General features: G+C 40.4%; 4 protein-coding genes across 5 annotated transcripts; 1 reads left to right on the forward strand and 3 right to left on the reverse strand.

Moving 5' to 3' along the window:
• Positions 1-10,887: 10,887 nt before the first annotated feature.
• On the reverse strand, positions 10,888-18,277 carry stk16 (serine/threonine kinase 16). The gene is made up of 8 exons (XM_085356494.1): positions 18,215-18,277; positions 17,719-17,844; positions 16,523-16,742; positions 16,306-16,439; positions 14,986-15,073; positions 14,289-14,417; positions 14,058-14,179; positions 10,888-12,652 (listed from the first exon to the last, which is right to left on the reverse strand). The coding sequence occupies exons 2-8, from the start codon at positions 17,802-17,804 to the stop codon at positions 12,514-12,516; spliced, it is 918 nt and encodes a 305-aa protein (XP_085212620.1). The 5' UTR covers positions 17,805-17,844; positions 18,215-18,277; the 3' UTR covers positions 10,888-12,513.
• A 62-nt stretch (positions 18,278-18,339) lies between these two features.
• On the forward strand, positions 18,340-21,191 carry pcnp (PEST proteolytic signal containing nuclear protein). 2 transcript variants are annotated; one of them, XM_085356505.1, is made up of 5 exons: positions 18,340-18,396; positions 18,980-19,209; positions 19,921-19,995; positions 20,090-20,145; positions 20,232-21,191. In XM_085356505.1, the coding sequence occupies exons 1-5, from the start codon at positions 18,351-18,353 to the stop codon at positions 20,341-20,343; spliced, it is 519 nt and encodes a 172-aa protein (XP_085212631.1). In that variant the 5' UTR covers positions 18,340-18,350; the 3' UTR covers positions 20,344-21,191. The 2 variants fall into 2 exon arrangements, with proteins under 2 accessions (XP_085212631.1, XP_085212641.1); XM_085356515.1 differs by having other exon boundaries at positions 18,341-18,396; positions 18,983-19,209.
• A 1,542-nt stretch (positions 21,192-22,733) lies between these two features.
• Positions 22,734-37,935, reverse strand: LOC146639919 (interleukin-18 receptor accessory protein-like). Its single transcript, XM_085356527.1, has 12 exons — positions 37,854-37,935; positions 37,522-37,714; positions 35,741-35,891; positions 35,491-35,659; positions 28,665-28,727; positions 28,406-28,517; positions 28,159-28,319; positions 27,621-27,758; positions 27,278-27,385; positions 27,059-27,199; positions 26,868-26,983; positions 22,734-22,958 (listed from the first exon to the last, which is right to left on the reverse strand). Exons 1-12 carry the CDS (start codon positions 37,933-37,935, stop codon positions 22,734-22,736), a joined length of 1,659 nt encoding a protein of 552 aa, XP_085212653.1.
• Positions 37,936-40,984: 3,049 nt separating this feature from the next.
• Positions 40,985-58,704, reverse strand: LOC146639920 (interleukin-1 receptor type 1-like). The gene is made up of 16 exons (XM_085373295.1): positions 58,662-58,704; positions 57,495-57,750; positions 56,573-56,756; positions 56,347-56,491; positions 56,180-56,242; positions 54,232-54,355; positions 53,983-54,125; positions 45,258-45,498; positions 42,913-43,096; positions 42,654-42,798; positions 42,510-42,572; positions 42,290-42,413; positions 42,031-42,173; positions 41,713-41,856; positions 41,442-41,594; positions 40,985-41,343 (listed from the first exon to the last, which is right to left on the reverse strand). The coding sequence occupies exons 1-16, from the start codon at positions 58,702-58,704 to the stop codon at positions 40,985-40,987; spliced, it is 2,514 nt and encodes an 837-aa protein (XP_085229421.1).
• Positions 58,705-71,865: the final 13,161 nt, after the last annotated feature.

The following is a 71,865-nucleotide window of genomic DNA, read 5'->3' on the forward strand; positions in this document are numbered from 1 at the left end:
ATTAATCTTCTTCCAACTAAATGCTCGTATCATTTTTATTTTTTATTTTTTTGTTCCTTCTGACATACAAAAGCATTTCCACTTTGAAATAGAAACAGTCTTGTGGCCAAACATTCAACTTTTGCATTGACTTAAGACTGAGTAGAAATATGAATCCATTGTATAAACGTACGGATACACTTACTAATCTTTTCAGAACTGTTTTTAATGTCCTTCACTATCTTCCTATATTCTTGCAATAACTCCCTTTCCTGCACTAACCCCTATCTCCTCTGCCTCCCACAGGCTTGACCCTACAACACAGCTGTATTGAAATAAATTCTTCCATTAGGTACTTTGTGTTCTGCTATCAGGGGAACCACGCTAAGCTATTATTGGACACAATATTTGCTTTGAATAAAAAAAAAAAAAAACACAATGCAGCCTTTCACACTATCCTATTTATTCACTGAGGTGTGTTGAGTTTAAGAATGTCACCAAACCTTTGACAGGTAGTGTCAAGGACACTTTTCAAATTGATGTTTTTTACTCAGTGAAACACCTGATGAAATCTCAATGATGGCCAGAAGTCTCAAGTTCAATTATTTCAATTCAATTTCAGTTTAGTTTTAATTATGCAGCACCAAATCACAACAATATGCTTTATAGTGTAAGGTAAAGATCCTACAATAACACAGAGAAGACCCTGGAGGAGAAGATGCAAACATCTTAGAGCCACATGAAACGGTTAAGAGACAAAGACCTAGGGCCCGTTCTTCGTACGTCGCTTACTACATCCAAGATCAAATGACACATCCAAGATCAAATCATCGCGCTAACTCTGAGCTCGCTATTCCGGTTCCCCGAACACACCTGTTGTTGACGATTAGTATAGCTGGATGAAGTAATGTGAGATCACTGGGTGGCCCAACAGGGGCTACGCATCGATAGTAGAAACATTGATCGGCAACCCTTTGATTGGTCGGCGAAAATGTCGAAGGAGCGCGCTCGGTATTCTTCGGCAGCAGAGCAAGAACTCTTGAGTGAGGGATTTTAGGAGTTTCAGAGTCTAATTAAAACGCAAGGGAACACTGCAAAGGCTGCAAAAGCAAGGAGAGAGGGCTGGCAGAAAGTTGCTGACAAATTAAACTCGTAAGTAATTTAATAATAACAATAATAATGGAGTGGATCTATATAGCGCTCTTCAAGGCACCCAAAGCGTTTTACAATGCCACTATTCAGTCACTCTCACATTCACACACTGGTAGCTGTCACAGCTGCCCTGGGACAGAAGCCAGGCTGCCATATCGCGCCATCGGCCCCTCTGGCCAACACCAGTAGGTGGTAGGGTAGATTTATCATATCACACTATATTATCCAATATTATATTACATTATATTATATTACATTATGTTATATTATAATATGTTATATTATATCCCCTTTCACATTAGAGCCACAACAGGACCCACTAGAACATGGGAACAAGTAAAAGTGAAATATAAGAATATTCTACAGAATGGTAATATTGATCACTTATATTGCTTTTCGTCTCTTGGACAGAGACCCTGAAATAATCTGTTTGTTTGTTTATAACAGCAACCAAGAAAAGGGGCAGCGCAAAAAAAGACAGGTGGTGGTCCTGCACCCCCTCGTCAACAAGTTGGTTAAGTGAATAATACCCTCACGGGAAAATCGATATCTCTCTATGGGCACACTGTCGCGCTGAGCTAAAGGATCCTGTCTGTCCCGCAATATACGCTGGATTCTGAGGACTCTCCTTATCAATCTTGCACCTTCCGCAATGGGTGGCTCGCGTATACGGACAGGACATGGCTGCAACAGGCTTCCCAAATCCACCTTCGCTTTTATAGCCGTGGTCTCCCATCTTGATTACACGAAGTAAATTGCAATTACTACTCTGAAATCTGAATTACATCTGTAATAATCACATACATGTAATAGAATGTTAATAGTACATTTCCCTTTTTTAGGAAATGACCTGTATGTATCTGTGTGAAATCAATAAAAGGATCAAGTGCTGCATTATCTTTAGTTACATTGATGTTATTTATTTATGGTACAACAGTGGTAAAATATCGCTGTTGCTTTCGTATACATGAAGCGGAAATACCTGAGTGGCCGCGATCTAATCCTGTTTACATAAAGTGAACCTGCTCCCGAGCAGGTTTACGCTTACGGCTCTGTTGCTATGACAGCAAGTCCCGGATGGGCTTCGAAGAACCGAACGATCCAGGATCACGCGAAATCGTCAACAGTCAAATCCGGCTAACTTACTTAGCGAGGTACGAAGAACATTAAGTAGCTTTAAAGAGCATCCAGGCTTGTAAAAAATTTGCTGGCTGATTAACATTTAGTAAATCCACTTAAGTGTCTTCAAATCCAGCAGGCATACAAACTGGGATTACCACTGACCAAGCCTTCAGTAACGCACTAAGATAAAAGGCTTAACGTATTAACCTTAAGCATAAAGATAGATTGAAATTTAAAATCTGGTTTCAATAGGATCCAAACACAAAACAGGTCATTGCTTAGGTGAACGCAGTGTTTGAACTACATGCTATTTCGATATTTGTATCATCACTCATTCTGTTTGTATCATACAGGCCTTAGTCCTCTCCTCTCCACAGCACAGGTGTTTGTATTTGTATGTGTGTGTACAAGTGTGACTGATCCCATTTATCAGGCCAGTTAACCCTTGGCAGCAAATAGTAATTCGGAGGAGGACACCAGAGGGGGATGCAGGCACTTGCTCTAATTAAATTCCCCCTTTCTTACCCACTCGAACCTATGCTGACTGCTTCCCTTCCGCCGGCAGCGGAGACACTGACCTTCCAACCCTGCCTTCCCTTCCCTCCTACCTCAGCGCTGAAAACTGCAAAGTGACACAAAAATGGTTTTATGTTCTAAAGAAGTGTTTGTATCTCTAACTTCATGTCTCTTACTCTTGCAAAAAACAAAAAAAGGAAAAAAAAACATTATAAACAACTAATCTGAATGAAACAAATGAAAAAAGAACCACTTTTAGCAAGAACAAACCCGGTGGTCGAACCAGGGTCACGGAGGACAACCATTTGCCTCGAGTGGTTGAAGTGATTAGGGGAAGGAGAGAAAAAAGCAAACCTCTGAAATACAAAAGACAACAAACACTGAGCAGGTTGGTCAGGCCACTACCTGCAGCTCATAAACATGAAACTCCCATCCACAGACATCTGCAGAAACGTGCAGTGACAGAGAGGACAAAAGCATTGTTGATGACATGCAGTTGTGTCTTATAAAGGCATGTGGAGTGTAAGGCAGATGGATGAGCTGGCAACTCTTAGAATAAAAGGATATTATTATCCTTATTATGATCTGTAAGCAAGGGAGTTTTTTTGTTGATGTAATAAACATACTTTCCCAGGTGTGTTTGGCTAATCAACATATGATGATGATGGTTTTCTCCTTTCAGCTATGGATACTTTCACTGAACTGTTGACCTTTTCTAATTCAGCCTGCTTTCAGTGTGAGTGACATATTATCTAAATAATGACTCAGAACAAATGTGTCCTTCCTCCACTTGTGAAGTAACGACAGCGAATAAAATGGCATTAATGTGAATAAGTGTTTGCACTGGCATGATGGTGTACTGCAGGCTTTTGTGTGGCATGCTTAGTTCAAAAGATGGTTAAAAGCAGGGTAATCTGTCTGGCTGACAGCATCAAAGAGGCTGGGATCACTAACAGTGACAGTCCCGGGCTGAGGCGTAGCCGCAACGGCTCCACTCGACTGTTTGTGAAGGCTGAACCTGCGTGTCCGCATGTAGGCACAGGTACTGGTATTTGAATATGCACAGAAATAAGCACAGGTTAGCAGAACAACTGCAGCCTCAGCTGTTTTAACTACACATTGGAAGACTGATGGAGATGACCCTTATTAAATTACTTATCCATGTTACTGTAAATTATTGCAAAAGCTGCTTTCAAACGGATGTGCACCGTTTGATCAGCTTGTGCCCGTGTACGAGCTAACTAGTAACTAGCTTTTGTGTCTGTACACAACCACAGTGCATTTTTAAATCAAACATTCCAGCTGTGTTTGAAGTCCCAAGAGATGTTGATGAAAGTGAGGGAGCCCATTATTAACCTTAAAAAACAAAAAACAAAAAAAAACAACAAAAAAAAAACCTAATACAGCTAAGACTATAAAAAACAAACAAACAAAAACCTAAGGGGTGGCCAAATGGACGACCTGGTATATTGTAAAAAGGAGGAATGCACGGGTCACCTCTGCCACAAAGACCTGGAAGATATTTCAAGTTGCTGATTGTAAAAATCTTTCTTTGTTTAAGAAAAACCAAATCAAAGAAAGCTCTAGAGGAGGCAACGTGTAAACTTCTGGTTACCCTCAACAACGGTATGTCGATATTAGACTTTCCATCAAAACAGACTGATGAAACCAAGATCAACTTGGACCAGATGATGGGATGTGAAAAAAGAAAGCATGGAGAAGGAGAGAAACTGCTCATGATTGTCTAAAAACTGGATTTATAAGACCTTTCTTCACTGCACTTGTTGGATACTGAATGTTGGGGAACTTTGTGACTTTGATGCTGTTTGTATGCAACACAGAGATTTTAGGTCTGACCAACGGTCTCAGTCGCAGGCAAAAGATGACAGTCAAAATTCTAAGAGATCATTTATTAATACAATGACTCAAAAATGAAGGATAAAACAGTCCAGTGTCCCACTTGAGTACAGAATAAAACACACAGTTCAAGGCCAGAGCAAGCTATGTCACAAGCCAGTTGCACTTCACATGTTGACTGCTTTAACAGGGATCAGCAATTGTCTTCCAAGACCCACCACCCTGTAAGAAGAATGCCAGTAATCACTGTGCCTCAGCAACTCAACTCTGCCTTTAGGCTGTGGCATGTAGTAGGTCCTGGCCTGCACAGAGAGACAATATCACCCAGTTTCATCATACAAGTTACAGAGTAACAAGCTATCCATCATAAACACACCAGGTCATATCACATACCTGCACAGAGAGACAATATCACAGCAGTGTCTGCAGTGTGGGCTATAAGTAGACTAGAGTATCAGTGCAATCAAATACACCTGCCTTCAATTAGTCCAACCCATCACAGCCATAGGGAAACAGCAAATGTGACACACAAAACCACTCCCACTTCACACAATAAACATGGAGATTAATTGATACAGGCAACATTGGCAACATTAGTCCACCACCATGTTACAAATACCTCCTCTTTCAATGTGCATCCCCTGTGGTGCTCGAGGGTGTAACTCCCACACAGTTATGCAAACGTTTTGCAAAACCCCTTTAAATGAAAGCTAAAAGTCTGCACATCTTGATTGGTTGATTTAAAATGCAATGATGTAGTGATGGACAGAAGTATAAGAAAAAGTGCCATTGCCTAAAAACTTTTGGTCCTAACTCTAAATATATTTGCTGCTTGTAAACCTCTAACTTTTGTATTAGTATACATTCTTTTGTATTATAAGCTTTTCTCTGAATATACTTTACAAATAGCCAAAAACTACACAAGACGATAATCTCGGCCACTAACCCAATTTTGGTTTAGGACTTACACTTAAAACAAACAAACAAAGCAAAACAACTTTTATAACAAAAGAGATGTTTTTTTTCTATTCTAGGCTCGTTTACTATTGACATAAAACTAAAGCGACACGGGTGAGTGTATCTGCATGCATGCATAGAAAGGGTCACGCCAACATCTCATTTATGTAATGGCTCCACATTTATCGCCGCTGACATGACTGACGGGTGGAAATGACATCACTAACGTTTAAATTGTTGTCCTTCTCTCTGCAAAGTAATACACGCTAAGTGATGCATATTCCACCAACAAGCTATTTTCTACTCTCATTCCCTATGTCTTTACTCCATGTTTCATACACACACGCACACACACACTCTCTGCGTTTCATTTGGCTGTCCCCACAACCTCTCTGTGTCTCTGTGATATCCAATTGGCATAATTGAGCCAGGTCAGATGATAAAGGGACCCATAACAATCTATGCAAGTAAGATAAAAAGCAGCTCCCACTTATTACTTTTGTACTCTTCCTGTGCCAATCACCAATCAGCCTTCCCTTGCACAACAGCAGATTTAACAGACTGACATGTCTGCATTCATTAGAAGAAAAAAAGTGTGACATCCCAGAAGAAGTAAAGCGAAACGAGGAGAGGTGAAGGCAGCAAAAGTTCAGCAGAGTGTGAGCTGAGATAGATGAGATGTGACAGGCTGCCACTCTTCTCAGCACCTTCTCATCAGCATGACACAGCTGTCACAGCCCTATTTCAGGAAAATTAAACGGCCTTACGGTAAACTGGCCTGCCTTGGGAGGAGGGGCTGGAGGAGCAAGGAGAGTATGTGTGTGTGCGAGAGAGAAAATGAATAAGCTTATAGTATGCAGATGGGCTTTCAGTGTCTCTCCTCCCCCAATCTGTTCCCCTCCAGCAAGTGCCACCCTCTCCTTTTGACATGATAATGGCTCCAAATTGATGAAGACACTTCACTCACTCGATGACAACTCTACCAGCAAGCGACATGAACGCCTCCTCCACGCCCCCTCGTCCATCACTGTGAAGGCCTTCCTTTCTGCTTGCATGACACAGGCTGGGTGGGAAGTTGTTTAATCAGCTAATTTGCTCTCCTCTGGCCACCTTTAATGACCATGCCACCTCTGGATTATCTTGTCATCCTATCCTCTTAATTCTCGCTGATGAACTGCTCATCAAACTGTTAGCCTCTTTGTACCTTTGCCACACTTAGCAAAGGTTATAGGCCTGCAATTAAAACTAATATGTCAGAGCACATTCTTCTCTTTAATTGACAGAAAAGGAAGCATTTCTACAACAGCCAAGACATCCCCCAGTTTGGAGAACATAGTTGTGAAGATGATGTCATTGTGTGTCTGAGGTTGTGTATGTCTGCCTAAAAACTGAGCAAACACAGCTCCTCATAAACAAATTTCCCACGTGTGGGACTAATAAAGGTTATCTTATCTTATTTAAAGACATCAGAAACTAAATTTAAGCCCTTTATCTGTGTGGCCTTTGCATGTTGAGGTGGGAACATGCTTAATTTTGATGGAAATGCAAACTGTACAATGCATGTAAATCAAATAATATGGCTTTAGCAGTGATTCTAGATGTCATCCCTTTAGATTGGAACCACGTTGTGAGGGCTAAAACTAAAAGTTCCTACATTTAGGGTCCGCTAAGCTACAGTGAGTTTGCTTGAAAAAAAGAGGAAGAAAAAGTAGCATGCGCACTTGTAAGGGGTATCTCTCCAGCACTTTAAAAAGAGTCAACCTAGCTCTGTGTCCTGGTTTGCTTGACTCGGGTAGCCTAACCTGCCCCACATGTCTCTGTTATGAGCTGAAGATCAGTCCTATAGCTGCCCATTTAAGCCACTCTCTTGCAGATTCAGCACAACCACAACAAGGTGGCCACGCTGCCGGTGAAGGAGTTGTGATGCCTTTAAAATAATTCATAACATCCGACCTGTGTTGACCTTATACAGCAAATAAAAACTATCGATCCACCTCCCCCAACTCCCACTTTAAAAGACTTATTGTGGAGCTCCATTTCATCTAATCACTTGGCAAAAGAGTCCAGTGTCTAGATAAAAAAAGAATAAATAAAAAAGTCCCCGGGCCAACGTGTTGCTCTCACCTTTGCAGATGAAATTACCCGAAAAGCTGTTACAAATCAATATAATCAATGCAATCAGCTAACTGACACAGGCAATCTCCTGCCAGTAAGTAAAATACCCCCGGCGGAGATCTTTCAATCTCTGGTGCCATAATTGCCCCCAAGGGCGACGTTAGGGTGTACCGTTTTGTACACTTAATTAAATTAGTGAGCTCTGTGGACAGGGTGGGTTGCCGGTCTCAGGGAGAAGGGATAGGTCTGGCTCTGTGCCAGTAATTAAGCCAATACCTTTCTTGATTACGCCAATCCCCCTTAATGAACTCATTATGCATTTTAACCCAAACACTCCCATGAATTAATGAGCGCACAGAAAGCTCCTTCTTCAAAAGGACGCCCCGATCACAAGCCCGGGCTGTAACTCATCCACTCTACGAGGGAGACGTAATGTCCATATTTCTCCCTCTTTCAGCCGCAGCCAAGACTAATCTGGACTTGAGTGACAGCAAAAGTTTTCAGTCTGTACACATAAAGCTTTAAAGAAACACGGGCCCTCATCTGGCAAGTGGCAACAGGAACTTACTGGGCGACTTTACAAGGTCTCCCCGGGATCGTGTCTGAATTCAAGGTCCAAAACAAAGACCACGTGACTTCTGTGTGGTCATTTTTGCAGAGATATGATGACGTGCACATACGCACACGGGTCCCAAACATATGTGCAAAATGATTTAAAGAGACCCAGGAGCACTGCGGGGTGGGAGCAGCCCTGCACTGACCCATAATGTTTTGCTAATTAAATAATTCACTAATTGATTCATCGCCAAATCAATAAAGCCTGCAGATGGTTTATGGTGTGAGAGCTAAAGTGTGCTTGTGATTCAAGTCTTGGAGGGAGGAATGCAGATCACTCAGGCACACACAGCATCCGAACCAGCGGTGTGGGTCCACTTAATGAGTGATAACCAAAAGCATGTGAAACTGTGCTAAAACGCAGGCGGCCGCTCTGTTGACCTTGCACTTGTGTTGTATGACATCATTCAGCCCCTCACATGGACATGATCGTGAATATAAAAGGTAGGCCCAGAGTGTGTCTGTATCCCTGTTGAACCCATAAAAACAGCTCTGTCCTGAACCCAGCACCCCCACTCAGGGGAGGCTGGGATTTGTAGGTGGGCCTGAGGAAAAAATTAGATGGAATATTATTAATTCAAGTGTAATGATTCCTTAGGGTGTTTGTGTATAAGAGGGCATACGCACTGTAAATATGCGAGGCGGGTGAACTTTACGGCTGGTCATATTTGTGTGTTTGCGCCCGCGGAGGTAGACATTACCTCTGAAAGTAATTGGGGCAGCCGTGAAGTGTGACACCTCAGTGATCTGAGTGGGTGTTAAGGCTGTAAATTCAGCTACATGTGCGATTGGATATTTGTTTGCGAACATAAGCGCAGGAGGAAAGATGCAGAGAACGGCCACCAGCGCTCGGTGCCATCAAATGAAGGCTGTGATTGTCAGCCACTGGATACAATTTAACGGAGACTGAGACAGCTTGATTGAAATATAGAATTCTTTTAATTTAAAAGTGTGCGCAAAAAACCAAAAACGTATTTGAAAACCACATAACACCGCAGATTAATCTTTTAAAGGCCGGGTTTTGGAGCCAGGCAGCAGGCATTTCCTTCTGTTCAGCCACTACTTAATTTATACTTCTGCAGTGAATATGATGCTTACGGGAGATTTATGCTTCTGCATTAAATCTACATATAGGTATATAGTAACCACGACTACACCACCATCAAAAACACTGGTATAAATACTTGGTAGTGCCGTTGGCCACTTTAATCATTGATGCATTGTAGTCACTACATGGATTCACCACAGAAGTATGCTGGCCAGATCCCCCAGAAAACTAAATGTGAGGTAGACAAATGTGTTCCTGTGGGACAAATGGGACACAATGTTGTAGTCTAAATATTTTGATTATATTTTGGTGTTATCTCAGCTGCTCTTCTGTCCCGTAACAAATTTTGCCCTTCACTTTAGGTGTGTCCAAAGATTGTTACCCTTACCCTTTTTTTAAAGCTATATCTGACAATTTTAGCGATTTTCATAACCCGGATATTCTGTGCTACGCCACATACACAGTTAATTTGGGCACTGTCATGTGATACCTCAGTGATTTCTGTAGCTTGATAACCAATATAGGTAAGATGTAACCTCAAATGTAGAAATTAGGTTTTATTCGTCATTAGCTCATTTGGCTAAAACACTGATGGGCTCATGGTAAGGCATCTGTCCAACTGCCCACAGTTCACAAGACCCCTACAGTACTGGACACAATGACACCTAATGCATCATTACCAAAATTGTGCTCAAGGTCCTATTTGTTGTTTTTTGGGCACTTTTCCATTTCATAGCATAACATCCCTTCCTACTACAAGCTCATCAGATTCTCACTCCTGATGTATCAAAATGAGATTCAAACCATTTAGCAAAGACGTTAACATACTGCTGATAAAATTACGCATGCAAAAATGATAAAGGAAGAACTTAAAATATTGCTTTGCCACACAGTGCATACCACTGGTGTCGTGTTAGGTGGTGATGATCATGGAGGGAGTGGTTGACTCTCACATTAATTAGGCAGGGTTGGGGCTTTCATCAGTAATATGTAATCAATGCTATGACATGCTGATACATTCACGTATTTTCATGCTTTTTGTGTCCATGGTTACTACTGACCACATGATCACATAACACTCCTAAACTCACACACACTTTAATTTGGTAGTGAACGAGATTAACCTTTTACTGGAGGAGACTGTTTGTAAGCAAACTAATTTTAATTCTCATTAATTTGTAGAGCCAACTAATGACACGGAAATTGATAACTTGCTTTCTGTACATCATAAATTACTATTACCTGCGAATTGTGATTGATCATCCACCATAATATCACATTTACAAATAAAATTTTATAGGCTGCAAATTGATGCTGCATCACAAAACATCAGGTTATCAAAACAATTGAAATGCAAATATCTGATGATCCCCTAGGTTGAATTTATGAAGTTTAACCAACTAATTAATGCTTTCAGAATGCTTTTTTTGTTTGTTTTTTTAAATTGGGCGATGTGTCGTAGCGGTAACTATACTTAAACACAGATTCACATAATTTATTTGACAGACTACTTTTAAAATGCCACGATGCCATTTTATTTCACAAGTATATTAAAAACTGTGTACATAGTGCTACAGTACATATTTACCACATTTATCCTTTTACTTGACAGTGAATAAACACAACTTCAAAAGGATTTTACAAAATCAAATAACACACTCATCTGTGATCTTCACCACTGTGTCTGTAATACAGGAGAGATTTCTTACTGCAGGCATCAAGCCAGTTTGTGCGCCATTAACAGCCACACAGAAGTTCATAGTCAGTTTACATAGACAGGCTTAGTAGGAGGTGGTGATACAGTTAAATGCTGTGTTAATTACTGTTCCAGTATATACCAACAATTAACTGGACTTCTTAGTTTTATTATAATGTACTTCATCACTGCAGGACAGCCAAAAATGAAATTTAAAACGCCTAAAAATTTACTGTGTCTAGTAACCATTTAAAAAGTATCATTAGGGTCTAATGAGAAACACCATCAGACCCTTTGGGATGTTTGCGTACCCTGAGAAAACAAAAGTGTCAAACTAATCACTCATGAGTGAAAACGCAGGATTCAACACAAACATAGCTGGAATGGAAAATATTTAACTGTTAAAACACAATACAGTGAAAAGTGAAGTTTAATAAAAACAAAACAAAAACCAACCCTATAAGGTCACATAAAATTGCAATTTTGATGACAAGCATGCCATGAAGTGATTCCTCAGTGTCATTAAAATTTGAATTTACCGTTGTAACATTAGAACCTGACATCTCCAATCATTCTCTTTTCTTTTTTGTGTGTGCAAGTAATTGAATATGTGGAGAAATGCAGACGAGGAGACTCCTGCCTCTTTTCTCCATCTCTGCTAAAACGAGAAAGCTGACGATTACGGTACACACGTGTAACTAAGTGTTACACATAATAAGGAATAATAAGGAATTAAAGGGGGAAAAAGAAAGAAAGAAAGTGGAACATATTCCTTCTTGCTAGGGAATGTCATCTGGGGCAGCTTTCACTCACAGGAAATTTTGGCAAAGCTTTTATGTTTATCTTTTATCTTTACACCATTGTCATTAAGAAAACAAAAAACAACCACACTATAACTGAGAAAACAAAAAGTTGAATATCTTAAAGTATTATTATAGAAATATGCTTATTTTGTAAGGCCACAGCCAGTAGCTAGGCAGCTTTTCTTCATAACTGAATTTTAAGTTAATGTACACCGATTTTAACCTTCATATAGAGTAATAAAGCTAGCCTGTTGCCCTCATCATAGTCCCAAACTAAAATTCCACCCTGCTAGTTCCAGCCTCAAACTGAATTGACAGAGTGGTGTCCTCTTTATTCTACTCTTGGAAGAACGTTGAGATTACAAAACAGACCCACTTCATTATCAGATGCACATAGCCTCAGCCATAATTGGCTTCTGGGTGTAATTACATGTAAGGCTTCTCTGATTCTTCAGAGCTTTAGGAGGACTATACAAATGTTTTGTGATACCCAAACTGAACTGGAACATTCAAACTAAACTCATGCCAAGCTCCCCAAGATGAGTGAAAATTGGTATATTAGAGTCAATAAATAAATCAAAGAATTTTAACCTGGAACTAAGATGTTCCTTTCAAAGGTCTACATGACCACACATTTGGTTCACTGTGCAGGATCAGACCATGTTGGTTTGGGTGTTTGGGCTGCGACTCTGCAGGTCCTGTACTTGATCAAGAACCCAGTTGATGTTCGGTCTCTCCTGAGGATTTGACACCATTATGGAGCTCAGCAGCATCTGCAGACCCTCTGAGTATCTGGGTACAAGACAAATACCAACTTTAGGTTTGATACAGTGCTGTCAAAGGTCTTGAGTTACCCCCTCGCTTCTTTAGATTTTGGTTCCAAGGAGTCAGAATTTCTTGTAAGCTTTTTTCACTCATTTTCAGTCCAGTCCTTGTACCGAGCATTTTCAGAGGAATCTTTTTTGTTTGTTAAGCAACTTCACACTGACATATGAATGATTCAAGCAGAAAAAGGCACCTAACTCAAAGGATGAACTAGTGTCTATAGATAACAGACAACTCGGCACAGAACCCATTCTAAATGGTTATTTTAGGCACTTTGTTAAGAGCAGCATGTCACAACTTTAGTTCAAACTTCAAAAAAGAAAAAAAAAAGTGTTCACTGAAGCCTAATCAGAAACGGTCTTTGGGGAAGGATGGCTGTCAAGAAGCCATTGTTAAAGAAGGGAATAAACATGGAGAAAATGTTCAGGGTGACCAAATTACACAAGAACTGGACTGAAAATCAGTAGGAACAGGTCTTATTGGGTGATTAATCCAGATTTGATAACTGTGGTTCAAATCTTAGTCAGTGTGTTTGGAGAAGTACAGGTGAGAGGTACAATAGAGTGTCCACACCAATCTATGACGCATGGTGGAGGCTCTATCATGATTCGGGGCTGCATTTCAACCAGTGGTGTTGGAGAACAACATTTGTGAAATTATCAACACAGAAAAGTGAGGTTAGATACACCATACAGTGCCATGAGGAAAGCATCTGGTTGGCAACTGCTTCATTTTTCAGCATGTAAATGATCCTAAAGCTCAAACTTCAACATTACTGAAAAACTATTCCTGAAGACTACTTTTAAAAAAATGACAGAAAGCTTGTCTAAGAGAGTTCAAGCTGTGTTGAAGAATAAAAGGTGGTGATACCAAATCTTGACTTTCAAACTTTTGAAAGAACTTCAAAGAACTGCAATACCTTTTCCTTCCTATGAAAATATGATGAAAGGAGGGGTAGCTTAAGACTTCTACACCGCACTGTAAAGCATGTGCGGTGTTAAGCATGCACAATTTTTATTAACAGTGAAAAGGTTTCCAGGGTGTAGCCAGGCTCACAGCCACATAGCTTTTTTTTTTAAAAATGAAAGAGAAACTAAACTTAGTTTTTTTGTACTACATTTGAGAGGTCAGTGTTGTGTTAGCTTAACTGAACAGTACCAAAGAAAATTCAAGCATACAAAAATCTTGGTAAGGTACCTATTCCTGTTACTATCGGTCCTAAAATCAGTTGCACGCCATTTGAACTGGAACATGCTTTTATTCTCCAGGGCTTCTCAATTCAAAACAACTGTTTTTTCCTACTACTCTGCAAAGCAGTAACACAAACATTTAAATAAATAGGAAACTTTCAAGCTACAGCCTGAAGACTGACCTGCAAGAGGGAGGGATGGATACTGGATTCTGGACAGCCAGAGCAACACTGTCTCCCTTCTGAAATATCAGATCGTACGGCCCTTCCAACATCATCATACAGTAAAGCACACAGCCAAGTGACTGGAACGGTGGGGACAGCAAAGCACAAGAAAGAGGTTTCATCTGTGAGTGACATTTACTGAGAACAAACATACGCAACACAGACAAGCAAAGGTCTACACAGCTTTACCCAGATATCAGTGCGCTCATCTATAATGCAGTGGCTCTCAACATTGAAGAGTTCAGGAGCCCTGTACGAAATGGTGCACCGCTGGGCGGCCCAGTCCTGTATGGTCATGGCTTCTCTGGATCCTTTTACCTGCAATGAAGTCATTTTTATTAAATCCATTGTGGGTTAAGTAGTTTAGGGGCTCTAGCGGTAAGACGTTGGATGGATGTGTTAAAGAACCACAAAGTAGTTTCAGAGACATACAAAAAGCAAATCTAACAATAAAAGCTATGGAAATGTTAAAAGTCACATGTGACATTGCTCATTACACAGTCAATTATGTTTAAAAAGAAAAAAAAAGAAAATCTAGAAAGAAAACAGCTGTGTCCTGAGAAACTAAAGACAAAACCCAGACATTTAGCTGTATAACCTAAATATGAGCTTCACTACTCTGCCATCTAGTGGTGGAGCTCAGCAACATTTAAATTCAATAAAATTGAATTGAATTCAATTAAATAAAAGCCTGAAAATTACTTTTCAGTATAAACAAACACAAAAAAAGTAGTGAGGACGGCACTTTGTTCTTACACATTCAGAGCACAAAAATGCTGTGGTGACCAGTCTCACCTCAGGCTTCAGTTAAACTAAGTCTTTTTTTCCACAAAAAAACCCATAAAGTCACAAATCTTAAAAATCCTTCTTAGACCCTGGATTTTACCTCAATCCTGGCACGGTTCATTGAGCCAAGGTCCATCAGAACTGGCCTGTCATCCTCATCAAGAAGCACATTTGTGGGCTTTATGTCTCTGTCAAATTATAGCACACAGCAGGCATTTAGATGTAGACAACTCTGTCGGGTTAAAAACAAAAAACACAAAAGCAGGTTGACTGTTGCATCAGTCACTCATGCCTGGAGGCCTGTTGCTGACCATCTGGCAACAACCAGTCACTCGGGTAAGCTGTGGGACGTTGGACAAGAAGTAAAAATGCTGTGCAGTCCCACATAAAGAGGAACATCTGGTCACTCGAGCTGAAATTGCCATTTTGATGATAACCAAACTACCTTTAGTTTGTTTTTCAAAAGAAGTACAACTATTTAGACAAATAATCTTGAGACAATGTGCTACATTTTGACTGGTTCTTCAATACATGCACTTTTCTAAAGCCTGGCTTTTAGTCAATGTGTATGAAGGGAAGTATTTTTAGCATAGTCACATTGGGTATAACATTAGTCAGGCTAAAGTTCCAAATTACCAAAAAGTAAGAAGCTTTGCAAATTTTTGTGAAAATGATAGAAACTACAACACAGAAAATGAAAAGGTAGTATATAGTGAGAAATTTGTTTTTCTAAAGTTATTTTTACATTTTGCACAAGAACAATTATTCTGTGAAGTGACATCGTCTGTGTGCATGTGCCATAACTTGTTAAAAATTACTAAAATTGTCAGATATGAGATATACAGATGCTACTGACAACTATTTAGTAAGTTGGCAAGAAAGTTTAAAAGGTTACGTTCAAATATATTGCATTTGAACACGTCCCAGCATTGTAAACGTGTCCCACTTTGACCCACACAAACACTGTGTTTGTCCCATATGTTTGTTGGAATGTGGTCAAGCTATTTGCAGCTGACCATCAATAAAGACAATATGGCAATGAGCTGCAAGACACACAACTGGTTCAACTTATTTAAGTGGTGAAATAATGTTTTTGTTTCTAAATGCATAAGTATTGTGGAGCTTTCTAAAAGATAAAAATTATGGATTTCCCCCCTTTATGGGAGTAATGAATCTGAATATGGCAAAATAATCTGGTATTTCTTTTGAAATGTGTGAAACATGATATGCATGTAGTGCACTCGCTTGTCATTTCTGCACCACCATGCACTGCTGCTGAAAAACTGCATACCCCAAGTCAAAAATAAACAGATCGGAAGTAAGATTAAAGTTTTAATCAAATAATGCATAACAGCACAATGATGTTTATTCTTTTTTTCATATAGTTTCTCATTCAACATCTCAGATGGTTAGGGATTACCTGTGTGCATAGCCTTTGTCGTGAATGGCCTTGAGTCCAGAGCAGATACCACGAAAGATTTGCAAAATTTGTTTTTCAGGCATTGAGCTCCCCTTGTCTCTCAGCTTCTCCAGAACAGACCACAGACTGCCTTTCTGTTTGCATAAGCACGCAAGCATATCAGACCAAGATCATTTCTCTCAAGATTATGCTAATGATAACTGCTGCAAAAACTTACTCTCATATATGGCAGAAGTAGCCGGGCTTCAGTCTTGCCTCCATGATCAACAAAGGAATGTGCAACCAGGCTCAAGACGTTGGGATGGTTAAACATCTGGTGCATCTCCACCTCTGTCTGAGCCTCCTGGCGACCCTCACGGTCATGACATAGGATTCTCTTCAGGGCATAGAAGTGCCCATCCTTTACCCCTTCAACCAGATCAACGAAACTGAACCCACTGAAAAGAGAAAAAGGTTTATCAATGCAAAACTGACTTAAAAGGAAAGGAACAGTGACATGCCATACATACTTGCTTTGGTTTGAACAAAGGAGGTGAAGAAAAGTGTGCATGTAGTGGGTTGGAGTTTGTTGAGACAACTATCAGGGGGATTTATGACAAAAGGATAGCAAATTAATCAAAGTTAAGGTTTGCAAGATGGTAGTGAAACCTGCTATGATGTATGGCTTGGAGCCTGTGATACTGCCCCCCCCCAAAAAAAAACACCCACAAAAAGAAACAAAATAAAAACAAAGAGTGGGCAGAGTTGAAGATGCTAAGATTTTCACTGGGAGTGACCTGATTAGACAGGATTAGAAATAAGTAGATCAGAGGGACGGCTTTGGAAACACAGGTAGAAAACAAAGATTGTTTGTACATGCACAGAGGAGGGATAGTAGATATGTGTCAGACAGCAGGAAAAGAGGAAGGCCACAGAGAAGACTCATGGATGTAGTGAAGGAGGATATACAAAGGGTTTGTGTGACAGAGGAAGACTATGGCTAAGGTGAGACAAAGGGAGATAACCACTGTTATCCTAAAAGGGAACAGGTAAAAGAAGAAACTGGAGCCAAAAAGTTTTAATAATCAACAATGCATTAATCCATCTTTCATTGCCTTATGATTTCCCAGCATATCTGAGGTTATAAACTTGATTCGTCCCTGTTAATAAAATAAAATAACGAAGAGAGTGTATAGGATCTGTTTACAAACTAACAACCAGTGCCCATGTTCCCAGTAAGTTGAGATGCGGTCACCAAGTGCAGCTATGAGACTCATGAATGAAGGTCACAGTAATGAGCTACATCGGGATAACTCTTAGAGGATTAATTATTCATTTGTTTCTTTTTCTAATTTAGGATTTGGTGACAAATATAAAATCTTATGATATACTTCTGCGTAGTTAAAGTCATACAGTGTGAAAATGTTTTCTTACCCTTCGTCGAGCTTCTGGACAAAATAATACTTTTTGTTATCAATGGTGATGGAGGCACGGGAGCATACGCACATTGTCTGTCCCATCTTGACTGGTACATTGTCTTAGGGCAAGCTTTTAAAGGGACTGGGAATTTAAAAAACAAACAAACAACAAAAGACAGAAAGTTATCCAAGGGTGACAGAAATGCATAAAGTCTATCAATTGTGTTAACTATGTAAAATAACCGTTACTGGAAGTAATCTAAAAGATATCGGCCGTGTATATAAAACACACTGGGTCTTACAGCGCTAATGAACTGTAACATAAATGTTAGCCAACACAGCATTACATTAACACGTAGCATAGCTGAGGATAGCAAAGCTACAACAGGTAATATTTCACATTAGGGTCAACTTTTAATATTAACTCAAGTCGACCTGTAGCTTTACCTAAATACCTACAAGCTATAAATAACACGCTATGCGATTAAACTCGTTAAGTTCCTTATTCTTACCAGTTTCTGTTTACCAGGTTAGCTCGCTGTCATATTGCTACGTCCATTTTCCTCTTCTTCTATTATCAGAGTGGGAGGGTTGTACTGCTAACAGCGCCAGAAGACGACTAGCGGTGAAATTGAGTGGAGAAAAAAAATGGCGGATAACGAGCGTAAAAGGAGGGGTAACACCGACGACAGAGGTGATATGTGTGCTGTTTTATAGTGTATAATATGGTTGAAAAATATAAAGTAGTCAGTGTTAGCTTGATATGCCCCCTGTTTATTAAAACTAAGAAGAGACGTTAGCAGAAGGTGTCTTAAGACAACTTCATGCTAAGTAGATAAGCTTGCTAATGACAAGTTAGCAGTTAATATTGTGTTGACGTTAACCTATTTAGGTGCGTGTCAGATGTACTATTAATTAACAGTTGATAAGCCAAAGGCATCACTCTTTACTACAGTCCACTGTTTTGTTTTTAGCTTCATAACTCGCCGGAATAGCTGGTGTGCTATTAGCTAACTAATGCTAGTTAGCGCTGGCATCTTAGCTTGGGGTTACCTGGTCTTATACATCATGTAGAGTGCTTCAAACACCAAATTCTGATAAGGTTGCGACTTACTACGCACACAGTCGTCACGTGGATTGATAAAGCACCAAATTAAATGGTAGAGTGGTACTTATGTTTCGTTGCTTCATTAATGGCTAGCCATACAGGTAAAGATGATGGATTTAATAACGCCCAGGAAACAGTTGTTCACCTTGGTGAGTTGTCTTGCCTCAAGCAGGGCCGCAGGAGGAGGGAGGCAGAGTGAAAACTAAGCCTGTCTCTTGTAGCACTGTGGGGGGAGAAGGGACCGCAGTCAAACGCACATCCCAGCATCTCACCCACGAAGATGAAGACGAGTCTTCAGCAGACCCACCAGCACCAACCAAAGTCTCCAAAATAGGCTTCAGCATGAGCAGTCAATTGGGGAAGAAAACAAACCCCATATCTATTAAACTGGGAGCACCGGTGAGTATGTGAGACTGTAGACTAACACTGTGCAACGCTGTTATTTAAAAATCTGTACCCTATTAATATAATGGGTGTTGTAACACCCATGAAATTGTTGTACACAGTCTCTGAATAGCATAAAAGTTAGAGCATGGGATTGTAAATGATCATGGCACACTGCTCAGAAAAGTCCTAAAGAGTTTTTAAAAAGTAGTAGTGAAGTTTTTAAAAGTTTTAAAAAGACATGTCATTTGAATCTGGCCACCAGTGTGAAAGGTGTTGAAAGAATAAGGAATTTACCTCATCCAAGATTTGCATGTTGCTGTGTTTATGCTTCCAAAAGACACTGTGACTGCAATCGCAATTTATTACCTTGAGTGAAGTTCTTCAAAATTGTCATTAACAGTCAATAGACCATAAGAATCAAATGACTAGTTTTGGATGATCAGCCATCACTATGACAGTTGCCTCACAAAACACATTTCATCCCTATTTTCTCCATTTTATGAATGTGTTCATATGCATGTTGGTGTTGGTAATATCGAAAATATCAGAGGTCAGTTTCACGTTGACCTTCTGTGTTGTTACATAAACTTCTTTATTCACTGCTATAATTCAGAAGCTGAAGGAAGGATTGTGATTTCTGAGCATGGAGGTGTGATGCTTGATGCTAAGTTGTGGTGTTTTATTTTGTTTTCCTAATTGTCATGTCCCCCAACCTGTTTTTAGAAGCCCAAAGAGACTGCGCCATCACTTCCTGCAAAAAAGCTGGGCCTAGCGTCTGTTTTTAACGAAGATGATGATGTAAGTGTCTGTGCATGCAGGCATGTCACGATCACAAAAAATGCTTGAACAGTAGATGTTCAGAGGCTGATATTAACTTTCTTTTGTCATGTAGAGTGAACCTGAGGAGATGCCTCCAGAAGCAAAGATGAGGATGAAGAACATTGGGAGGTACAGACTGTACTTTACAATTTTGCACTTGGCTTCTGTGGTCAGCTTTGAAATCTTTAATTTCTTTACTTCTGTCACCTTTTTAGGGAAACGCCAACATCTGCAGGACCTAATTCCTTCAACAAGGGCAAACAGGGATTTTCCGATCATCAAAAGCTTTGGGAAAGGAAGCTCAAGTCCCAAGCAGAAAACTTGTAAATAACTACAGCAAATTTTGTCACTACTAGCTAATTTTGTATAGGTTAACCATGTTAAATATCAGTGAAGGCTCAGATAATTAGTCATTAGAGTCCTAGTTTTTCCAACTTCTCTGTGGGTCTGTGATGATGAATACTTTAAGCCTGCTTTGATTGTGACTGAATTTGTTTCCACTTTGAAATACTGGTTGACCTCTGTGTAAAAGGTGTGAACTGGTGATGAAAAGAAATTCCCCAGTATGATGGCTACAATTGTATTTGCTTTTTCAGGTTAATGAAAAAAACAAAACTCTCACCTTACGCCCCACATTTTCCTTTGCTCCTCTCCAAAGCTGGTGAGCAAGTGTGCTGCTTGCTTAATTTCTGTGTAAAAATGTAAATAGGAGTGCCACAGTGTTTTATTTTTAAAATGCCACAAATCAGAGTGTGAGACCTATGCTGTCTTGAGTGTGAAGTACACTAGACATGGCATGAGTTTGTCAGTTCCAGATCCTTGGTTTTCACCGGCTGTGCCACCTCAGTGTTTATGTTATGCTTGCTTTCTTTTACCCATTCAGGCTAATTACTGTAGAAATATGTCTGATTTCATTTTTATGTCCAAAACTAATATGTCTGTAGTTGACCTCTGTGTGAAACCCAGACTGAATGCGGCATGATGTGGATACCAGGGTGCGGGTAACAGTGCTGTTGATATGTTAATCAGGCCCATTTTAAGTTGCACCTCACTGATATACATTGTGCTTTACAGTCTGGGGGAAATCCATCTTAATGAGAAATATGAACTTTGAATTTCTGTGGGTTGAGTGTTCTGTTAACGTCCCCTAATAAATTCAATCAACGTTATGCTGAAATCTGTTTCCATTAAATATTTCCTTTTTTAAAGTGTGTATTTATAAGTCAGTCTTTGTAACATGTGAAACCAGGTACATACTCACGGACACTAATAAAGTCAGTATAGGAGGTGACTATAGTATAGTAGGGCTGAGTTTCGATAATCGATTTTCCAATTAAAATCAATTTCACCTTGAATAAAGCGACATCGATTCATTTCTCACCCGATGGCACGTACACGCCGTTGGGGCTGAAAGCTGACAGCTCACAGATCCTGATGCTGCAGATTGTGTCACTCTCCATCCAAAATTGACTGAACCAGCAGCAAAAGAAGATCCAAACTATGCTTCACATTTCGCTTCACATAAACATCATTGTGAATTTCCTCTTACTTTTGCTTTTTTTGGCTTCTACCACAATAAAATCACACTTCCTACACAGCTTTCTCTCTCTGTGTTTTTCAAGAACAGTTTCTCATCTCAAATCTCTTTTTTTTCTGCATTCGTTTGCTTATTACCCACCAGTCTACTGTCGTTTACAGCGGTAGACTGGTTTAAAAAAAAAAAAAGAGACATCCAACAAGAAAGCCTCATTTTTTTATGTTCAATACCAAAGAAATGTAAATTTTTTTAAATTATGCCAAATTGCAAAACGCTTAGCTGTGTCTCTAATAAAACCTCTAACATTGCTCTGCTTCACTTCAGCAGCATTAGGTAATGATCGTATGCTGATTCATGTTTTTTTTTTCGGTTTTTGTTCTACTGCAGAATATTTTTAAGGTTATCTGCTTTAAAGCCAGGCCAGGAAAATCTCCTTCATGTTTTTCTGTGTTTTATCCTCAGTTACTTTGACACAAAGGCATCTGCTGTGATGCTCACACCTCTGATAAAGTCTTATAGGTGTCAGTACTGACAATTGATCAGACTTATAATATTTCTGACTTAGTCAAAATTGACTGAATCGAATCGAATCGTGAGATTATGAAAAAGAATCGAATTGATTCTAGAAATAGGGGCGATACCCAGCCCTATAGTATAGGAGGTGACTCACCCTTTTTTCCCTCCCAAAATGTTAAAATGATAGCTATGAATCTACATCTGTGTCATGGAAATTTCCTTAACGTGTGTTTTTGTTCTGACCTTGAGAATCAAAATACATTATTAAAGCCAGGAAGAATTTATTTTTTTATTGCAGACGCTCAGAAAATAAATATGAATGATAAACTGTGAGCTCTATATAAGAAAAATAAGTACAAAGCAAAACCAAGGTGTTAAACAGTATTTCAAAGTAAAAAAAATACTATGCACAGTATACACATGAAAATATTTCAGGTATCATAAGGATTTCTGTTTTTTTTTATGATGATTTCCGTTGACGTTCTGTGGTTAATTGTGGTTGAATGGCTTTTGCTGAAAGTGCTTGCAACATTTTAATGAAAACTATATTAAGAGAACTTTCACCTTTACAGTACACAGTAAATAAATATAATGTACAGTAAGAAAAGAAGAGTAACCTTATAAATTCTATAGTTTCTTCCAACACCAAAAAAAATCAGTAATGCTACCTCACTGAAACTAGCTTCACTTTGTTTTTGGGCATGGTCTTCCTTAAAGATCTCCAGAAGTTGCTGTGGGAAGGTTCCCCTGACCTCCAATCCAGGCTGGGTAGCACTCCCAAGGCCCTTTGCACAAGTGTGGGCAGGGGGGGATCAGGCTGGATAAGAGATGGCGAGGCTTTAGTGGTCCATAAAAGCAGGAGTTTTAGGACAGAGTTTTGCAGCAAAGCCTAAAAATGTGTAAAAACCCCCAAAACAAAACAATAATGATAAATAAACGATAACAATCTAATTGTTAAGAAATTATAAATATTTTCTTGTTTAAAAAAATTGCACCTTCATCGTAAAAGAAGATTCACACAGCTATTGGTTTCAATTTAAGTCACTGAAGTGATTAAATGAAACTTACAGGATTGTATTCGGGTTGTGTTTCTTGCAAAATGAAAGTTTTCCACTGGCAACTTCTACATAGTCATTATTTGCTAAACATAAGTGTGAAGTTTGGAAGGAAAATTGCATGTTTTCATAATGTGTCCAGGGAAAAAATAAAGCTTTAGAAGGTACACTTAACTGCCAAAAGTATTCAATTACCATCAAAACATTTGTTAAAATGAAGTCCACAGCCACAGGTGTATAAAACCAAGCATCTAGGCATGGAGACCGCTTCATCTTCCTCCAAGAGACCTAGAAACACTTATTCATGCCTTAATCACCTCTAGACTGGACTACTGCAATTCACTCTATTTGGGTCCTTAACACTCATCTCTCCATCGCTTGCAGTTAGTCCAAAATGATGCTGCACTTCTTTTAACAGGTGTTAGAATGCATGAACACATCATTCCAGTTTTAGCAAATTTACACTGGCTTCCTGTAAAGTATCGTATTGATTTTAAGATTCTTTTACTTACTTTTAAAGTTTTAAATAATATGGCGCCCAGTTATTTAAACAAACTCCTCAACATGTATGACCCCAAAAGAGGGCTGAGATCACCTAACCAGATGCTCTTAGCACAACCGAGGCCTTGATTGAAGCATAGAGGAGATCGGGCCTTCGTAGCAGCAGCACCCAGACTCTGGAATAATCTGCCAGTGGAGATTCGTACTTCAGAGTCTTCAGTCTTTTAAGTCGCGTCTTAAAACTCACTTTTTTACTTTGGCTTTTAATTCGATTTCAGTTTGAGTACCTGTTTTATGTTTTTAATGTTAATTCATTGTCTTCTCATTTATCAGTATTTGTTTCTAATTTATCTATATTTGTTTCCTATTGCTTTCTCTTGTTCTTAACTGATTGTGAAGCACTTTGATTAACTGTTAGTTAACCAAAGGGTTAGTTGTTTTTAAATGTGCTATACAAATAAATTTTGAATTGAATTGAATGGAATCTGGAGCTCAGTGAACTCCAGTGCGGTACCGTGATATGATGTGTATAAGAATGTCTTTTATTTATGTATTATTCACATTATTTTATTGTATAATGCCTTAGTGCCACTGGATTTTAGCATGTCTCACACTCAAGCAGTTAGACAGATGGTGGGGGTCTGGTAAGGAAGTTGGGGGGAAGCAGACAACTCCACAGGAAGAGTCTTTTGTGTCTTCGAGGACTCTGGGAGGTAGCAAGGGAGTGTGAACCTTAAGGTGTGAAACAGCTGTGTACTGCCTTTTGTTCCTAGAGAAGGTATTTAACTGAGAGCCATGCAAGGCTCAGAGAGGGACTCTGCTGACCGTCTGCCCCACGGTCATGCATCCTCTCCACCAAGCTTAGTTTTCTGTTCTTTGATTTGATTAAAGAATGTTAGCTACCGCTCACCACTTGTCTGCAGGCTTTATTTAATGGAAAACTTCCGCAATAAGATGATGTCACAAACAGGATGGTCCGTGTGATCGCTGAACAACGGTTCCGTGGACGGGCTGATCACCCCTGAGAGAAAAGGTACCGTTGGGGGTGTCCAAATTCATGGGCTGCATTTGTAGGCCGATTACGCCACAGCGATGCGACAAAGGCTGCCCAAATTCGTAGACTCCTCCGAATGCAGACAAATGCGTCCTCCTTTTCCACGAATTTTAAGGATGGGTCGGGTGTGTCCTTTATGGCCCACCATATCGCAGAATTCATAGCGTGGATCAGCCAATTCCAGTTTTCAACAATAGCGGCCGCTACTAAGTTTTTAATATTACTCTTATTACTCTTTCTGGGTCACAAAATAAACTTTTAACATATTTTCAGGGGAGAACGTAGCTGTGTAAACTTCAAATATCTACAAAGCTGTTGAAGCAAGTAAGGTGGCCAATTTTTGTATGCGATTGCAGAAGAGATTTAAAACTGTGACCTAGAAGTGTGATTGTGAGAGTCGTTTTTGCCACAGGTTATCCCGGGGGGATCAGTAATCAATGAATTTTAACCTGTCTTACATGTAACAGTCCATCTGGTCTGATTACTATTAGAGATGGACCGATCCGATATTACGTATCGGTATCGGTCCGATACTGACTTAAATTACTGGATCGGATATCGGAGAGAAATTAAAAATGTAATCCGATCCGAAGTATCACAAAATCACCTCACAAAACGCGCTGATTGGCGTAACCCAGCTCTGCGCATCGGAGCAGTATGTGTCACGTGATAGAGCGGCTGTTGTCTGCCAGACCTGTCGGTGGTCTGTTGGAGCATTTGGAGCCTCGCTACATGCTTCCTAACCGCGGCATTTCATCTTGGCGAAAACTATCCCAGAGAAGTAAAGCAAGTGTGTAAGTTCACCCCTGAATGTTTGCATAGTATTTCCACGTTAAGCTTAACAACTGATATATGGATCCACAGCTGGACTGGCCATCGGAGTTCCATATTGAGGTGAAAAGGAAGCGATTTGTCCCATACTTCAGCTAGAATTAAAAAATAGACACAAAGCTGGAGTTATTCTGTCTTTGCTGTGCAGTTGCATCTACTTCTCTCATTCACTCCCCCTTCCTCTCCTGTTATTACTTCAAACATGAAACTGATCAATGATCAGCTGATCGGCTTTTCTGCAGCAAGTCCCGTCTTTCAGCTTGATAAGCTGTTGTTAGAATGTATTTAATATCACTTTCTAGTATCAGCTGAGGTTTGCTGGAGCCACGGCTGTAAAAGCTGCTGGTCATGATATCCGTTTGGATATGTGGTGAGAGGGAAACATGAAGATGAAACCAGGAGATGTCCTTACTGAATCATCAGAGCTGAACAGGTGATGGAGAAACAGGTTTACCTTTTAGGTGACATGAATGAGTTGAAGGGAAGTTATGAACTGTTTCTGAGAGATAACACCAGGATCCTTTTTTAGGTAGCTGACGGCTGGTAACTGTGCAGGGGCGGGTCTAGCAAAGTGTTGCCAGGGGGCCAGGTAGGGCATTAACAGGGGAAGGGGGGCACAAAGAAATATTTTTCTTTGTTATGTCATTTAAAAACTTTGAACAAATAATTATCTGAATCTTACAACAAAAGTGGTCATCTGATTAAATGTATAGAAATCCATTATTGTATATAGTAACTAATAAGTGTAATATACACCCTAGTAAGCTATAGTACGTTTTCCTTTGGGAAGGTACCATCTGTGCAGTCTGCAATTCTGTTGAAGAAAGATGTTGAATCTCTTTAAATATTGTAGAAAAATAATTGATTTCTGTGCATTTGTTTTACACATGCATTAAATTAAAGTTGATTACATCGATTAAGAGCGGGGGGTGGTTCCCTAATATTTTTGCTGGGAGTTGGCAACCCTATTAGTTAGGTAGGTAAGTACTCTATAAAATACCAGAATAGGGAGGATGGTGTAGGTTTAAATTTATTAGATTGATCAGTATTGCTGAACTATAAAATGTTTTGGGTGGAGTGTATTTTTTGCATACAGGTATAACAGAATAGCTTTAGTCCCTTGTTTTTTTAAAACTTGAGTATGAACTTCTGCAAAATGCAGCAAGATATTTATTAAAAACTGTTTTATTGATTACAAAATGCGCTGTATCGGATTCATATCGGTATTGGCAGATATCCAAATTTATGATATCGGAATCGGTATTGGAAAAAAAAAGGTGATATCGTGCCATCTCTAATTACTACAGAAACTATACAAAACAAGAAAAAGTTCTGCTTTGTGAGTATGTAATCCTACCTGAACTCCTGATTCCAGTTCAAACACAGCATTACTGTTGGTGAAGTAGTCATCTGACAGGACACAGATAAGCATTTGGCTTTTCTTTATTGCAAGAACCACGTCATTTGTGTATGCTGTAGAGAAAAAAGAAATTAGGAACCCTTTTGGGAAACATCTCTCACACAGACACAGATATATGATCTTTTAACCTCCTCCAGGAATCACATCCCTCTCCAGTAGACAGAGGCGATACCCCCACTGGTCCTCTAACACTTGGGGCAGCAGCACCTCTAGTGGCTTTTTGGTAGCTTTAACTTCCTCGTTAAGTAGGTCGGTGATACACAGGTCTCCTGTCAACAAAAGAAACTGTTACTTTATGTTTTTTAAAAATGTAATAGGGTGAAAAAAGAATCCTTGCTTTGGCTTACCTTCCTCATCATTAAGAGGTGATCTGGAGGAAATGATCTCACCTCCCAACACTTCTTCTGATGCAGGGCTCCACACATACGACAGAAACACATCAAACTCTTTCTCATCTGGTAGAGGTGTCAAGTTGCGAAAGACAGCGTGAGAAAAAAAATACATATGATAACAGTCTTTCTTTGTGGAGACAAAACAATATATTGACTGCCACTACTACAAAAAGTGACTATTTTAAAGCATTGACACAGCGTTTCAGTTAGCCTATGGATTTAATGCCCATCCTGAAGTAATGCCATGTCCTATAAAGAGGAGAGACAGGTGTGCCAGTCTATGTGCATCTGCATTAACCTCCATTGTGTTTTCCATTTTTAAAGTAGCATCTGTAGATGAGCTGTATCTCCAGCCATTTTACACGCACGATGATTATCAGCCCACCCACCGGCAGGAAGGCTGTAACTAGATACCCAACCAGTGATGGCCATTGCACTGCAAGAAGAAAAAAGCAACAACAAAAGAACAACTTTTAGATTGTATTACGTCTTCAAAGCAGGAGTGACCGACATGGGAAGCTGGATGGGTAGAAGCTGGAAGACAAAACTGAAACAGTTTAACTACACATTAAGCAGACACAGAGCAACCCTCGCGTGCTTTAAGAATTTTGTTTGTGATGAATATGAGTTAAATAGCTTTCTCTTTAGCTTTAGATTGGATTTCATCACATTTTTTGCTTGTTTGGTGATTAGTTTTTTTGTTTTCTTTTTTGCAAAAATATTGTCTATTGCAGCAGACCACAACAGTGACTAAAGCACAGTGGTATAACAGTGTTATTACACATATATTCTGACTAAAACATGAACACATGAAGTAACAATAAGAACATTATTACCTTTAATTTTCCTTTTCAGCTTGATTGTGGCGCTGATGTTTCCAAATGTATTACTGGCGATGCAGGTGTACGTGTACGTCAAGTGATGTGGTGTCACCTCATTTATCGTAGCTACCTGTATGACCTCGTACTCTTGCGTGTACTTTTTCAAAGACTTCTGTCTGCATTACAGAAATGATGTTGAGAGCTTTGCATGCTACATGAATGGATTTTATAACATTAGTAGTAAGGGACTGATGCGACTTACTTACTGTCTAGTAGAGTCATGTTACCATCATTATTCATGTACCACTCTATCTTTGGTGAAAAATTTAGTTCAAAAGGAAAAAGTGCCTTACATAAGAATGTGTAAGGCTGGCCTAAATTGAGTGGAGGAGAAAAAAAGCCATTAAAAGCAGGTCACTAGAAGTGACACAAACAACTAATGGGCTGCTTGATTTTGTGTGTTCACTTCCTGTACATGTTTTTCTTTAAAATAAGTTTTTCAGAATGATGTAACTAATCACCAATTTCCACTTCCTTTGGCTCATTATCAACAGGAATCCTGGGAGGACTGCGTGATGGCGGTGCTGTGAAGGCGATTGGAAATAAAGTCAGAAATGTGTACCTAATTTACTACAGAAACAGTCATACACATATAGATCTGAGCTCTACTTTGAAACAGCCACTACAACAATTCAAATGACTCCTTGCAATCTGTGTATATCAAGACATACCGACACCTTAAAATTCAGCAAGAAACAAGCAGAAATAAGCCAAGATGCAGGCAGCTCTGTCAGGCTGATTTTTGCATCACAACACTTGTCAGCAAGCTACAGAGGGGCTCAGAGCACAGTATGTTTTAACTGTAACAGCACTAACTTATAGCTAGCTGCATACCCAGAGCTCTTTTATAAGACAAATCTACAGATAAATGAAATGTACTATCACCATATGTATTTGCATGCATTCTAAGTTGTTCTTACACAGGAAAGCAATGATAGCAACAACCACACAAACAGTTAACCACTTAACCACCTACTGTGGGTTAGGCCCTGTGGTATTCAGTTTCTGAGCAGCATATGAACCAAATAATATTTTTTGGTAGAGTGTGTAATGTACAAATTGAGTCTGGGATGTAAATGGTTTTCTTATAGGGCAGTGGCATTCAGGTGTCCCTTGTGTAATTGTATATTTCTTGAAATTGGATTGGAATATGGATGAAATGCCATTGCATCAGTGTAAATGAATACACTAATGACATACTGGTGAAAGAACAAATTTGTCTGACCTGGCCTAGAAAAAAAATATTATTGCAATTTATAGAATCTGACTTTTCAAAAGTGTGTTAAAATGGATGCTTAAATTTGGGACATCTGTTTGACGTGCAAATGTGTAAATGAGTACGTACAGACATTAGATCTTGCAAGATATGGCCATGCTGTTTTATCCGGTAGTATGCACTGGCCTACTTTAGTTGTTTTGAAGGGAGGAAGGTTCAGGGCTGAAGCAATCAGCTTCATGGGCTCATCCGGTTAGAATAAGAAAAGCAGCCATCTAATGCAGAATTATTTTCAGGGTACTCCTTTTATTCTCAAATAAATAAGGCAAAGAAGGAAGGAAACAAAGACACACATGGACTGCCAATGCTCAGCTGCCGCCCCGTGTGGAAGTGAGGAAAGAGTGAGCCAAAAGTGAATGCAGTCCTTATGTACTGTGTGACATATAATGTGTGACAGGTGAGTGCAATCAAGGACAAGCACCACACCCAATCAAAGGTGAGAGAACTAAACAAGGTGCATCTGGTGAAGTGAGTGGGTGTGCTGGGATGTGCTAAAAGGTGGGTCTCTACAACATTAGTATTACTTTTTTATCTTATTAGACTGTAGTATCAGATTTCTAATTGGCCAAACTATCTATTAAAAGCAAGTAAGAGGACGCACATAACTTTGTCTTATATACATACATACATGTGTGTGTATATATATATATATATATATATATATATATATATATATATGTAAATCTTTTTGCATTTTTTTTGTTTGCTAGCCTTTAGTGGCACAATCTTTTGCAAGACGACTGCAATAAATAACCTAACAAAACAAAACAGAAAGATGCAAGTTGTGTAACCAATGTGTTTTCTTCCACTGAGTTACATTATGTAAGGATTATAATAAAGCATTATATTAAAATTCCCTTTTTAATAACCTTTAAGAGTGGTGCTGCAGCTGACATGAAGCATGGTATTGGAGCTTTCAGAAAAAAAAACTGTTGTGAATAAAACAATTGGTGCAACTGGTTATGAGTTTAACTTCACAGTTTAGCAATTAAACTGGGAAGCTGGAAGGATGGAAACTGTGACATTAAACTGAGCAGGGCGATAAGATAAGCTCTGTGTGTGATGTCTGCTGTTTTGCAAGTGCACTATAAGAGATCAATGTGGACACTCAAGTGTGCAATAGCAAGAGTACAACAAGATAAGACAAGACACTGTTGGGAAACAACACGCATTCGCCATCAAAATAAAAGACGTGCACCAGATAAGAAGTTGCAACGCGCATTTGCGTACATATAAAAGCCACTGTTTTTGTCTGCTAGAGTGGGATTTTCACGGGATATTCTGCACCATATCTCTGTGCGTTCATCTTTTATTTGAAGCCAGCTCACCTCCTGCAACCACTTTTCCGAGAATACGTGCTTCTTTTGTGGTTCGGACTCCTTCTTACATTTATTTGGAGGTGGAGGAACACCAAAGTAATTGCTTAAAGGAGCTTGCTTCTTCGACATCTTTAAGAATTCTAAACAAATGTCTGTCCTCCTCCAGAAAATCTTATGTACGCAAACGCGCGTTGCAACTTCTTATCTGGTGTGCGTCTTGTATTTTGACAGCGAATGCGCACCTGTGGACCACTTATGTGCACCCCTGTTAATAGCTATGGATCACATAGCAATAGCAGGAATGGAATAGTGCAGTCGCTGAATGTTAATAGCTAGACTATGTATAGAGCATTAACCAGATAAAACATCTGGCAGCTATTGATGCTGTGCCAATCAGTGTTTCAGTGCAGAAATGTTTTAGTGAATAAATGAAAGCTTAAAGATGCTGGTGTTGAGGCTCATGATTTTAAGCGGAAGAATTATGGGCGAAAATGAATGTTGTGATTGGTAGCTGCACTGAGATGCGCAGAAAGGACGAGAAGTCTGTGCAACTGTGTATGTATGAATTGGACTATGTAATTTTAAATGCCCAGCAGTTAGGTGAAGATTAACAACCCTAGAGTTACAGTTAGGTCAATACCACACAACTTTTTGTAGTTTTGCTTGTTTTTTTGCCTGCTGTTCACTATTACAGTGGATTTTAAAATCAAACAGCCAAAATGCTATTGAAGTGCAGTTTCAGCTTTAATTTAAGGACTTTGACAAATGTGTTACACAAACTGTTTCGGAATTACAGCCATTGTTATACATATTCCCATACTGTTTTTTCTCATATTTGGATGCTGTTCACTGGAACTCTTAGTGTGCAGTCCAAAGAGGTGCAAATGAAGGAGGCCATCATGTTGAGTCTTAATCATGTGCCAAAAACCAGTATGGTAGATTGTAAAAATAAATAAATAAAAATGAATGCACTGGCCAGTTCAGCAACACCAAAACATCCTAAAGACCATTGAAGACAACTAAAGTTCTTGATCACAGAAGTTTTAACTTGGTTAAGACAAACAAACAAAAAATTAAAAAAAACTTTCGCAACATCCAGCTAAATTAAGAACTTTGTCAAGAAGGTAGGCATATCACTGACATCTACATTCAAGAAATTGCCTCATGAATGTGCGTACAAAGAGATTACAAAAAGTCGCAATCCACCGATTGCATTTAAGAACAGGAAGGCCAAATTAGACAGGCAGAAAACTTCATGATCCAAAGCATACTGCATTATGTGTCAGAAAAGGTGGTGCAAATGGTTACGGGCATGTATGGCTGTGAGTAGAAAAGGTAATTAGTGTTTACTGATCATGTGACTGCTCGTAGAAGTAGCAGGATGAAGTGTACAGGGCTATACTCTTTCTCTGTACTCTGCTCAGGTTAAGCCAAATGATACAAAACTGATTAAACTCCACATTACAGTGCAAATGGATAATGATGGAAAGCATAGTGCAAAAACAGAGATGGGATACTATTTAAGTCAGTCAGCTGATCTGTAATCCCAACAGAGCATGCTTTGTAGTAACTGAAGAGAGAGACCCCAAACGAGCAGCACCCAAATATTATTATATTCATATTTACAAGCATCCTGTTTGTTGCGAAGAGCTCATGATTTTAAGTGGACGTAATCTTGGGCGGAAGTGATTGGACTAAGTGCAGAAAGTGTATGTATGAATTGGACTATCAACAGTCTTTGTGGATATGCACATTCTACAAACTGCCTGTGAGAAGCTGGAGACATTTCTCCTAAAAAACACAGTGCAGCTGCTCATGTTTGCATTAGCTTTAAGTTAGCATCACTGCACACACGGGTGTCAGCTCATTAGCTGAGTGGCTAAATATGTAGAAACTGTGAATATTCATCAGTTAGTTAAGAGATGCCAAGACAACCTAGAGTGCATGTGATACTAATACGGAGCCCGCACCATCTTTGGATGTCTGCCGATCACTCTTCATTCCTTGAACTGACTGAGAGACTAGAAGCTAGAGGTGCAGAGACTTTTACTGCCAGATATCTTCCAACAGCGAGTTCTTTTCCTCATCATGCTCTTCCAAGAGCATAAAGACTGCAAGTTCGGCATTATAGGGTACAATATTTTATGTATTTTTTCGTCTTTGAGTGAAATGACCATCACGTTTTGGGCCACACTGCTCCCAAGCATCACTTCAGGCCTGCAACAAGTTTTCATTTCTGTTGGTGTTATTTTATTTTAACATATGCTGGCTTGAGTGTGTGCACAGAGAGAGTGTGGACCCCCCTTTGTGTTACTGAAGTTGAATTTGAGTTATCCAAATGACCATACCAAACATAATGAGACATTTTAAAGTAATTGTAACCCGGCATTTTACACAATTCTCTGTTTTAGTTTTCAAGATAATTTAATTCAACTCAATTGTTTCTGAAACTGGTCCGAGTCATTTTATTTCCTTAGTTACTAAGGTTGGGGCATTTGATGACTAAGTGTTACATTAGCGATTTGTAAGTGTACTAAATTTGTTACTTTTACAATACCTGCATTTGATAGTTTTAAATAGGTATCCTAGTATTTTAAAGTTCATCTAACAACACTCAAGACACTAAGTAATATTTGACATACTCTTATTGGATTAAAGTTGTTTGGTTTAAAGAACCCAAGGTGCTTACCTGGCACGGTAAGTACGGGTGGGCTACACAATGATTGCAAAGGATTTTCTTCCATATTTTTTAAAATCATCATTGTATTTAAAATTCTGTTTGGGTGCCCAGTTAGTTTCGATCCTCTTTAAATAGGGGGTTATTTATTTAAAAAAAAAAATGCTGTAATTTACAGCTAATCTAAAAATATTGATTATTAAGCCCCTTGAATTAAAGCTGAAGGTCTGTATTTCAGTTTCATCTTGATTGATTTTAAAATCCACTGTGGTAGCACAAAGAAAAATGACACAAATTTGTCATCATCCCAAACAATTATGGTCCTAACTGTATGCTACTGTGTTTGCTCAAAATTGGTGGTACTTACAGGGAGTGCAGAATTATTAGGCAAGTTGTATTTTTGAGGAATAATTTTATTATTGAACAACAACCATGTTCTCAATGAACCCAAAAAACTCATTAATATCAAAGCTGAATGTTTTTGGAAGTAGTTTTTAGTTTGAGCTATTTTAGGGGGATATCTGTGTGTGCAGGTGACTATTACTGTGCATAATTATTAGGCTACTTATCAAAAAAACAAATATATACCCATTTCAATTATTTATTTTCACCAGTGAAACCAATATAACATCTCCACATTCACAAATATACATTTCTGACATTCAAAAACAAAACAAAAACAAATCAGCGACCAATATAGCCACCTTTCTTTGCAAGGACACTCAAAAGCCTGCCATCCATGGATCCTGTCAGTGTTTTGATCTGTTCACCATCAACATTGCGTGCAGCAGCAACCACAGCCTCCCAGACACTGTTCAGAGAGGTGTACTGTTTTCCCTCCTTGTATATCTCACATTTGATGATGGACCACAGGTTCTCAATGGGGTTCAGATCAGGTGAACAAGGAGGCCATGTCATTAGTTTTTCTTCTTTTATACCCTTTCTTGCCAGCCACGCTGTGGAGTACTTGGACGCGTGTGATGGAGCATTGTCCTGCATGAAAATCATGTTTTTCTTGAAGGATGCAGACTTCTTCCTGTACCACTGCTTGAAGAAGGTGTCTTCCAGAAACTGGCAGTAGGACTGGGAGTTGAGCTTGACTCCATCCTCAACCCGAAAAGGCCCCACAAGCTCATCTTTGATGATACCAGCCCAAACCAGTACTCCACCTCCACCTTGCTGGCGTCTGAGTCGGACTGGAGCTCTCTGCCCTTTACCAATCCAGCCACGGGCCCATCCATCTGGCCCATCAAGACTCACTCTCATTTCATCAGTCCATAAAACCTTAGAAAAATCAGTCTTGAGATATTTCTTGGCCCAGTCTTGACGTTTCAGCTTGTGTGTCTTGTTCAGTGGTGGTCGTCTTTCAGCCTTTCTTACCTTGGCCATGTCTCTGAGTATTGCACACCTTGTGCTTTTGGGCACTCCAGTGATGTTGCAGCTCTGAAATATGGCCAAACTGGTGGCAAGTGGCATCTTGGCAGCTGCACGCTTGACTTTTCTCAGTTCATGGGCAGTTATTTTGCGCCTTGGTTTTTCCACACGCTTCTTGCGACCCTGTTGACTATTTTGAATGAAACGCTTGATTGTTCGATGATCACGCTTCAGAAGCTTTGCAATTTTGAGACTGCTGCATCCCTCTGCAAGATATCTCACTATTTTTGACTTTTCTGAGCCTGTCAAGTCCTTCTTTTGACCCATTTTGCCAAAGGAAAGGACATTGCCAAATAATTATGCACACCTGATATAGGGTGTTGATGTCATTAGACCACACCCCTTCTCATTACAGAGATGCACATCACCTAATATGCTTAATTGGTAGTAGGCTTTCGAGCCTATACAGCTTGGAGTAAGACAACATGCATGAAGAGGATGATGTGGACAAAATACTCATTTGCCTAATAATTCTGCACTCCCTGTATATAATCATGAACTTTTAACCATAGTGATAATATCTTGATCATATAAGAAAACAAAAATACACATACATATGAGAACATGAAGACAGCACTTACGTATAACTATGACCTCAACCCCCGTCCTCAAAGTCCATGTCACTCCTCCCTCAATTATTTGTGTGTGACAGAAAAATACTCCATCATCCTTTTCATGGACTGGTTCGAGATATAACACCTCTCTGACTTCCCGGGACGGCCTGTGTTGGTCTGAAACCTTCTTTTTATTCTGTAAGAAAGCACACTTGTTTTGCTGTGATTTCAATGTTTAGATTGTGAAGTGGTTACTACTATCTTGTATGGAACTCACCTTGTACCAAGTGACATTTGTGTTGTTACTACAGCCGAAGCCTGGGCAGGAGATTTGACCACCAGCACACACAACCAGGATTTTAATGCTTTCATTACGCCAAAGGCATCTCATTTTCTCCACTTGCAGACGGAAGAACAGCTTGTTGCCACTGGATAGCAGCGACACGAACATGTAACAGAAATTTGTGAAGCAGCAAGTCATTTACACTCATTGAAAACAATTTATTTTGCATTTGAAGATAGATTAAAAAAAAGGTTTTAAACAAGTTTTGATTAAATTACTGCACTCAATGAACTGGGCCGCATTCAGATTTGTGAAAGGTACTATAAATGTGAAGTTTCATTGACTAATGATAACATTTAAACATCTCAGAGGTGTGATTCACACTTTGACACTTTTAAAGTGAAAACAGGTTTCGCATTCTCATGTGTATATCTGTTAGTGGCTGAGAAGAGGTGTCTTGCTGAAACACCTACGGTGAAAATGATGAGGGTGAAACCCACAGACATCTTTCTATGCTAATAAACTTCAATCTGACATAAGATGACCACTGACAGGAAAAGTGAATAACACTGATTATCACTTCATCTGTTAGTGGGTGGGATATGTTAGGGAGCAACAGTTTGTCCTCAAAATTGATGTTAAAAGCAGGAAAAATGGTCAAGAGTAAGGATTTGAGTGAGTCTGGCAAGAGCCAAAGTGTGATGGCTAGACGACTGGGTTAGAGCATCTCCCAACCTGCAGCTCGTGTGGAATCACTGGTAAAACCAGCGACAGGGTCCTGGTCAGAAGAAGTCGAGTCAACAGAGGTAGTGTGATGCATTTGGATATGTTTTGCTGGGAAACATTGGATCCTGTCATCCATGTGGATGTTATTTTGACACGTACCACCTAACTAAGCAGTGTTGCAGACCATGTACACCCATCTGGGGTGGCTGTAGCTCAGGTGGCAGAGCAGGTCAGCCACTAATCAGAAGGTCGGTGGTTCGATCCCAGGCTGCATCCTGGCTGCATGCCAAATATCCTTGGGCAAGATACTAACCACATGTTTGCCTACTGGTGGTGGTCAGAGGGCCTGGTGGCGCCTGTGTCCGGCAGCCTCGCTTCTGTCAGCGCGCCCCAGGGCAGCTGTGGCTACAATGTAGCTTGCTATCGCCAGTGTGTGAATGTGTGTGTGAATGGGTGAATGACTGAATGTAGTGTAAAGCGCTTTGGGGTCCTATGGACTAGAAAAGCGCTATACAAATGCAGGCCATTTACCATCTGTGGGATGTGCTTGAAAAAAACAGTCCAATCATTGTAGGCCTTACCTCATAACTTACAGGACTTATATAAAGACTGTGACTAAAAAGAGAATGACAAGACAAGATCCATTAATTAAGTTGTGCAGAAAGGTGGGATGATTTGCAGTGTGATCCACTCAGAGGGAGTCATAGTTTAGATTTCTAAATTATGACTTAAAAATAAAGTTAGTAAAATAAACCAAATGTCAGACAACACTGCCAGATACCACAACCCACCTTCAGGGGTTTAGAGGAATCCATGCCCTGGTGGGTCAGGGAAGGGATTCCTTGATTAAACAGTGATTTTTAGTAACATTTGGCATTTTGTGCTATTTTTATCTGAGTCCTCGTTAGGGTCTCTATGGGCAAGAGAAACAATTACAGCAGCAAAAAACAAAAAACTGTTCCGGGGTGCAGTGTCTTTAAACATACCTAAAATAGGAACAATATATCACTGTATACAACATATCAGTACTTGAACTTAGCATTATTTACTTTGTGAAACATGAATAATTTCCAGAATGCTTAGCTTCAGCTATAAACAGTTTTCCACAGTCTAGGAATTGCTCTTCATTTCCTCCTCCTTCAGCACTGGAACTTGTACTCTTCATATCCACCATCTTTGAACAGTTACAGTATGGCATCGTAAAGTTTTGTCCCTCCGCAGCTTTGTAGTGCTTCTGAAGATCTGGACACACAGATGAGTCGTGTTGTTGTCATATTTCAATCTAAAATAGTCACTCTTCACACTTCCTCTAAAAAAAATACAACATTTTAAAACACTTCTGCTGTAATGTATGATTTACAATTTGTATTATGATAAATACCTGATTTGTTTGTTTGATGATTTGCTTCACAGTATCCCTTCAAGGAAAGGTGTAGAAAAAACAGGAAATATGCAGTTTCCATGCTGCGTCTTCGAATCTGAGAAAGCCGGTTGTTGGTGTCAGGCGTCGCAGTGATGGAGTTCTTAGTATTTCCTACTTTTCATGTTCTTTCTTCTTCTTTGGTGGAAAATCTTGCGGTTGAAGCAATTCACAGGACATATGTTGCAGCATGTGGTGTCATACAATTTCCTGTTTAGTTACACCCGAACATCATTTCACTGGAACTCACTCTAATATTTGAGTTCCTGCTACTTCTTAGCCACTTCCTGTGTGAACAGCAGAACAACATTTGTCTGTAGGCTTATATTTTACTTGTGTTTTAAGGGAAACCCTGTTTGACAGAGGTAGGGGACCCTTTCAGGATTTAGTGCAAAAAATAAATAAATACATAAATAAAGCAAACCCCAAACACAATTTTATATATATAATTACCACTGTATGATCTTTTAGAACAGATGTGTTAAGAACTACACATCATCTGTTGAAAACGGCAAAATGGTGTGATCCAGTCTCATTGTTGTTGCGCTGCTACATGCACATACAAGTTTATGATGGTATCTGCTGTGTGGTGGCATGCATATTTATTGGGCATCATAGTGGAGATATATGTGTCAGGGATAAGGATAACCTTGAAGCTTTAGGGAAAACCTAGATGACAAGAATCACATCCAAAAGGACTTTTCTGTTATGTGTGCATGGATTCTTGAAAGCGCTGGAAACCGTTCGCTGCTAAAAGGCAAGCCGCAGCCAATATCTACTTGCCACAGAGATTTAGGTAAGATCTGTGGTTAAAACGGGAATTCTTTTTTTTCACATTTCTACCTGAAATACACATTCAAGAAATTTGACTGTAAATTTGACTGTTACTGTGAACCTTGTACAAACTTCGAAACTAAAATTATCCTTGCATTATGTGCGACAACAATTGTAGTAATTATTTCCTCCAAACCATCAATGTGTCTTTTAAACCCCAATCCTACAAAACTGCTCAAAGACGTCTTACCATTAATTAAAGCTTCAATCTTAAATATGATCAGCCATTCTCTATTCTGTACCACAGGTCTTCAGGCTGACAGTAGTTAAACCATTACTTTATTTGAGCACTTAAAGCACTTTATATAACTTGCGTCATTCACCCATTCATGCAAACACTTTTTTCTAGGTAAGTGCTTTCTATCTAACATTCACACACATTCATACTCCAATGGATGCATCAAAGAGCAACTTGGGGCTAGTATCTTGGCCAAGGATATTTGGCATGCAGGAATCAAACCACCAACCTTTTGATCAGTAGATGACCTGCTGAGCTACAGCCACCCCACAAAGACCTCAATCACCTTTAATTTCTTGCTTTTAAATTCAGACAAAACTGAGGTTATTGTACCCAGCCCTAAAAACATGTTATCTAACTAGATGCTTATTGTGGATAGTATTTACCCTAATCTCCACATGCCACGTTCTCAGTAAGAAAATTTAAAATGGTCTAATTCATGGACACTGGCTGTATTCAGAGTATTTTATGACCACCTTTGTAGACCTCAACCTGACAATAAGATTATTGTGTTATTAAAAGAAACAGGGGAGCAGTAGAGGTTTTTGTGTGTTTTTATTCAGTCCTTTAATTGGAATTTTGTGCTGTCAGCGTTAATCTCGTTAATGCCATAACCACATTAACGCGGCAAATCTCCGTTAGTGAGTTAGCGCGGATCGCCTCGTGGGTGGGGCTGCAGGGCGTCACCAGGTTAGTGTGGTTAGCTCGTTAACGCATTAGTGCCATGCAGCCCCACGCACGGGGTGAGCCGTGCTAACTCGCTAACGGAAAATTGCTGCATTAATGCAGTTATGGCGTTAACCTCATTTTAACAAGATTAACGCTGACAGCACTATTGGAATTATACTGACTATACATACGTTGTTATGTGACAGCTGTGTGCAGGCAGGAGAAGGACCCAAAGTGCAGACTCCGGAGACAGAAAGTAACTCAAAACAGCTTTAATGCTGAACTCAAAAAGGTAACAAAAACTAAGAATACAAAATACACCAACACAGCAAGATGACAGTAGATCGCAACAATGACAAACTGAAACACAGGGCTTAAATACATAGAGGGAGCAATCAGGGAATGGACAACAGGAGGGAAACACAGCTGCGGCAAATCAGAACTGACGAGACAAGGAAGCGTAAACTGAACTCACTGAGATAAGACAGAGACCTTCAAAGTAAAACAGGAAACACATAACACAGACTGAACAAAAGACACAGACTCACATGCAGGCACTACAACAGAGGGAACAGAGACGTGGGACCAGGGCAGACACAGACACTGACTGGACACGGGGATATAGCGGACAGGGGAGACAGCAACTAAGGGTTACACAGGGACAAACCATAAGACATAACTCTAACAAAAACCCAAAGACTAAAAATTATAAATAATATAATAAACTCAAAACCCCTGGGTCAACGACCCAGGCATCCTAACATACATAAGGTAGGATAAAAATACATTTATTTTAATTTTATTAATATATAAGATGAAATGTGCTTTGAACATATTTGGCCAAAAGGCACTATGTTTCAGTAAGTGCAAGCAGTATGTACAAGCGAGGAAGATAAAAACTGGACAAAGAGTAGGATGATATGGCATTGGTAATAATAAATGAGAAAAGTTCAAGTATGGTATGATGAAAACTAGGAGTTACATTCACTGAAACATTATGAAAACAGTACTTGGACTGAACTCATCAGGAGGAACAGCCTAAAGGCTGATTTAAAGATGCCTAATAACACAACAAGATGAAGCAATTTTACACATAAACTTCATACATTTAAATTCTCTGTAGCTTACTAAAACAGTTGCTGGTATTGTCATACTGTACAGAAGAAATGTTTGCAAAAACAGGAATAAAATTGATTAAATAGAATAAAATAACAATGCCGAATTAAAAAAAACCCCCATAAATATTAATTTGTCTTAAACTCAAAATATAAGCTCTTGGTGACGTGTGTAAACTTACTCATATGTTAAGACCAGATAGAAGTTATTAATTCTGACTTGGCTAAACATTTTATCATGAAGTAATATCCTGGATTGTGTGTGGTAAAAGCTTTACTGTTGGCGCCTGCTGTGGTGCAGGAAGGTAATATCGTAGCTGCTTCCAGAAGGAGGAGGAAGTCAGCATGGAGCTTATGCCCTTCCAGGTGACGCAGTTCCCAGCCTTACTAAGAAGCTGTAAAGCCTCTGGAAAGGAATCCGATTTTGAAGCCATTGATGTCTCAGTGGTGATGAAAACCAAGCGAGTCTGCCGCTCCACTAGGGCTTCGTGGATCGCACTCAGCAGGCCAGATTCTGGATCAGGGTCTGGAGAGACGGGAACCAAAACTACCGCCCGGCTCTGCTCTACGCAGTCTAGCACAGCGTCTGCGATTGCTGCAAACAACCAGATTTCAGAATGCAAATCAATTCATGAATTTCTATCTTTATTTATGTAAGTAAATGTTCTGCAGAGGATCCTTCTCAATCCATACCTTTCCCTGGTAAGATGTCACGATCATAAAGACAGAGACTGTAACCAAATTTATCTTCCAAAACACTCTCCAGCCATCTTTTGTCGCTAGGATTTAATCCTCCAGCCGCGTCGCATTTGTAACACATTAAAAAGGCATCATAGCATTTTCCATCTGAGCAAAGGACAATAAACTCCGTCACTGTTGTTGCTTTGTCTGCAGCCCACACAAAAAGCACAAATGCTTAAACATGTGTTGTCAGGTAAAAAGAAACAAAAAGCATTTCTCTCACCTGAAATGCCACCAGACCACTTAAGAGTGTCTCTTAGGAAAAGAGTGATGTCAATCTTAAACTTCACATAGATAACTACAGTCACAAATGTCACCACAACAATGATGACAAAGCAGACACCAAGAGACGTGTACGAACGGGAAGCTGCAGGGAAATAATGGGGAGGTTAAAATGATCAAATATCAGCTACTTAACTCTTATTTAATTGTAATAACGTGAAAGATGCCTTTTCAATCTGTCCTAATCATGCTTATATATAATATAACTTATATTTTAAATTGTTTAAAAAAAAATACTCAAATGTTCAGCTGGCCATACCTTTTTGTTTTAGAGTGATAGTGACTAAGCTTGTTTGGTATTGAGATTGCAGTTTACAGGTATAATTTTTTGACAGATCGTCCTCTGACACTTTTCTGAAGATTAGAGATGTTCTCATTCTGATTTCCTCTGTGCTGATGACCCTGAGAAGAGAAGGAAATGACTGAGGCAGATCTAAAAACAGAATTCATATCTGAGCTGATGTGACTACATATAACATCAGTGTGACCCACAGAGGACCTGTGTGTGAAATATTTACCGTGTATCATTATAGAAAACTGGTAGACTAGTGTCTGTATCCACAAATGAACTTCCACTTAACCAAAACAAGTCATCCATTTCTGACATCATAACTGCTTTACAATCAATCACCACTGTTGAACCTAGAAAAAGCAGAGTTAACACAGGTTGTTATAAACGATTAACATTTAAGCTTTAGCCAAGAGTGTGAAGGTGTATGAATATAGACAATAACTCACCTAAATCTACCTCAAATACCTGCTTGTTCTCTGGTGAAATTATCACTGCTTTCTTAGTTATTTCTGTGGAAATAAAAAAAACCTTTTGAAAAGCACATATTAAAATCATTCAAAATAAATATCTGCAAAATGTGTTTTTCTTACTGTTTGGTTGGACATCAAGTTTCACCGTAGAGGTCATGTTATATATTTGACCATCATACAGGTAAGACCGGGTGCAGGTATAGTTGCCACTGTCCTCTTTTTTCACACTTGGGAAGTAACCGTCTTTTGGTGATGACCCGCCCTCCTACAACATATAAGCTCGATTTTTAAGTAGTCAGCTGTCAAATTTGGAAAAACATTAAAACCCTGTAACAATACTTTACAGTTTGATCTCATTCACATAATCTGCTCTGTTTACCTTGTGCCATGTGATGCCGCTTCTGGTGATATTCAGGGTGTTAAAGGGAAAAAAAATTTCAGGGCAAACCAACTTGCAGTACTCCTCTGTGTAACATTCTTTAGAGATCTGGTTCATTTGCTCAGAGTCTCTGGACTGAGCTGTGTTTACTTTGAGGCTTATCCAGGACTGTCTGCTGGAATTCCTACCAAGGAAAGAAAACAGTAACATGAAGTTTTAACTTTCATTCTGAGCAACAAGCAAAACAAACAAACAAACAAAAAACAATTAATTTGAAAGTAAGAAAAGATTTAAAGGATAATTTTAAAAATGATGTTCATCTACTAAGTGTGGTATTTGTCCATCAGGATTTATTATTAGCTGAGAAAGTTTTGTGCTGCAAACAGTGAAATGAAACTAACATATCTGGCATTCTGTATAAAAATCCCTCTCAGCTTCGCCTTCAGTAATCCATTCCTTTAACGCTGGATTACTGAGAGGCTCTTCTCTGACCCACAGAAACCCGATGACCTGTGATACACTCGTGATTTTATGTATCTTTGTCTTATTTTATTTGATTTTATTTTACCTTATTTATTTTACTCACAACAAAACTCAGAAAACACAACCAATATTTTGAGTGAGAGCTACCATTTCAGGAAAATTGAATTTGATGACATGTCTCAACAAAATTGAGAGAGCCGATAAAAGGCTGAAAATGAATTGTTTCTAGTGTTACATCTGCAATTTTCAGAAGAATGTCCCTCCTAAAAATGCAGAGACGTATCATCGTCTACATAATATCATCAAACATTTCTAAGAATGTGAAGGAATCTCTGTGTGCCAGGGACAAGGACGAAAATCAAGATTGAAAATGAATTAACCATGGAACCGACTACATGGGCTCCACTAATGCAGGTTAAAGCAACACCGTGCAGAGAAGAACATAATCGAGAGCCGCCACAATCTTCTTTCACTCAAAGCTCTTTTTCAATGCACTGAGACAAAGTGAAAAACTGTTATTTGGTCAGATGAAACAAAAGTTGAAAGTCTTTTTGGCAGAATATGATTGCAACATCCTACCACCATTTCAGTTTTAACAAATGAATAAATGTTTTCTATGTTCTACTTTGAATAAAATATAGCTTTATCCCAGCTTTTTTGGAAATCCGGTTGTGCATTTTTCTGAGCTTTCTGAATTGGATCGTCACAGCTCTGGGGAAGAAGTTGTCTCTCAATCTGGTGGTGCATTTTATTATGCTGGTGTAGCTGCAGGACGAAAGACTGGTGCTGCTCCTCCAGGGGAGATGTACAGTCTCTTTGCTGCTGGATGAGTCAAAGCATGCAAAGAGACTGTTCAAGGTGTCGGGGAGAGCTGGATGATGACTGGCCTGTTGGTTACTGTGTTTACAGCCTGTTATGCTCCTGATGCATCTGCACATATATTGTGGGTTGCTATTTTTTTAAGATCTCTTCAATACGCTGTTTGTACCATAACTTTGCTTGCTGGATTTGTTTTTTTCAGTTCCTTCCCATCCCTGTTATAAGCCAGCCTGTTACCTGACCTGTAGGTAGCATCTCGAGCTTTGCAGATCAGAGGTTTTTAGGTTGGGATCAGCTGCACAGAGATTTGGTCTGACCTGCCTAAGTGTGGAACTGCCACTGCCTTGTATGCACCTGAGATGTTACAGTAAACCTGGAATACTATTGTCTCTTGTTTGGAAGTTTATCAATTTGGACGTTTGGAAACACTGCTTTTAGTTCCACATAGTTGAAATCACGAGCCACAATCACAGCCGCCTTCGGAGTTGCATTCATGTGCCTGTTGATCAGGCAGTACAGATCCTCCAGTGCTAATTTAGCATTAGCCCACCATTGAATATAGGCAGCTACGATCAGGATGGAGCAGAACTCCCTAACCTATTTGAATGGTCTGCATCTTACTGCCAGATGTTCTAGGTCAGGATAGCAGCATGTACCAAACAACCCACCTTCCATTTTCATGCTCTCTGGGTCTGCTCAGTGTGTATTTTGAGGCTAATCTACTTGCTGGAATTCCTGTCAGTGTTATCACAGAGATATTCAGAACCTAAAGCTAATTCCATCCTTTAAATACAGTCTGCACTTTGTAATTTCACATCCATGAACTTGCTGACACACAGCAGTAGCAGAGGAAACACAGTTTCCTGAAATACTGCTACTGCTTTAAAAACTGTGAATGAGATATCTGCTGCAAACAAATCACTGCCGGAATGACTCATAGATTAAAAATGCACGTGCTTAAGAAAATACACTGAAATATGAAAGTTTAACATATGATAAGTAAGGTCAGTTATGTTATTACTGTAGGAGTGCTTGTATCTTACTTGAGAGAGCATGAGTAGTTTCCCTCATTTTTCTCAGAGGCACTGAGAATCACAAGGATTCCCTGTTGAACCATCACCCCCATCTGCCTGTGCTCAGCTGCAGGCGTGTTGTTGTGTAGATGCATCCCCTGCTTGGTGAAACTTCTCCAGAGTGTTTCATTATGATCACACTCCTTGAAGAACTCTGCCACAATTTCCCCTTCCTTGACACGTATTTCTTTGGGACTCTGGGGACAGACACCTGCAAAGTGAAATAATTTCAGCGTGTCATTGATTAAAATTATAACATGAACTAGCTCAAGGGCTGCTTGAACAAAATGTTTGAGTATATCAGACAGAAATCTGGCTGATTTAAAACTTTTTTTTAAAGTCCCGGGGAACATGTGCTTCCTGCCTATCGATAAAGCTTGCACGTAAACTCATTGCTCTGTCTCACTATCAGCCAACATATCAACAGACATTATGAACAAAATGAACAACATGATTTAGAGATTTAGTTTTGCTGTGCAGTTTATTGGCTATGCTTTAGTGAATCGTTTACAGTCTAGGTCAGGGGTCCCCCAACCTGTCCTGCAGGTTTTAGATCTCACTCTGGGTCTACACACCTGAATCAAATGATTAGTTCATTACCAGGCCTCTAGAGAACTGCAAGACATGTTGAGGAGATCATTTAGCCATTTGAATCAGCTGTGTTGGATCACGTACACATCTAAAACTGAAGGGCACCGGCCCTCGAGGGGCATCTGGTCTAGGTGTTGATCCTAGTCCTCTGCAGAGCCTGAACGATTGATGACATTTTTTACTCTGAGCAAAAACTGAGTAAATATTACTTTGAATGAGCCCAGTGTTCACACTCTAACATGTTCTACTAGAAAACATGTTTCAACGTGTTTTTTGTCATTATATAGCTTAACAGATTTTGTTGTTTAATTAACTGTAATTGCAGCGATACCATAGAGAAGCATCAGTCACTCATATATATTAGTAAATGTTATCACTTTCATTTATAAAATGATATTAGTCACAAAGGCAAACCTTGACTTAAACCGCTGTTTTATGTATGTACGTGCATGCTCTTTTTTAGTGGTTACAGGGCACTACAACATAATCATGCTTGCTATGAGTCTGAAATTTGAAGATGAAAGTTGATCTATGCCAGATAAGAACCCTCCAACCATAACTGGCAGTGTCACGGAGAATGCAATGACACGTGCAATAAAATAGTCAAACATCTTGCAGCTGACGGAACTGAACATGGAGCAAGAAAATAAAGTAATTAGCAAGCCAGTGATGCAAAACACATTCAAATGCTTATTTCTTAGATAGGGTGTGATACTGGTGTACTATACTCTGCTTCTTCTATCTGTTATATCGATATTAAGATTATTATTATTTAGATAAAATATATTTTGCATTTTCCCCTCTATGTCTATTTTTCTAAGCACAGTAATTAGGTTACTACTTAATGCTTAATAATGAAAACAACAGCTAAATGAAGAATAATGTGTTGTCACAGGGAAACATTGGAGTTTGTGGCTTAAGAAATACTTACATTTGCTTCTAAATCTTCCAGCTGCAAAGATAAACTGTCACACATTAAATTATCACAAATCAATGAATCAGTTATTCTAAAACCGATTATTTTGTAACATTTGAAAATATGCTTTTCCATAGGTATAGTTTTTGTTTTTTTGTTTTTTTTGCACACAAATAACTAAGAAAGCAGTGATAATTTCACCAAAGAACAACCAGTTATTTGAGGTAGATTTAGGTGGGTTATTGTCTATATTCGTACACCTAAAGCTTAAATTTTAATGGGTATTCAGATCGGTGTAAACATTGCTTTTTAAGCTCAACAGTGGTGATTGATTGTGAAGCAGCTATGCTGTCAGACTTTGATCACTTTTTCTAGTTAAGAGGAAATTAATTTGTGGAGACAGATACCAGTCTGCCAGTTGTTTTTATAATGATACATAGTAAATATTTCACACACAGGTCCTCTTTGGGACTTTGGTCAAACTGATGTTATATGTGGCCACAATCAGCACAGGTCTGCTTCTAGATCTGTCTCAGTCCTTTCCTTCTCTTGTCAGGGACAGCACTGCAGAGGATCAAATTCAAGGACAACAACATCTCTAATCTTCAGAAGGTGTCAGAGGACGATCTGTCAAAAAGTTATATCCGTAAACTGTAATCTGACCTATAAACGAGTTTTGTAAATAAAACTAACCTTATTGGCTCATTATTTATGACTTTGTAATTAAAACTGTCGCAAGTTTATCAGGATTAGGTCAGACTGATATGAAAGCCATCTGTTAGTTTATTACAGTTAAGTAAGAGTAAGGCGCTGATATTTGATCGTTTTAGTTTCTCTGCTGTGTTACACGTAATTTCCATCTCATTACATAATTAGCATATTATATCCTCGTGTCCCGAGGGAATGACAATTAGCGATATTGGTCTCTTACCTGATAAAAATGTGATGAAGATCAACGACAGGATCATCGCGGTATCCTTCGGCAGAGCACTCCAAGCCCTCATTATCTGCGTCGAAAACAGCGGATGATGCAATTCTGCTGTACTCCAGATGTGAATTAACCAAACCAAAAATGCGCAATGATGAAAAGAAGGGAGGGAGGTAAAAAGAAACTGAAGGAAAAGCCCCAAGTTGCGGGTGCAACAGCCCCGCGAGCTTCACTGCTTTTATGATGTATGATATCTTTTCACCACAAGTGTTGCTGCGTCCCCTAAAGCCGTTTACACCAAACTACAAGAAACTGCAAGAACGCAAGTCTACCATGTGCCTTTTCCCATAGCCTTTATGTCATTGCGAAAGCTAGGACGATGTTTTTTTCACACCATTTCAGGTAGGTGGTAACCGCTGTGACATGAATCTCATGGTGTGAACCCCCCAACTGTTTCTTTCAACTAGCAGTTATGTGTTTATGTACTGTTCTCACACACGCACACTGGAAAAATAGCATAACTCTTTTCATCAGCACCGTGGACAACAATTGCAGTCACAGGTCAGTGGAGTGGACACATCTAAGCTTATGCTCTAACCGCACATCATCGTTTTCAACTAATCTGCCAAAGGCCCCAAAACACATTTAGTGACACAAAGAAAACTGTGATCTTTACAAGGAAAGAACAAAAGAGGAAAACCCGTTAACCACAGCTCCTCACAGACTGACTGTATGGGGTCACATTTACAAACAAGCATACTCATTTATTCAACGATCATTTCCAGTGTATTAGTTTCTAATGACACACATAGCATTTCCGTATGAGCGCATATTTTCAGCGCATTATTTAGCATTAGTCATGTTTAAATCCTTCGCAAAAACACAGAAAACTACTCACCTGCAACAGTTTCATCTTTCAGTCCTTGCGCTCAGCAAAGTCAACGACAGCACCACTCAGATCCAAAGCCCCGGTGGGTTCTTCTTCCCCATGTTAGCGCCACTTTATTGATTTTCTTCGCGATATATAATTTAAAACGATACACATGCCTAACAACACCCCCCAAAACAAAACAAAACAAAACAAAACAAAACAAAACAATTATTGCACAGTTTGCGGGCATGTTGCATAGATGGCAGGGAACAAGGTCAGGAAGTATATGCAATTTATTTCCCAGCATACCCCTCTGCAATCAAAAGTTTCACAACAGGTTCCTGTTATAACCAGTGGAGTTAAAATAACAGCTAAAAGTTTATAAAAAGGATTAGAATTTGGTTTATGACTTAGAACTATGACTTACACATATAATGGAGCTTTTATGTGTCCAATTATGGATATAACAATCCAATAGAGGAAGAGCCTCTTTGACAGTTTTTTGAGTGGGCCTCTCCCATTTCTTGCCCACTGGGTATTGCCCCAGATGTTCCATGTGATGTTACACCTTTCCATTTGGGGACATTTTAACAGAGCTGACTAAGTTCACTTAGACAAGGCACACTTGATGCAACAGTTTTACCAGACTTGCAGGTACACCCCATGAGGAATTTCCTTGATCGGCTCAAATTTCCAATGGTTACCCAGAGTTTTCTTTTATTTGAAATTCTGATTCTGAATAGTGCTGTAGAAAAAACCCTGTTATTGCAACTACATTACTCAGTGTATTTATACTTACAGGCTGGTGTGATTTGCTCTCAGGCAGAGGGAGAAGCAGAGAGCTGTTGGGAACTAGTCCATCCTGTTTAGCCTAGTGTACATCATCTGAACATGAGTTTGACTGTATTGTTTAATTACTCAGTTTTTTCACACTTTTAGTTTACTTACTAATTAGTCTAATTACCTGTAGAATTACCTGATAGTTTCCTCCCCTTATTAAAGGGTTTAGTAATCAACTTCAGTGTTTAATGTGACTTTTGTTTAATGCACTGTGTTGTGTGCCAGTGTTAAGTGGAGATGGAACAATATTCCTGATCTACAGAGACAAGATGAAGATCTGACTACCGACCGGCTGCCCAGGTAGAGATACTGTCATTCTTTGTGTTGGAGTACCATCTTAATGCTTGTTTAAAATATATATTTGCATTTTTTTGTACAGCAAAATGTGGATAATTCACCTTCTTAATGGGATTGTAATGTGTCTGAATCCAGTTACCTTGACCTTTAGTCCTTATTTTTATTGTAATGGGTTTCCCCCCCCCCCCCCCCCCCCTTTTTTTTAGAAACCCCTGCCATAGCTAACCTTCATGTACCATAACACCGAATATAAAATAAAAATCCTTTCTTGCAACTCGGACTCCTGGATGTCAATGGTGCAATCCTGGGTTAAAATGGCTTATTGGTGTGTGGAGGGCAGATGGCTAGAATCCTTCAAGCTTATAGGAAGGCAACAACGGCTCAAATTACCTCCTGTTAACCAAGTTATGCAGAAGAGCATCTCTGTATCCACAACATGTTGAACCACACCAACTCCCACTTCTGAAGCATTTGAGTTTCCTTTTTTACTCTTACAGAGTATGTTTAACGGCACTGTTTTGTACTGTGTCTTTAATCTGTTGCAGGGAAGGTTGGAAATGACAGCATTTTTCTTGATGTTGTACATGAGACTAAATGCGATAATCAGCATATCTGAGAGGGTTTGTGTGGAAGAAATTAATGCCCATGAGCTTGAACAATTATAGCTATAAACAGATAAACAATCATTAGATTAATTTAAACACTGTCAATGTGAAGTCATCATTACACAAGAACAGCATTCTGCCCTTTATATGATCTTCTAAGGTTTATTTGCATTCATCCAGTGACTTAATGCCACCTTGTGGTCCCATTTGACTATTAAAAAAACGGGACGTTAGTGTGGTAAGTTTTGCAGATGATTTGCAAAAGTTGCATTGTTTGCGAAACAGAGTTCATTTCAATATAAATGCCCATTCTGCTAAGAGCCATGCAGTATGAAGCAAGGTTGCAGAATAAGAGATGATATTCTGCTGCGTGTAACTCACCAACAGAACAAGCGCACTATGCTAGTTGTAATCAGAAAATCACATACACATAGACAGGAATAAATAAATGATTGTTTATTTATTTTTAAATAAATAAATAGACCATACGTCAAAAACATTAAACGTAGGCCTGCAGTTGCAGTCTGGAAGAGAGAATCGTTATAAATGGAAACACACTTCAGCAACGACAGCAAACCATGCAACAATAATTTATCGTGTTCTGCAGCATTCTTACACACTTACATCCCTTACAGCCCCCTTACAGTTATTGTTTTCACTTTTGCTTTTGAACTTTGTGTTTTGCTTTATTGGAATTACCGCTTTCAGCCAAATAACAGTTTTCAGTTCCATTCAGCCCCGTATGTCTGCATTTTTGTCCTCCACACACATTCTGCAGCCTCATGACTTGTGGAGATTATGTTATGGTATGTTACCTGGTGCCATTGTCAGTGGAACCAGGTAACTAGTCTTTACTGATGATGTGACTGCTGATACAAAGTAGCAGGATGAGCTGTCCAGTGTGCATGTTTATACTCTCTGCACAGATTCATCCAAATCCTGAAAAATTACGGCCATTTGTTTTTCTTTTGATTCTCATATTAAAAGTGGTCTTTGATGCTCTCTAAATTTTGCATGTATAATAAGAAATGTTTAGATACTGTAAGTTGCTGGCAAGTAGTAAAATGTATTGATTGGCCAATATGTATGACCCCCCCCAGATTACTGAATGTGTGTTTCATGCAGTGCAGTTGATACCAAGTAGTTGATGAAAGACAACACTGCAAGTGGGATTGAGTTTAGTAACAGAGCTGTCCCAGTTTACTGGTGGAAGTATTGGTATTTTTGGTATAATGGTATGGTGTTGCACACTGTTGTGGCAAATCCACTTAGCCCGAAAAATGGATCGGACATCAGTTATAGAAACGATAGTCTTTATATAGGACTTCAAAAAAAGGGTGTACAACACATAAAGTAACTGACATCAGAGCAACATATAATGGCTTCCTGAAAACTTTTCTTTTCCTAGCTAAACATGAGTAACTTCCATCTCTATGAAGTATCTAATGAAAATACGTATTAAATGCTCTTTTTGACAGAAAATTTAATCTATAATTAACAGCTCTCACTAAACATGTGGCTAGCAATTAAATCATTTACAAAATAATCAAAATGCTGTTATGAAACAATAAACTGCAATAAAGTTACAACACACACCCAGTCCCTCTCCGCAAGTCTTAGTTTGTCTCACCTGAAGTGAGCAGAGCAGGAGAGAGTCCAGATATCAACATCAATGAGATATGTTACATTGTACATGTTACACTGGCAGATGGTGAAGGGCATAAAGTTTGGTCACAGAGTTTATCATCTTTAATAACAAAAATGTATAAATACAAAGAAACACGAACATGAAATTAGACATCCAGTAAGATGCCACACAGAGATTATTTTTGGGGGGTTCCACATACAGAGGAGAGACATTTACTGTGACAATAATAAATGGATAAACAAATTGGCTGGGAATCAACACATCTTTATTCTCTACAAAATCTGATTTTATTGATTAATTTGTTACTCCTACTGCAGTTGTGCTCATCAGTAAAAACACACTAGGTAGGTCAGTGTATAGGTAAATCTTTCCATTATTAAAGAGTCACACCAGGACTTGTATAATGAACTCCATAAACCCAAGAACGAATATCAATGGATATTAGTGTTGCTGTAAAACCACCACTATTTTTTTCCCTTTTCTACAATTGCTTCTCCTGATGTATGTTGTATTTTGAGTCTTAAGGCACAGTGGTTGATGTCATCAGAGCCTGAAGACAACCATCACAGTTTTATGTTTTATAAAAAAGAAAATAATAAAAATACACCTACACAAATATAATAAGCTAAAGAAACATTTATATCATTCCTAAGACTCGATGATTGCTTTTTTTGCTTGTTTGTTTTACTTCTCCTTTAAATAACGATGTACCCGTAATAACATTCACTACAAAAAAAAATAAAATAAAAAATCGATTATGATAAAAATCTTCGTTTCAAGCTTAATCCTTACTCTTAGATAAGGAAATTAATCATACCAGTGTCATAACCTAAGGAGTAGAAAGGCTAATAAAGTAAAATATGATATCAACTATTAAAAAATTACAAATGACTGCACATAAAGTAAGCTGAGTCAATATGTTTGATAAGCCGCCATAACATGAACATTATTAACAGTTGCAAAACTGACCAGTTATTTACCTCCAGGAGCGTTCGTGCATAATAATGCATGAAAATGACTTCAGAGCAATACAAGCTTCAACCTTTTTGCTCTTTACGATGCAATAAATTAAAGCAAGTAAGTCATGTTAAATACATGACAGAATTAGAGTTGAGCAACTTCCAGGGTTAATATACCACATTAAACATTTTCTGGAAACATTGTGACATTTTCCTTAGTAAAGGGAAATGCAGCTTTGAGGCTGTCACATGAGTGGATGTCTGCAGATGCATTGCACACATACTCACGCAATGTGTGAGTATGTGTGCTGTCCATAAACATTATATGAGCTGGTACAGGCCCATATATCACAAAGAGAGACATATGTTTAATTTTTTTTTGTTGCTAGGCGGATGCCTGGCACCTGGCAATGTTCAGGTGTCTAAAATAAACTCTGAATGTACCTCTACCTGTATACTCATATTAAATCTCTGGGTGCTCTCTGTGGGACGGGCAGGTAATGACGAAGCTTCTTTCAGAAGGAGGAGGAGTGCAACATGGAGCCATTTCAGGTGACACAACCTCGCAAAGCTGTAAGTCCCTGGTGATGAACCTGTACTCAAGGCCTCCTGCTGTTTCTGTTTAGAAGCGAGTCTTCAAACGATGCAGTTTCCCTGTCTTAGCATGACAAAGAAAAACAAACAATCACACTGAAGTTCACTTCAGTAAAATGCTATTGTTAAAATGACAAAAAAATATGAATCTGTAACACATGTTTAAAATAGTATCCCACCTGGGGCTCTGTGGTAGAAGCCAAGATTTTTTTGCAGCCAAAGAATGATGTTAAACATAGTATAAATAGCTACTGGTAATACCACCAACACAGCGAGAAAAATGCATAAACCCATGGCGAGATGTGAAACAGCTGTAGGGAGTAATGGAGAGTAATCAGAACATTAACAACACACTAAGATACTTTTATTTGGTCAGAATGACGGTGACACCCTTTATTGAAAAACAAACAAAAAATACCGATTATTCTGAGTTTACTGATTCATACCTTTTTGCTTTAGGGTGATGGTGACAAAGCTTGTTTGGTAGTCAGATTGCAGTTTACAGGTATAATTGTTTGACAGATCCTCCTCTGACACTTGTCTGAAGACTAGAGATGCTGTCATGTTGATTTCCTCTGTGCTGTTGACCCTGAAAATGAGATGAACATCATCGAGGCAGCTCTAAAAGCAGAATTCAAAGCTGTGACAGATACAAAACATATCAGTTATATAGAAACTGTGTGTGAAATATTTACCATGTATAATTATAGAAAACGGGCAGAGTGCTATTTGTCTCCACAAATGAATCGCCGCTTAACCAGAACAAGTCATCAATGTCTGAAGACGTGACTGCTTTACAATCAATCACCACTGTAGAGTCTAGAAAAGCAGAGTTTACACAGATTTTATAACTGATTAACATTAAAGCTTTAGCCAAGAGTGTGAAAGTATGTGGATGTAGACAATAACTCACCTAAATCTACCTCAAATTCTTGTTTGTTCTTTGGTAAAATGATCACTGGTGGTATAAACGGTTCTATTAAAGAAGAACAAACATTAAAAAAAATCTAAAACCTTTCAAAAAGAACAAATAAAGTGTTTGAAAATAAAATGTTACAAAATTTGTTTTTATTACCACTTGGCTGTACATCAAGTTTCATCTACATATTTATTCATAAAAAGACTCAAAGTGTTCAACTGGCCATACCGTTTTGCTTTAGGGTGATGGTGACAAAGCTTGTTTCATAGTCAGATTGCAGTTTACAGGTATAATTGTTTGACAGATCCTCCTCTGACACTTGTCTGAAGACTAGAGATGCTGTCATGCTGATTTCCTCTGTGCTGTTGACCCTGAAACGGAGATGAACAAGATGATTGAGGCAGCTCTAAAAGCAGAATTCATAGTTGTGACGGATACATAAAGCATACCAGTTACATATAATCTGTGTGTGAAATATTTACCATGTATAATTATAGAAAACGGGCAGAGTGCTATTTGTCTCCACAAATGAATCGCCGCTTAACCAGAACAAGTCATCAGTGTCCGAAGACGTTACTGCTTTACAATCAATCACCACTGTTGAATCTAGAAAAAGCAGAGTTAACACAGATTTTATTAATGATTAACATTAAAGCTTTAGCCAAGAGTGTGAAGGTGTATGACTATAGACAATAACTCACCTAAATCTACATCAAATTCTTGGTTTTTCTTTGGTGAAATGATCATTGGTGGTATAAAAGTTTCTATTAAAAAAGAAACAAAAAAAAAAAAAAACGCCAAAATCTAAAACCTTTTGAAAAGCACGTTAAAGTTTTTGAAAATAAAATGTCACTAAACTTGTTTTATTACCACTTGGCTAGACATCAAGTTTCATCGACATATTTATTTATAAAATGACTCAAAGTGTTCAATTGGCCATACCGTTTTGTTTTAGGGTGATGGTGACAAAGCTTGTTTCATAGTCAGATTGCAGTTTACAGGTATAATTTTTTGACAGATCCTCCTCTGACACTTGTCTGAAGACTAGAGATGCTGTCATGCTGATTTCCTCTGTGCTGTTGACCCTGAAACGGAGATGAACAACATGATTGAGGCAGCTCTAAAAGCAGAATTGATAGCTGTGACGTTTGTATAAAGCATATCAGTTAATAATAATGGATTGGATTTATATAGCACTTTTCAAGGCACCCAAAGCGCTTTACAATACCACTATTCATTCACTCTCACATTCATACACTGGTGGAGGTAAGCTACAGTTGTAGCCACAGCTGCCCTGGGTCAGACTGACAGAAGCGAGGCTGCCATATCGCGCCATCGGTCCCTCTGGCCAACACCAGTAGGCGGTAGGGTAAAGTGTCTTGCCCAAGGACACAACGACCAGGACAGAGAGCCCGGGGATCGAACCGGCGACCTTCTGGTTACAGATGTGATTCCCAACCCACAGTCGCCCCTACAGTTACATAATATGTGTGTGAGATATTTACCATGTATAATTATAGAAAACGGGCAGAGTGCTATTTGTCTCCACAAATGAATCGCCGCTTAACCAGAACAAGTCATCAGTGTCCGAAGACGTTACTGCTTTACAATCAATCACCACTGTTGAATCTAGAAAAAGCAGAGTTAACACAGATTTTATTAATGATTAACATTAAAGCTTTAGACAAGAGTGTGAAGGTGTATGACTATAGACAATAACTCACCTAAATCTACATCAAATTCTTGGCTGTTCTCTGGTGAAATTATCACTGCTTTCTTAGTTATTTCTGCACAAATTTTTAAAAAAAAAGAAAAGAAAAGAGGCTGATATTTTGAAAAACACATATTAAAGTCTTTGAAAATAAAAATTTACAGAATGTGTTTTGCTTACCGCTTGGTTGGACATCAAGTTTCACCATAGAGGTCATGTTATATATTTGACCATCATACAGGTAAGACCAGGTGCAGGTATAGATGCCACTGTCCTCTTTTTTCACACTCGAGAAGTAGCCGTCTTTTGGAGATGGCTCGCCCTCCTACAACATAGCACATATGTTGTATATGGAAAAACAGTAAAACACTGCTTTGATCTCATTCACATAATCTGCTCTGTTTACCTTGTGACATGTAGTGCTGTTTCTGGTGATATTCCAGGTATCAAAGAGAATATTTTCATCATGGCAATATAAAGTGCAGGACTTATCTGTGTAACATGTTTTAGAGTCCTGGATCATTTTTCCAGACTCTTTGGACTCCACTGTGTATACTCTGAGGTTGATCCAGGAACGCCTGCTGGAATTACTGTCGAGAAAATAAAAAATATATAAAGTGTTTCATTTCTTTCTCTTTTTGAATCCATCAGTTCAATGTTGGATTTGTGCGATTCTTTAGTGATCCTCGCCATGCTGGTCATGTCCAGTGAAAACATACACATCTTTGACTCTCCACCTGCTCTATTGTTGCCAGCTCCACAGTCTCCAAAGCAAGCATCATAGCAGGCCTCACTCCTATCTTGTAAAACCTTCCCCTTCACTCTTGCTGTTCTCCTTCTGTCACACATCACCTGACACTAGTCTCCACCCGCTCCACCCTTCCTGTGCTCTCTCCTTTCCCTCTCTTGTGCATTGTCTATAGCTCTGAATTGTTAACTCCAGTTATTTAAACTCATCCAAGTTCATGACCTCAACTCCCTGCATCTTTGCTTTGCAGATGTTAGCATTTACGACGACAACCTAGCATCCTCAGGTGTGCTTTTGGATTCTTCTAACCTCAGATGATTGTCACATAGATGTTTCACACCATAATGCAACCTGGTTCAGGACAAAGATAAAAATCGCTTTTCTGGTGCCGAAGGATGTTCAATAACAAGCTTTCAAAAATAACCACAAGATAAAAGTTGCTCTGGTATCCTGTAGTGTAGGAAATAGTACTTTATATCAGTGTGGGCACGACATCTATTCATAAATGAGGCCTGTGGCTTTGGTTGATGTCAGTCTTAGATAATTAAACCGTTAATGTGGGAATTGTATTAAATTTTACCGAAAAGAGCAGGAGTAATTCCCCTGATGGTTTACTGAAGCTCTGAGAATGACAAGGATTCTTCCATGAACCAGCACACCCATCTGCCTCTGCTCAGCTGATGTTGACATGTTGAAGAGTTTCATTTCATCCACGGTGTGACTGGTCCAGAACACCTCAGCATCTCCATCACTGTACCCTCTGTAAGAAGGGCACTGCAGTACCGCCATCTCACCTGACTTGACATGTACTTTCTGGAAACTCAGTGGGCACACACCTGTCAATGACATTAGTAATGACATGAAAAAAAGCACCGTTGTAGACTAAAAGGATCAAATTTGTCCGATTAATTTAACTCCGGCTTCGCAGTGCAGTCACTACCAGTATTCTACTTTTAGCATGAGCTGATGTCACAGATATCTTTAAATGCCACATAACCACAGAGTGCAGGCAGCACAGCTAACAAACACATCATAAAGCAGTTGCAGACTCATCCTTGTGAATGTACAACTAACCGTTATCCTGTGCACTTTTCTGTTTCACTGTTCTTCTTTTCATTTTTTTTGTTCATCACCAGAGGGATAAGCCCCTTTTGATGTCATATGAGCATCACTGTGATTTGGTGGAGAAACATAAGGAAGGTTCTTACTAGCAGGTAGACACAGGCTACAGCTTCATTGCAGCTTAGTTTTACATGGTAGAGCTTAGCTAGCCACAAACGAAGCCAAGTCATTTTATGCTAGATATATTTGAACTCGTCTCCCTCTAGTGGAAGCAGGAACATATTCATTATAGGTTTTGAAGGAATAAAGAAAGTCATTTTAATATCTGCCCTGTTTTTCTTTTTATTTAATTCTTTTTTGTGTTCAGTGAGTGTTATGTCTACTGCATTTTAGAGATATCTGTTGAACCAATCAGTTTAATCTTCAGTTCAGTATGTTGGTGTACAGTTCTGTACCACTGTCTTCCAAATGATTCCAGTGCTTATATTCAGGCAAAATTATTAATTGTCCTTTTAAAGCTAGGTGGTAAAGTACACAGTAAACCTTAGCTGAGCTATTAAACCATCAAGTATGTGACCTCCTGTGCTGGAATTCTAGCTATATGACTGGCCTATTAAAGGAACAGATTTATATACCCTTTGCTTAAGTTCACTTCACCTATAAAATGTGAAGGTCTAAATCTTACCTGGCCAGAATAACAAAAGGACCAGAAGTATTTTTCCCTTCATATCGTCAGTCTGAGGAACACCTATGAAGACACATAGAGAAAGTGAAACTTTTCACTTCCTCAAGAAAGAAATAGTGACAAACATATCCACCCGAGGGAAAAAAAACCCCATAATCACGAGTGAAAATGAGATCCTCGAGGGTAAAACTCAGGGGCGTGCACAAATAAGAGATCGCAGGCGCGAGAGTGCCTACTGTGAGCTTGGCACTGTCAGGTGTCTGCCTGGGAGCAGAATGCTTCGCGCGAATCAACTGAGCCGTGTGGAGGGCGAGGCCTAAAGGAAGAGGTCCTAATGTGGTTGGTCACTTTGGTGGCCATTTCAGGTCAGTTCCTTTAATCCTGTCACACCCCGGCTGCAACAAAAACCTGTTTTAAACCGTATTTGTGCACCTTTTATGAAAATACAATTTGCAGAATTCATTATCAACAGTTATTATTTGCGGTGTAGCAGTGGATATACCGACAATTGTCCCTATGGTGAATGATTTGTGTGTCTGTGCGCGTGCACGCGCGCGTGCGCGCGTGTTTTGTTCGAAACGTTAGACAGAGATATGATTCCACCCACATATCTCTTTGTTTGTAAGCACAGCTTGCCCGGATTGTGTGTTGTTTGTGTGTGTGTGTGTGTGTGTGTGTGTGTGTGTGTGTGTGAGAGAGAGAGAGAGAGAGAGAGAGCTTTACTTGGGACAAAGTGGCCATAAAGGGCTTTAGAACATGTGCAGCACCTAATATGTGTGAAGTGCAGAGTCCTGTAGGTAATTCTTTTTCTTTCTTTTTCTTTCTTTTTTTTTTTTGCAGTGTTTGTGATTTGATAAGCTTTAGAACTAAGACATCAGCTTTCATATCCTTTTACTTTCAGGATGTGAAAGTGACCTCTGCAGTAACATCCCTGCTTCTGCCAACTGGTTTTTGGTGGTTTTTTCCTTCGAAAACCAAAAGAATATGAAAATACCATCACAAGTAAGAGCAATAAATTCAGATAAGGATGCCTTTCAAATCATCTGTGATTAACAAATCACTAAAGATACAAAAAAAAAATTATGCTTAGATGGGAACACTTAGAAATAAGCTGGGTGGGAGATTGGGACAATAAGCAAACAAAAGCTACATCTCAGGGCTCAGTTACCATGTGAAATATTAAAGTTCACGATAGCAGAGTTAGAAAAGGACTGACTTGTTTGGCAGGCTTGCAAAGAGAAAGCCTGTTCTCTCTAAGAAGAGCATGGCAACATGGCTTAGATTTAGAAAAACTGCATCTGAACAAACCACAAGATGTCTGGAGCAATGTCCCTTGCACAGGCAGGACCATAGTAGAGATGCTTGGCGTAACCAAATGCAGCATATCAGGATAAACCTGGAATAGTTCTTTCATAGCTGAGCACTCAAAGAGCTTTATACAGCATTCCCCATTCACCTATTCTCAAAGAAGCACCTTTTCTGATATATATATATATATATATCTCTGTCGATCGATCGATCGATGGATATATAAAAATAAAACCACAAACACACACACATTTTTATGTAAAGTAGATAAAGGTGTTTTATATATATATATATATATATATATATATAAAAATATACGAAGGGAAGATGCTGCAGCTCTCTCTTGGGCTGTACAGGACCCTCACCATGGTAGTACAACTCCGGTTGTAAGATTATTAAACTCGGTAAAATGAATAAGTATTTGTCAGTCCAGGCAGGGTTAAACCGACAGTTTTCATTGTCAATTTTGCGCTTTTGGAGTGAGAAAGACATGCTGTTGTCGCATCATATATTACGATGATTGTTTAATATGTTTACATCACGGTGCATTGTGGGTTAAATATTGCTAGGCTACTAGGAGTGTTGCATTCACAGTCTACACTACGCTGTAGGAATTTTTAATTTAAAAAAAAAATTAATTAATGAATTAATTTTTTGCGTTTTCTCTGTGTTTCTGCCAGGACCACAGGCAGGGCCACTCGCAGGTTGCTTCTGGGCCGCCATTTGAATAGGCTTGCTGTACAGCATACACTATGCTGTTAAGTTTCTGTTTAGGAAAACTCATAAATCACATGACAGGGTGGGGCTAAGTTTCACAATGAGTTCACCCGAAACCTTGGCTGATTGTGACCTACACTCGTTCTCACATCTTGGCTTGTGTGATTAGGTAGAGGTTCATTAGGTGGACCTTTGTCCCTCTTGGTGGGTTACTCCCACAGAGCTTAAATCTGGGACTCTCCACCATTTCACTTTAGAACTGAAGAAGCTTCTCAGATGAGAGGTGAAAAGTCTTTAAGCAACTTAAAGAAGTCCAGACGCTTTTCTTTCCAAGCTCCTTATACCATGTTTGTATATATTTGTGCATGCTTTTATTTTGAAAGGTTTTTTATGTCCTACCCCATCTTAATCAAAGAAATCATCACATGTGCTCACTCTTTGTAAAAGATGGGAGGTGATGGCAGCATGTGCAGAAGTGGCACAAGAATGAAGACAGCAGAGCTTCAACAGGAGCAACAGGATTGACAGGTCAGACCAGATGGATGGGGACTTGTCCTGGAATTGTATGTGGAACTGGTGTCAGATGTGGTGGAGGACTTGGACCCAGTGGCTCGTGCTATGCTCACACTCCTGGCTCCACAAAATTACCAACACAGCTTAAAATGAGAGCACTTGATTTTTCCGAGCTGACTCCAATAATTACTTCTTCCAAACCATCAACATGTCTATTAAACCCCATCCCTACAAGACTGCTCAAAGAAGTCATAGCATTAATTAATGGTATAACTCTTTTTAAAAATTTGATCAATTTATCTCTGTTAACAGGCTCCTTACTACAGGGATTTAACCCTTTTAAGCCCAACATAGAACCACCAGACCTCATCTTTAGATTTTTACATGCTGTAGTGCCATTTTTTTTTTGAGTATTTCAAGATTCTATGCATCATTACAACTGTTATATCCTAAATCTTAATAATATGTATGCATTAAGTCCATAGTAACTAAATAAATTGCTAAAGAGTGCAATAAACTACAAAGAAATTGAAAATTGTTTTTGATTTTACACATTCTTCTACTCAAAATTGCAAATGCAAAAAAATGCACAGTGTCTTTAAATTTCATTTTTAAGATGCACTAATTTTTATTAACTGCAGCAAAACATGAAAATGGATATTATTGTGCACAATTTGCAAAAACAGCATGTGCATCAAAATAAACTATTTCCAACAGTGCAATCAAACCTAAGCATCCCGGGAACAATACAGAAAGAGGCACAAAGTCAAACATGACTTTCATTAGCAAATGAAATGAAAGTCAAACATGACTTTCATTTCCTGGAGAGGAAAAAAAGACAAACAACAAAAAAAATACCTTTCCCATGAAAATGATGTCACTTCCTTTTTTCGCAGGTAATGACAGACATGTGATTGTTTGTGCTGACAACGTGATGTTGTTTATTCCAATGTAGGAAGTGCTATGAACAGCCCGATCAGATTGACAGAGCATGTGTCTGGATCATAATGTTTTTATTGTTGCATGTGCTTTTTATGTGATTTTGTCAAAGCCATTAGTAGTTGGAAACTGCAGCTTGGGACAGGTTGAATTCATGATACAGTGGCTTGCAAAAGTATTCGGCCCCCTTGAACCTTCCCACATTTTGTCACATTACAGCCACAAACATGAATCAATTTTATTGGAATTTTATGTGAAAGACCAATACAGAGTGGTGTACACGTGAGAAGTGGAACGAACTAACTATCCATCCATCCATCTTCATCCGCTTTGTCCGGGGCCGGGTCGCGGGGGCAGCAGCCTAAGCAAAGAGGCCCAGACCTCCCTCTCCCCAGCCACCTCCTCCAGCTTATCCGGGGGAATACCAAGGCGTTCCCAGGCCAGCCGAGAGATATAATCTCTCCAGCGTGTCCTGGGTCTGCCCCGGGGCCTCCTCCCGGTGGGACATGCCTGGAACACCTCACCCAGGAGGCGCCCAGGGGGCATCCTTGTCAGATGCCCGAACCACCTCAGCTGGCTCCTTTCGATGTGGAGCAGCAGCTGCTCTACTCTGAGCCCCTCCCGGATGGCCGAACTTCTCACCCTATCTCTAAGGGAGAGGCCAGCCACCCTTCGGAGGAAGCTCATTTCTGCTGCTTGTATCCGCGATCTCGTTCTTTCGGTCACTACCCACAGCTCGTGGCCATAGGTGAGGGTAGGGACGTAGATCGACCGGTAAATTGAGAGCTTCGCTTTTACACTCAGCTCCCTCTTCATCACGACGGACCGGTGCAGCGTCCGCATTACTGCAGCTGCAGCCCCAATCCGTCTGTCGATCTCCGGCTCCCTTCTCCCATCACTCGCGAACAAGACCCCGAGATACTTGAACTCCTCCACTTGGGGCAGGAACTCATCCCCGACCCGGAGTGGGCACTCCACCCTTTTCCGGCTGAGAACCATGGCCTCAGATTTGGAGGTGCTGATCCTCATTCCCGCTGCTTCACACTCGGCTGCGAACCGTTCCAGTGCGAGCTGGAGGCCCTCACCCGATGAAGCCAACAGAACCACATCATCTGCAAAAATCAGAGATGAGATTCTGAGGCCACCAAAGCGAAAGCCCTCCGCCACTTGGCTGCGCCTAGAAATCCTGTCCATAAAAATTATGAACAGAACCGGAGACAAAGGGCAGCCCTGGCGGAGCCCATCACCCACCGGGAACGAGTCCGACTTATTGCCGGCAATGCGAACCAAGCTCTTGCAACGGTTGTATAGGGATCGAATGGCCCGTAGCAATGGGCCAGACACCCCATATTCCCGCAACACCTCCCACAGGACACCCCGAGGGACACGGTCGAATGCCTTCTCCAAGTCCACAAAACACATGTAGACTGGTTGGGCAAACTCCCATGCACCCTCAAGTATCCTGGAGAGGATAAAGAGCTGGTCCAGTGTTCCGCGACCAGGACGAAAACCGCATTGTTCCTCCTGTATCCGAGGTTCGACTAACGGATGAACTCTCCTTTCCAGCACCCTGGCATAGACTTTCCCAGGGAGGCTGAGGAGTGTGATCCCCCTGTAGTTGGAACACACCCTCCGGTCCCCTTTCTTAAAGATGGGGACCACCACCCCGGTCTGCCAGTCCACAGGTACTGCCCCTGATCTCCACGCAACATTGCAGAGGCGTGTCAACCAGGACAGCCCTACAACGTCCAGAGCCTTCAGGAACTCGGGGCAGACCTCATCAACACCAGGGGCTCTGCCACCAAGGAGTTGTTTAACTGCCTCAGTGACCTCGCCCCCGGAAATTGGCGGGTCATTCCCCTCATCCCCAGACTCTGCTTCCTCCTCGGAAGACGTGTCAGTGGGATTAAGGAGGTCCTCGAAGTATTCCTTCCACCGCCTGACAATTTTCTCAGTCGACGTCAGCAGCGCTCCGCCAGCACTATACACAGTGCAGGTAGAGCACCGCTTTCCCCTCCTGAGACGTCTGACGGTTTGCCAGAATCTCTTCGAGGCAGTCCGAAAGTCTTTTTCCATGGCCTCTCCGAACTCCTCCCACACCCGAGTTTTTGCTTCAGCCACTGCCCGAGCCGCATTCTGCTTGGCCTGTCGATACCTGTCGGCTGCCTCCGGAGTCCCACAGGCTAACCAAGCCCGATAGGACTCCTTCTTCAGCCTGGTGGCTCCCTTCACCTCTGGTGTCCACCATTTGGTTTGGGGATTACCACCACGGCAGGCACCAACCACCTTGCGGCCGCAGCTCAATGCAGCAGCTTCGGCAATGGAGACGCTGAACATGGTCCATTCGGACTCAATGTCCCCAGTCTCCCTCGGAATGCTGTTGAAGCTCTGCCGGAGGTGTGCGTTGAAGATCTCGCGGACTGGGGCCTCTGCTAGATGTTCCCAGCACACCCTCACTACGCGTTTAGGTGCACCAGGTCTGTCCAGCGTCTTCCCCCGCCACCTGATCCAACTCACCACCAGGTGGTGATCAGTTGACAGCTCAGCCCCTCTCTTTACCCGAGTGTCCAGAACATATGGTCGCAGGTCTGCTGATACGATTACAAAATCGATCATCGACCTACGGCCTAGAGCGTCCTGGTGCCACGTGCACTTATGGACACTCTTATGTTCGAACAGGGTGTTCGTTATGGCCAAACTGTGATTAGCACAGAAGTCCAATAACAGAGCACCGCTCGGGTTCAGATCAGGGAGGCTGTTCCTCCCAATCATGCCCCTCCAGGTCTCGCTGTCGTTACCCACGTGAGCATTGAAGTCTCCCAGCAGGACAACAGAGTCTCCAGGTGGAGCACCCTCCAGCACCCCCCCCAGGGACTCTAAGAAGGCTGGGTACTCTGAACTGCCACTCGGTGCATAAGCGCAGATGACAGTCAGGACCCGTTCCCCGACCCTAAGGCGCAGGGAACAAACCCTCTCGTCCACCGGGAAAAACCCCAACGTACCGGCAGCAAGCCGAGGGGATATTAGGATACCCACCCCAGCCCGCCGCCTCTCACCAGGGGCAACTCCAGACTGAGACAGAGTCCAGCCCCTCTCCAGGAGACTGGTTCCAGAGCCCAAGCCATGCGTAGAGGTGAGCCCGACTATATCTAGCCGGTACCTCTCAACCTCACGCACTAACTCAGGCTCCTTCCCCACCAGAGAGGTGACATTCCATGTCCCTATTGCCAGTCTTGGCAGCCGGGGGTCAGTCCGCCAGGGCCTCTGCTCCTGGCCGCCACCCGGCACACAATGCACCCGACCCCTATGGCGCCTCCTGCGGGTGGTGGGCCTGCGGGAGGATGGGCCCATGTCTCCTCTTCGGGCTGTGCCCGGCCGGGCCCCATGGACTAAGGCCCGGCCACCAGACGCTCGCCCTCGGGCACCCTCCCCGGGCCTGGCTCCAGGGCGGGGCCCCGGTAACCCTATCCCGGGCAGGGTAAACTGTTCCCTCGGTGTCCTTTTCATAAGGGTCTTATGAATCGCTCTTTGTCTGGTCTCCGAACTAACTAACTATTTTTAAAGGCAGTTTATAAGGAGGTATCATAAGAAGGAACTGAGCGCGATTTACTAATATATAGAGTTCAATTCAAAGCTATTTGGTGATTGGACTCATATGGCTCAGCACAGTGAGACTGAATCCCAGCAGTGACAGGAATTAGGGCAGGAGACCCTGGAATCTAGATGCTGGTGGTGGTCAAGATAAAGATGGAGGCTTGGATGGAGCTCTGAGATCCTTGTATGAGATGGAGTTTGGGTAAAGGTGGGTTGCACAAAGAATGGAGGCTGACTGGCTAGAAGAAGGCTGTCAGAAAGAAGACCCAGGAAAGCAGACAGATGAGAGCTTCCTTAGTGAACTTACGAATTAGGTTGATTTTCATGTGCAGGTGAAGCCTGTTACCTCTTTATTCCACGGTGAATCAAGCAGATAAAAGATTTGGAGTTCAACTTTCATTTGTTTACTTTACCCTGGAATTCTGAGCATGAAGTCCAAAGATGTGTTAATGCTGGATACACTAGAATTGTGCATGAGACCACAAGAAATCAGTACATGAGCATGTGTTTTATGAGATAATAGTGGGATGTTCTTGCTTGTTTTGTTTTTGTCTTGGTTTGTTTTTGTTGGTTTTTTTTAGCAAAATGTGTGAGCATGCTTCTGAATTCATCGCGCTTCATTTTACTTCCACGGGCATATCAACTGTATGACAGGTCCCAGTGAAGATATTTTGGGGCTCATATTGTTCTGGAGCAAACACAGCAGTAGCATAATAAATAAAATCAATAGTATAATTTCAGCTTTTGATCAGCATCATGGACAACAACTGCAGTCAGAGGTGAGCAGAGAGGGGCAGTAACGCGTTACTGTAATCTGATTACTTTTTTCTGGTAACGAGTAAAGGGATTACTATTGCAAAAACGGTAATTAGATTACCGTTACTTTCCCGTAGGAACGCTGCGTTACTGCATTACTAAAACCATGATTTTTTTTGCGAGAATGTCTCATGACAGCGACATAAGACGTTGGTGACAACAGCTCTCTGCAGATCAACGGTGGATCATATATCGAGTGCGGGAGAGCGTATGAGCGTGCAGCGTTTAAAGCGTGGAAGTACTGACCTTATTTTGAGTTTGATTCCATAAAAAGTGACAAAAACATTAGTGTCCGTTGTGCGTGGGAAGAAAACTTCTTTTTACAGCGAACCCCCCCCCCAAACTTCCAAGCGAGCACCAAGTGTGCTACAACGTAATGGGAAACTCAGAGAAACTCGCGGATTCTTCCACTGACCGATGCGGCACACCTGCACCAGGGTAAACCTCCGCCTACCCCACTCCTGCTTTACAGGTGAAAATAGAGCAAAAGGACCGCTAGTCTTTGACTTTATTTATTTTCTGCTGTGTTTTACTTGCATCTATTTGAAAGACTGAGTGTAAACACAAAAAATATTTATGTGCTAGAATGTGCAGAAAATAATTTTAAATGTTAAACAAATATCTTCCAGTCAGAGAATGTTGCATATAATTAAATTTTTGCTTGATGCATAAAGTTAAAAGATTAAAACTAATAAAACAAGTTAAAAAAAAGAGACTTTTCCATTTGATTACATTTTGTATGATGGATTATGTAGAAAAAGTAGAATTGGGCTGAAAGATCTATCGCTTTATCACCTCTTCAGGTTGTAAATCGTGTTTTTAAAAAGTAACTAAGTAACTAAGTAATTAATTACTTTTGAAAATAAGTAATCAGTAAAGTAACGGGATTACTTTTTTGGAGACGTTATCAGTAATTAGTTACTGATTACTTTTTTCAAGTAACTTGACCAACACTGGAGGTGAGGTGAGTGGACACACATATCTAAGCTTATGCTCTAATCCCACATCATATTTTTTAACTAAACTACCAAAATCCCCCAAAGAGATTTAGCTTTGCTGAAGTAACACAAAGACAACTGTGATCTCTACAAGCACAGAAAAAAAGAGAGAACAACAGGTCTTCGCAGACTGGATGAGGTCATCATGACAAATAATCACACTCATTTAAAGAATTGCTCGCTCAATGAGCTTTTCCAGTGGACCAGCTTCTAGATGTAGCACGCACTCACACATGTATTGCAACATATTATTTTTAACATAAATTGGTAGCAATGTTTCAGTCCTTCACATAGACACAAAGGCAAACAACTCACCCATCAGAACTTCGTCTTTCAAGCCTTGCTCACAGCAAAGTCAATGACAGCATTGCTCAGATCCAAAGTCCTGACAGCAAACTCATCCTCTCTCTGCTCTCCTTCCTCTTCTGAGAACCACTTTCATGATTTACTTTCTAACAATAAGACAACAAAACATGCCTAGTTGATGTTAACAGGTTTGCGGGATTTTTCTTAAATGAGAGAGAGACAATGGTCATGAAGGACAGATTCCAGACCTACAACATGGTTTCCACATCCAGATTTTTCCAAACAGGTGCTTGTTTAAATTCATTTCATTAGGGAAAAACTGATGGAACCTTGAATTAAACATAGTGTATCTTATGCTATTTATATTATCAAATATCCACTTTACAAAAGTAATGTGAATAAAATTCTCCAATGTTGTATGAAGCAGTGTTCCTTTGACTTCTTTTGTGTGACTCAGCTCCTCTGTCTTCTGATGCAGACGCATTGCCTATGCTCACCCGGTTCCACATTACTAAGACCCATATTTTGTTGGGTGGTGAATTTGTAGATACATTGAGCCTCCACAGCCTCTAGGTGGCCCTCAAGCTCAGCCTCAGTATCTTTGGGGAGAATTAAAATGACTTGTCTTCATTTGTGGCCAGACAAGATGGCGGCGCGCACGGGTGCAGCGGCTCTTAGCTCTCCAGTTTGGTGCTCGTTTTTACTTTTAATGTGGATATTTTTGAATGTTTGCAACGCCGCCATCTCTTACAGTCGCCAGAACCTAATTGACCTAGGTTTTAAATATAGTTTGTCTGTTTCTGGCGACTATCAGCGAACACACAACATCCTGGTGGAGATAGCGAGACCGCCAGGGTCACCGTGGATGGTCTGCCCGAAGAGGGGATGCCGGTCGGGCTCAGACGCTAGGCTACGCAAACATCCACACCGGCCAGCACTTCCGAGCCTTTTCCTATCGAACGCCAGATCCATCACCCACAAACTTGACGAATTGGAGCTACAGATAGCCAACACAAGCTTTGCACGTAACTGCAGCATTATTCTTATTACGGAGACGTGGCTTCACCCGCTGATTCCCGACGCTGCAGTCGAGTTAGCAGGCCGCACGCTACACCGGCATGACAGAAACAGCAACTCAGGTAAAAGCAGAGGAGGGGGGCTATGTGTTTACGTGCATAACGAGTGGTGTTGTAACAGCAGGATCATTCACACACACTGTTCTCCTGATTTGGAGGTTCTGGCAGTCTCGTGCAGACCTTTTTACATCCCGAGGGAGTTTACAGTAGTTATTGTGATAGCTGTTTATATACCGCCGGATGCTAACGTTAGCACGGCTCTCAGCCTCTTGCTCAACACCATAAACAAACAACAGCTTGCCCACCCCGATGGGGTTTTTATTGTCGCCGGCGACTTTAACAAAGCGTGCCTAAAGACTGTGCTTCCTAAATTTATCCAGTTTGTGGACTTTGCTACGAGAGGAGAACACACTTTGGACCATGTCTATTCAAACATCAGGCATGCTTTTAGAGCGACACCCCTCCCCCACCTGGCTGGATCTGACCACCTCTGCATGTCCCTCACCCCCACCTACACCCCCCTGCTGAGAAAAACAAAGCCCCAGACAAAGACAATAAAAACCTGGCCTGAAGGAGCCCTTTCTCAACTGCAGGACTGCTTCTCAACAACTGTATGGGATTTATTCTCCAGCCACAACCTCCAGGAGTACACGGACACTGTACTCTCGTACATCAGGAACTGTGTTGACAATGTCACCGTCAACAAAAGGGTCAGGGTTTTTCCAAATCAAAAACCCTGGATGAATAGCGAAGTGCAATCCCTCCTAAAAAGCCGCAACACTGCCTTCAAGTCAGGGGACAGGGCTGCGTATAGGGCGGCCAGGGCAGACCTGAGTAGAGGCATCAGGAAAGCTAAGGCTGCCTATAGGAGGAGGATTGAAGATCACTTTGCTGACAACGACCCCAGAAAAATGTGGCAGGGGATCAATCACATTACCAACTACAGAAGCAATAACCAGGCAACATCTAGGACTGATGCCTCACTGGCTGAGGATCTAAACCGTTTCTTCGCCCGCTTTGAGACGACCAAGCCCTCAGCTGCCACACCACTTCCACCCGCCCCCAGCACTGGCACACTAACACTTAGGGAGCACCAAGTGAGGTGTGTTCTAAGGTCAGTGAATCCCAGGAAGGCGGCAGGTCCTGATGGAATACATGGAAAGGTTCTCAGAGCATGTGCTGACGAACTGACCGGAGTCTTCACTAAAATCTTCAACCTTTCCTTGTCATCAAACACCGTCCCGCCCTGCCTCAAAACCTCCACCATCATCCCCATCGCCAAGAAGACAGCTGTGGCCAGCCCAAATGACTACAGGCCTGTTGCACTTACGCCTGTAGTGATGAAGTGCTTTGAGAGACTGGTCTGTCAGCACATCAGGGCCGGTCTGCCTCCCACTCTGGACCCCCACCAATTTGCCTACAGGACAAATCGTTCCACCGAGGACGCTATCACCATAGCGCTCCACACTGCGCTGAGTCACCTGGAGCACCGAGGAAGCTATGTGAGAATGCTCTTTCTGGACTTCAGCTCAGCATTCAATCATATCATCCCGGAGATCCTGGTCCAGAAACGGTCTCACCTGGGACTCTCCACCCCCATCTGCCTCTGGATCAAGGACTTCCTGACAAATAGACCACAGTCTGTCAGACTCGGCCCCCACCGGTCCAGCACCATCACACTCAGCACCGGGTCTCCACAAGGATGTGTTTTGAGTCCCCTCCTGTTTACGCTCTACACATCCGACTGCTCCCCTACCCATCTCTCAAACACCATCATAAAGTTCGCGGATGACACCACAGTGGTTGGACTCATCTCAAGGGGGGATGAGTCGGACTACAGAGATGAGGTCAACAGACTGACTGAGTGGTGTTCAGTTAACAACCTCCAACTGAACACCACGAAAACTAAAGAACTTATCTTGGACTTCAGGAAGGGCAGAGCAGACCCGGCCCCACTTTACATTCACGGGAGCTGTGTGGAGAGGGTACACTCCATGAGGTTTCTGGGCGTGCAGATATCTGATGACCTCTCCTGGACTGCAAATACTACAGCGGTGGTTAAAAAGGCCCAGCAGCGTCTCCACTTTCTGAGAGTGCTCAGGAGGAACAACCTGGAGGAGAGGCTGCTGGTGACATTTTACAGAGCCACCATAGAGAGCATCCTAACGTACGGCATAACAACATGGTATGCAGGGTGCTCAGCTGCAGACAGGAAAGTACTGCAGAGGGTCATCAACACAGCCCAGAAGATCACTGGCTGCTCTCTGCCCAGCCTGGAGGTCACTGCAAACTCTCGGTACCTCAGCAGAGCTGGCAATATCATCAAGGACCACTCTCACCCCAGCAACCAACTGTTTGAACTATTACCGTCAGGCCGACGGTACAGGTCACATAAAACCAGGACAAACAGATTCAGGGATAGCTTCTTTCCCAGAGCTATCACCGTAGTAAATAAGCACAAAAACAACTGAACCTATTCCATACCGTCACTGTCATTATATTATGCTGCTATTCATACTGTCATTATATTATGCTGCTATTCATACTGTCATTATATTAATGCTGCTATCCTGTATATATTGTACATACTATTGTTTGAGTACTTACGATTGTTTTTTTTGTACTTTTTATATTTGACATTTATATTTATTATTGAAACTTGCACCAAGGGAGTGGCACTCCAATTTCGTTGTACTCTGTACAATGACAATAAAGGCTATTCTATTCTACATTTAATTTAAGAATTAAATGAAGAACATGATCAATGATAAGTTGCAGCGACAGAAAAGCTGTGGCTTGTGTTTGTGGAGTAATCAATTCAAAATCGTGATCGAGGAGTGATGTCTACCGACAGGTAAAGTGGGATCATTGACAGGGTGACATCATGTCAGGAGGCAAATAATGGTAGCCCAAGCCACAGCCTGCCTTGAAGACATC

Source organism: Diplotaxodon limnothrissa, linkage group LG1 (assembly GCF_057381915.1).
Source record: "Diplotaxodon limnothrissa isolate DT_005_m linkage group LG1, D_limnothrissa_male_GT1.1, whole genome shotgun sequence".
NCBI classification, from domain to species: Eukaryota; Metazoa; Chordata; class Actinopteri; order Cichliformes; family Cichlidae; genus Diplotaxodon; species Diplotaxodon limnothrissa.

Bases quoted from the DNA above. Each gene is read 5' to 3' on its own strand.
- stk16 (XM_085356494.1), bottom strand. From the start codon at position 17,804: ATGGGACAGACAATGTGCGTATGCTCCCGTGCCTCCATCACCATTGAT. The intron at 16,440-16,522 runs GTAAGTTTTTGC...TTATGCAAACAG, and splicing joins TACTTCTGCCATATATGAGA to AAAGGCAGTCTGTGGTCTGT. The intron at 14,418-14,985 runs GTAAAATCCAGG...ACTTCATTGCAG, and splicing joins TGAACCGTGCCAGGATTGAG to GTAAAAGGATCCAGAGAAGC.
- pcnp (XM_085356505.1), top strand. From the start codon at position 18,351: ATGGCGGATAACGAGCGTAAAAGGAGGGGTAACACCGACGACAGAG. The intron at 19,996-20,089 runs GTAAGTGTCTGT...TTTGTCATGTAG, and splicing joins TTTTTAACGAAGATGATGAT to AGTGAACCTGAGGAGATGCC. The intron at 20,146-20,231 runs GTACAGACTGTA...TCACCTTTTTAG, and splicing joins AGGATGAAGAACATTGGGAG to GGAAACGCCAACATCTGCAG.
- LOC146639919 (XM_085356527.1), bottom strand. From the start codon at position 37,935: ATGGAAACTGCATATTTCCTGTTTTTTCTACACCTTTCCTTGAAGGGA. The intron at 35,660-35,740 runs GTGAGTTCCATA...GCTTTCTTACAG, and splicing joins CAAATGTCACTTGGTACAAG to AATAAAAAGAAGGTTTCAGA. The intron at 27,200-27,277 runs GTAAGCCAAAGC...TTTTGTTGACAG, and splicing joins ACCTCTTAATGATGAGGAAG to GAGACCTGTGTATCACCGAC.
- LOC146639920 (XM_085373295.1), bottom strand. From the start codon at position 58,704: ATGAAGGGAAAAATACTTCTGGTCCTTTTGTTATTCTGGCCAG. The intron at 56,243-56,346 runs GTAAGCAAAACA...AAATTTGTGCAG, and splicing joins ACTTGATGTCCAACCAAGCG to AAATAACTAAGAAAGCAGTG. The intron at 42,799-42,912 runs GTAAACAGAGCA...TATATGTTGTAG, and splicing joins GCGGCATCACATGGCACAAG to GAGGGCGGGTCATCACCAAA.